The sequence below is a fragment of the Excalfactoria chinensis genome, chromosome 2, assembly GCF_039878825.1.
Source record: "Excalfactoria chinensis isolate bCotChi1 chromosome 2, bCotChi1.hap2, whole genome shotgun sequence".
Classification (NCBI taxonomy): Eukaryota; Metazoa; Chordata; class Aves; order Galliformes; family Phasianidae; genus Excalfactoria; species Excalfactoria chinensis.
The window spans coordinates 41,143,327-41,214,419 of record NC_092826.1 but is presented as its reverse complement, the minus strand read 5'-3'; the positions used below and the strand labels follow the sequence as shown (position 1 = coordinate 41,214,419).

The following is a 71,093-nucleotide window of genomic DNA, read 5'->3' as shown; positions in this document are numbered from 1 at the left end:
AAAAAACTGGGAGGTGAAAAATGTGTAGGTTCCATAGCCCTAAGCACTAACTGCAAGGTGGTGATGGTGGCTGCCACTGCCACCAATGGTGGTGGTCAAGTAAAGCAGTGCAGGGATATCTGCTCTGTGCCTAACAAGAGCTGTCCCAAGTCCAGAAACTCCTGTGAGCTTCAGCCAGCTAAGATTAAATTTTCCTGTACTTTCCTTCTGGCTTTGGGACCTGTTCTTTCTATCATAGTTATCAAATTAATCTGCTGATGTCTTTCCTCCTCCTATGACATAGAGGCAACAACATTCACAACGCGTTAAAGACTTCAGAGGGATGCACATCATTACCCAATGTGAGGAAGCTGATTTACCAGTGGCCTGTAAGTCCTCATACCCAGGCATTGTGGGGGGGTTTATGTTTTCTACTTGGAGCATGTATCTGTTAGTACCCTGAACAAATGGTCTGGAGGCTTTTTATTATCTTCTGAATCTATCTAATCTTCACTGGAGAGTAAGAAGCCTTGGGTAGTGTTTGCTGTTGTGAGGATCTGTGACATCTCCTCTGGATCTTAAATAATTTCAGAAATTATTAGCTGGAAGTTCTAAATCCTTATTCTTGGAAAACGTGCACAGATAGAGAGGAGAAAACAGAAGACACATCAGATCCCCCAGAGTGGCTCATGTCACAGGACAGCTACTCCATATTCTGATGGACTGGAGCTGGGTTTATCTGAACAAGATGATGTTTGTTGCTGGTCTTCCAGTTGGCCATGAATAACCTTACTTCCTTGTAAATTAAATGGTATTTTTCCTGTGTTTGTAGATAATTACTTACATAACTGACTTTCCCATTGTCATAACTTGAGGCTCCATTTTCTTGCTGACTTCCACTTCATCCATGCAGTGCTAACAGGATCAAAATCTCCTATCCATGTGTTCTGTAATCTCCAAGAATAAGATGGCATACACCACAAAATGTTTTGTGTTTCAGACTCTGATGTGATTTCTCTCATTTAGTACATTTACATTTTTCAAATGCTAAAAAGGGGCCTGAAAGAGAAACCAAAGAGGTATCCACCTTGCTTCTTGCTTCTGTAAAGATATACTGATGATGCTGCCATTTTATTCTCATCATCTACCTCTGCTGGATGCATCGATGCTCAATGGAAACAGTAACAGAACAGTCTTTCATTTACTTGAATGATTTTACCATAGTTTTCGCCAGCTGAGGATCCGTCTCCTGCCAAATGCAGCAAATGATGAGACATCTGGCATCTGAAGTGGCAATTTTCAGATTTGAATAACTAGACTGTAACAAACGACAACGCGTTACTCAAGAAAGAGCAAAAATAACACTGCATACTCTATCTTTGGAAGCAGTTCAATGATCTTAAAGTCGGAGATCTGAACTATTAATTCAGGACCTTCCTTCTGTGCCCACAACACACAGACAAAACGAAAGAGAGCACCATCAGGCAAGGACTGGAAGAATTCCCTGGGGAATATGTGCTATTAAATATTAATATTTAATTAATATAATAAGTATTTTGAATTATTTGGGTGGCCAGTTAATGCTAGAGGACACACAAGCAAACAGAACCAACAGTGTCATAGAGAGATATACACTCCTTGTGAAGAACAGGTATAGCAAAACTACTTTTCCAGACTAACTACCAGAAACTGTAAAGTTCTGCAATTAAAAACAACATTCACTGGTCAATTGCATTAGTAAATACAAGGAATTTTGTGGATATTTTTATTTTGTTTTAATTTATTTTTGCTTTATTGTGTGGAGAAAATTAAAGATCCCTTTTGTTTTGTTAATTTAAACTTAATAGCTTTCTCATTCTTTCTCTAAAAATACAGATCCCATATTGATTATGTACATACTCACTGGTTTATATTTAAGCTACTTGGTTTATATTTATGGTAATAGGCCCTTAATTTCATTCTTTGGCTAAAGACATTATTGAACTTGCACATACAAACACAACATGAAATGGGCCTGACTGGTTCTTTGCATATCAGAGGTTGTATACATCCATATAGAATCATAGAATCACCAAGGTTGGAAAAGACCTAAAAGATCATCCAGTCCAACCGTTCACCTATTACCAATAGCTCCCACTAGGATAACATATGCTCCCCAGGTAACATATGCATATGTTCTTCAAAAGAAGCCAGAATCGAAATGAGCATCATCATTACATGCAGCCATTCAAATGTATTACTACTTTTGTAGTGAAGCTCAGAGTGATCTATAGATCCTTTCAATTCATTTTGAGCAATGTTACATCATACCCTCTAAAAAATAACATCTCCACATACAAATAAATCTTGAGCTCAGCATAGAACAACTCATAGTACTATTCCTTCTCAAAAAATAAAACTCAGTACCAACAATTAAAATCAAATATGAAATATAGAACAAGAATCTATTAAAGATAGTTCTGTTTCAGAAACTGCATGTCATTAGCTCTAACTCTATGTTATTAGCATAATAAAATGCAGGTCATGTCTCTTAAAAAAGGAAAAAGGCAATAAGGGATAAAACTACATTATAATTTAAATACCTGGCTCATTACGGTGTTCTTAATCTCAGCCTCTTTCTTGCACCTTGACTAGAACAAGTGTTGTTAGCATCACTGTAGCATTTAACGCATGGATTGGAACTCACAAAAGAAAAAAAGAAACTATATCAAAAATGAAGAATTACATGCAGGAAAAAAAAAAATAATAAAAAAAATCAAGATGTTAAGAAGATAGAAAGAAATTGTCAGAGGGAGAGAATTACCAGGGCTGTACATTGCTCCAAACCTTGAATATCTTAAGCAACTTTCATTGAGACAAATCTCCCTTTCATAAAAATTGAACCAAAGAAAGGGATCGGAATTTCCTCCTCTTGTTCCTTGAAGAAATACAACAAATATCAAATGCATTTTATAAACATAGGGACTCTGTTATTGGCACCCAGTGTCAAACCACAGTAGCGTGTCAAAGAGTTGTTTTTCCTTGACAGTTGGACCAGATGATCTTAGAGGTCTTTCCCACCCTTTGTGATTCCATGATTCATGCAGAAAAATAGGACCTTGAAATGACGATACTGACATTTATTCTCCTCAGCTGGAAGGCAGTGTCCACTGCAGGGCTGTCAGGGTTGGATCTATTTCTCATTTCTGTGTCTTTGGAAATGCTACACTGACAGATGCATCTATCATGTGGCTGCTGTGTAAGTAGCAGCGTGCTGAAATTGTATCATCATTCCTAAGAAGCCAGACCTGACTAAATCCTCCTAACAAGAATAATTCCCTATTTAACTAACTTAACAGCCTACTGCAACGTACAGGATTTTTTTGCTAACATATGTGGTGTAGGACATTCATAACAAGCAGAGCCATATATATTTTCAGGAGACAGTTTTATTCAGTAAACTGCTCACTAATTGAGATTATGGAGAGTACATTCCCCTTTTCATTTACCACCAGTCAGAGCAGCAACTGAGGGACAGGTTGGTAGGCATGGTGATGATTGCATGATGGGTGGACTAGATGATCTTTTCCAACTTCAGTGATTCTATAAGCTCTTCTAGCAAGCACAGGTACCAGGACTGCTGTCCCATATGCTCCCAAACATGGTAAAGATGGTGTGTTGGTGGATACAGCCGGCTCATTTCAATATAGGCTGAATATCAGATCAAGATCTTGAGCTCTTGTTAAATGCTGCTTGGCACTGCAGTGGTGCTTCTGCAAGGCAGGCACCTCCCTGTCACTCAGTGTTCTTAATCACACTGAAATTCAGAGCACTGACAGCTCAGGCACAGCATCACCTCAGATAAAAATCTGTTAGTTTTAAATCTATGCACTTAAATTTACAGATTTGTGTTGTATATATTACGTTCAAGACAAAAGAAAATAGGCAAAAAAAGGCCTCTTTTTCTCAAATGCCCCTCATTTCTATGAACATCTAGCAGTCAAAGTGAGGAGAAAGACAGCAACTTGTGTAGCAGAGGCATATCAGCTTGCAAAGACCTTCAATGAAAGGAGGTTAAACATCTGATTCTCTATTCATTTATTCATTAGTTCTAGCTTGAAGAGAAAAAAAAATCATTACCTGTAGAAAAGAAAACACAATAAAAAAACAATTAATATTCCCTGTTTCCTTGTAATCTTTTAAGACCTCATTATTGAAAAATTTTTCATAATATTTCAATATATATATCTAACTAAGTGGCATTTCAATAAGATCTGCTTTAATTTGCATCTATACAAAAATAAAGCAATTTAATAGTGCATATAGTGTAGCTGAGAACAGAGTTCCTTCTGAATGCTTAGGGCTCTCTTGACCTATAGATAATCAGAGTGGATTTGAAAAGCAGCCAGAAGCAGAACATGAACCTCTGAGGCATCTCCCCCTGTGGTCTGGAGAACAAAACTGTGATCTTTAAGGACAGATGTAAAGAAGAAAAACTGTATTACTTGTGATTCCTGAGCTACGTCCCTTGAACACGAGTGATGCATTCAACCCCTTCTGTCATAACAAGAAAGCATTCTGGGGTCCTCTTTCCTCCTATTCTTTCTCCCAGGCAGAACCAGAAGTGCTTTGGGCCACCACTGCCCTTTGCCTTCTCCAGCAGCTCCCTTTGGTTGCCCACAGCTGTGCAACAGGGAGAAATGCAGCAGTTTTGTTTGCTTGCTTGTTTTTAATTTGTCTTGTAGCCACAGAACTTTTGGTACACTCACATCGTGTTTTCAAGTGTAAGTATTTATTTTCTTGGTCATAAGTGGCTTTAACTTTCCCAGCAGCCTCCCCAACATGCACAATGTATGTTTGGAATCCTAGGGCTTCAATATACCTAGCTCTTGAGAGACATTTGTTTAAGGACTATCATTATGTCTATTATACTTCTTTATATTATATCATTATGACTATTATACTTCCTCCTGAAAGTAAAAGTCTGAATTTAAGGTGGTTTTGGGGATTTGGGTTTTTTTTTTTTTTTTTTTTTGAGCAGGATTATCATTGTTCTGGTGGAAACAGAGTAGAAAAAGGTGTGGGGTAAACAACACCTACTGTAACTTAAAAAGATGACAACCCAAGGGATTTACATTCAAAATCTCCACATATACAGTGCTGTGGTCTATAAGCAACATTTTAAGAACATTAATTTTTCACTTTTTCACTAATAAAGCAATTAACAGAACTCGTTATCCAAGTGACATTTTACAAATCAGTGATTCACTCTTGTAAAGATATAGAAATGCATAGCAAATAAAGCTTGATTTAAATGGGATCAGGAAATCACTCCATCCTGGAATATCATATCATCATCATAGTATCATAGTATTGTGCGAGTTGGAAGGGACCTTAGAGATCATCGAGTCCAACTCCCGGGATTCGAGCCCTCTGTGTAGCAGAGCGGCACTTCTACCCCCTGCTCCACAGGGGGGATTCGAACCCAGGCCCCCTGGTGTTGCAAACGGGAATTTTACCGCTGCGCCACCGGGGCACACAACAATATGTTTAATCAGCACTTCTGGTATGAAAAACCAAAAGGCTTAAAAAATGACTATCAGAGTAAACACTGAATTATAAGATCTTCACATTGAAAAAAAATCTTGAGAAAAAATTGGAAGCCTGGTTTTATTTATTTCCTAAATATATTTGGTAACAATTTTGAAGAGAAATTCTGCCCCAGTTAATCTGAGTATACCTATGGTTTTGCCATATAGGATTCCATCTCCTCCAAGTAGTTTCACTGACAGAAGTGCTTTCCATCACGCAGCCATACTTGCATTTTCCAAGAGAAGAATATTGGAAATCTTGAATTTGTGTTTTCGCCAACAGAGTGAAAACAGAGATCAGTAAGAAAGCTTTGGCTTATTACTCAGCTTCCTCACAATGCAGTTACAACGACCTTAGGTTAGAATAACGAAAGCCAATTAATACCAGTATGTTTTCATTTTCATCATGCTATTTATACATTCATTTCTAAATCTATTCAGGCATCTTCTTCCAGGTAAGCTGGACTGCAGGCAAAGTCTTCAAAGGTGCCATGCTGCTGCCCTCTGAACATCAGCAAATGCAAGGGATTCACCCCTAGTCACCTCATGAGACATGAGACTCAGACTCACAGCACTACGGTTGGAGGCTCTCCTACAAGAAGACAGCGATGCTGCACTCCAGCTTCAGTTTGCATCACATCCTTCTTTATGCTAATTTAATTGTACATAAAGAAAATCAACACCCAGAAGCGAAGTTGTACATTGCAGCTGTACTCAGACAATGACAGAGAAGTAACAGAGGAAACCACACTACTGAAGAAAGCCTCCTCTTCCTTTAAGAGCTCCTTTCCTCAGCACATCCTCAGCTGAAGCCAGCCAGCCATTCCCACTCCAAATGCCAGGCCCAACTGTCACCACTGTCACTTGTGGCAGCCCTCAGCCTGACGACTACCAGGGACATGGCATGTTGGCCCCGGCGGGCAGTGGGGGCTGGGCTGTTGCTCTGCCTGTGGGACAGATAGGAAGCTTTGAATTGCAGCCACTGGCATTGGATGTACTCGGTACATCTTGGCCTCCAGTGGAAGCTGGCAAGCGGCACCACATGAGCTACCACAGTGACAGCCCCCTTATCCAGCAGCACCCCTGTGAATTGTTTGGTTCTGGTAGGGAGCCAAAGGTATCTGTGTACCAGGGGAAGCATGTTTTCATCAGTATCAATGCTTTTGAGAGCAGCTTCTCCCCACTCTCCATCCCGGAAGAATTTGAGGTCAAAAAAGCCATTGTCAGTGCAGTCTCCTTCTTCACACACTGGGAGTTGCAGTGGTGGTCAGTGGTTGGGTCTACCTGTACTCCAAGAACCTTGACTGTTGGGTCAAATCAGCAGGAGTCAGTTCCCCTGTGTCTGAACTGTCAAATTACCATTGCTGCTGTTTTGGGAAAGACTCACAGTGCCAGGAGCTCAGCTAAGCCTTTTGCTTACAACATCAGACACTCAGTCTCCAACAGTCACATCTTCCTTTGAAAGAACAAGGGTATGCCACAAGCAATACAAGAGAGAAAAGAATGTTACTTCATTGCCCTTTCTGTGACCAGCCTGCTCATCAGTGGAACTGGAGAGGAACAAGGCAGGGAAGGTAGCAACAGGAACATACTTTAAATACAATGGCACCAGAAACAGCCACATGTCCAACCATTAGCTCTACTGCCTTCCACCTGCTGCCCAAAGGCCCCACTAAGTTTTGGAGTATCTCAAATCTTATATTGAGGGGTTTCATCATTATCTGGTCTAAAGATACTTTGTATCCTCTAACAGTGGCTTGGTAATGGAAGAAGTGGTTGTCCTCAAACTCATTTCAAAGCACTGCTTTCCCTGACAGAGGTTGCTTCTTTGTGACCACTAGCAGCTCCCAGATTGCTAACCCAGGATGGACAGCTTCTCTACAGCAGCAATGGCTTGGTCACTAGTGCAGTACAGTTTGCCCTGGAAGACAGCATAGATTCAAAAACATCCTTTGATTCTATGATTCTATGAAGAAAAAGGGCGGTTACTCAGGACTGTGTTCAGAAGTTTGTCTCAGCTGTATGACTTCAGGATTAACACAAACTCCAAGTGCCATTAGCAGTTTGGAAATCTCAGCAATCCTGTGCTGTGGAGCTCCTCATAACAGACTTCCTTAACAAGATCTGTTACCTTGACATGCAAGAAAAATACGGCTTTGAGCAGTATATCTGTGCTCAACCTAAGTAACAATAATAATGCCTTTGGTGACAGTCAGCAGTCCCCATCTGGTAGCTTTCAATGTATATACAACAGAAACGAGACTTACATATGACAGAAACATCAGATATATGTTGATATATCAGATTTCATATAAATCTGGAGCAGCAGCATTTCTCTGTTTGATGAGGCTGGTTTCCATGATGGTATGGTCAGGGGAGAGCTGTCCTCTGTTGCTGTGGGACCTCCAATACTGATGGCTGTTTTGATGTGGTTACCCTTACTGTGCTTACTGCAGCGTCCTGCTCACCTACAAAGCAAATTCAAGCTTTTAAAACTCTAACCACACGTGAAAAAGGCATCTTTAAGGAAGAGGCACTCAGAAATAACTTCAGTTATACAATCAGCCATCGCATGTCTGGGCTGCAGTTTCTCGTTAGAGAAAACGTACAACAGGATGAACAGATAAAATACAACTTTACAAACCTGGGACAAATCTCTTCTGGTGTATCATAAAAATCCTTGGGTGCTTATTCTTGAGCTATAAGAAAATGGTGAATATCAAGATGGTGTCACTGCTGACTTCATTATGTTTGAAATGCATGGAGCACATAACTATGATTATCCTCCGACTGCATATGATGCCAAATGTTTCTTTCAACCTCAAAATTGGATTTCTTTGCTAGCAGAACAAGAGTTGGCAGATGCACGTACTGCAAGCACTAGAAGAAACTATGTGAGCTGTAAGAATAGGAAGAGGCCTGAGAAGTGGCCCTCGGTCAAATACCAAATTCTTTGTGACAAAAATAAGGGCATTTTCCCTCCACATAACGCTTCACATATTTTTAAAGCCGTTGTAGTGGATGTATCTTACAGTCACTGTGATTTATTCACAGCCTTCTCAGTATATGAACACAGTGCTTTTCCCATAAGATATCAACAATTTTAGGCAGCGCTGGCAGGCAATCTGATTTTATTTGCGATTTTGACAAGATACTACCTACATCATTGATCAGCCTAAAAAAATGAGCCACAAAAGGGCCAAAAGCCAAAGCAGTTTTAATATATCTTTAAGTTTCTGAGGCATCTAATCACAAAGTTTCCTTTTGTTCAATAAAGCTTTGTTATCATTATACGTACCTGATGGAGAAACCAGCCCAGCATTCCTTTGATAATCAGTAAGACAAACTTTCACTGTTTTGAAGCTGTAAAAAGAGTTCACTTCTTGTTTTTAATTTGTTAATCAGTCTTCTCCTTTTTCCCCCTTCTTGTTCATCATCCTAAACTTGTCCCTGACCGAGTGTAGTCCTACCGCTTCACCACAGAGACAGTATAAGAGACTTTCCAACGCAAGCAGATGACTTCAGAAATACGATACATTGGTAAGAATGAAGGCAGTATGGCAGATCAATTGTCTCCAAACTTCCAAACTCGAAGCTGTAACCAACTCACACGGAGAATACGGCTTTTCACTTGTGCTCAGTAGCAGAACATCACCTGTCTAATAAATGTACCGTGAAAGCATTTGGTACAACTTCTAAATCCATCATACAGATGGACTTAGTGTATTTAAAGGAAATTGGTAGAAAATACAAAATGGTATAAAAAAGCCATTTTGCCTTTAAATCAGCTAATTATCGCTATGAGTTTGTAAAATATGACTTTTTGGCATTTATTGCTAGTTAAAGCCTTACTCTATTAAATTACATGTTCAAAGAAGATTTAAGTAACATACTTGAAATACCGATATTAAAAACGTGCTTCCATTACGAGTAATTTAGATTGCAGTTTAAAGCAGGCTATTTTTCTTGCTTTAATGTATGACAAGTTTAATTAAAAGTTAAAATGAGGCAATCAGTTCTGAAATTCCATAGCTATATCAACATTGTCATTGCTTTTTGTCTGGTTATTTTTCCTTTCTTTGGTGGGAATCTTGTGTTGCTATTTGTTTTTAAACAAATATGCAGTTCAAGGATAATATTATACTCAGCGTTATCTCTACTATTTGACAAGGGATTGATGCTTGACAACAGAAAAGACTCTACACTTTGCTCTAATCCCATAGAATCAAAGAATCACTGAGCTTGGAAAAGACTTCTAAGATCATCCAGTCCAATCATCCCCCTACCATCACTATTTTCCTCACTGACCCATGCCCCTCGGTACAACACCTCCAAGGACAGCGACCCAACCACTTTCCTGGTCAGCCTGCTTCAATGTAACACCTCTCTTTCTGAGAAGAAATTTTTCCTAGCATCCAACCTGAGTCTCCCCTGATGCAACTTAAGGCCATTCCCTCTCATCCTCTTGCTAGTTACACAGAAGAGGCCAACCCCCCACCTCAACACAACCTCTTTTCAGGCTGTTGTAGAAAGTGATAAGGTCTCCCCTGAGCCGCCTCTTCTCCAGACTGAACAATCCCAGTTCTCTCAGCTCCTCCCTCATAAGATTTGTGCTCCAGACTCCTCACTAGCTTTGTTACCCTTCGCTGGACATACTCCAGAGTCCCAACAACTTCCTTGTGTTGAAGGGGCCAAAACTGAATGCAGTACTCAAGCCGCAGACTCACCAGAGCTACAGAAGAATGATCACTTCCCTGTGCCTTCACAGTGATGCTTTATCAGTAAATTCTAGGAACTCCTCCTTCAGGTGAATACTGTAGCTGAAGCACAGAATGGAGTCTCTTTGTGAAGCTTACATAGGACATTCTTCCCATTATGCTACTAGCCAGTCTAGTTGCATTTGAACAGCCTTCGTTTGCTCACAGAATAGTTAAAGGTTTTATTTTGTAGTAAGCACCAACTATAATGAACCAACTCCAGAAGTGGCCATCTGACAGCCTGAACAACAAATTTAATAGTTCTTCAATATGAATACAAACTTTAAAACTTTTTTCTTATTGAGGAAATGTACTGCATGTTGCCTCCCTCACCTTGCGCTCATGCTGCTCGGTTTCTTTCTTTTTTCTTGGTTTCACTAAACTTGCCCCCTGCTTTTTTCTCCAGCACACTGCACACTTGTTCACTTCTGCTTGCCTTGCCTGACAGACAGCAATCACCCACATCTTCTATTTTGTACTCACTGCTACCAGGTTTTAACTGCTTTACAGGAGAATCAGGAATACAGAACCTGCTGCCTGAATTACTAAGGAAAGTGAGGAAAAGCCTATAAGTGAATTGTTCAGCTGCAATGCTGTGAATGCCATTTATTCATATACACAACAGACCCAAATACTAGTGTTCCCTCTAGAGGGAAGTGATGGAAAGCATAAAAACCATCAAATACACGGTCTGATGTTGTCTTCATTCCCAAACTATGCCTTGAAAAGTCGCATGCTAAGCCCCATTCAGGGCCTATTGAATATATTGCAAAACCTGTGAGGTTGAATCAGCTTGTTCTACTGAGCTTTGCCAAGCTGAGCTCTCTTTTGGAACCTCTTAGTACACAAAGTTCACATCTAGATACACAAACAAAAAAGCATCTCCTAAATACATGTTGAAAACACTGCTTACCCAGTCTGCCTGACATAATACTCCAGCTCCTTTAGACCACTGCCACATCAGTAGCTTACCCTAATCCTATGAACACTGAGAAACATGAAGGGTCTGCCTAAACACTATTTCTTCGAGCCAAGCTACATACGTAATTCATGTTATAACAGGGATTTTTGTTTGCTTGTTTTTCCAGAACCTAGGTATACATTAATAGAACAGCAACCAGTAGTTTACTCAATCTACAAAGCTAGGATCACTGATAAGTGATAGACCAAGCAAGCTCAGCCTGATAGCTTCTGTAGTGAAGCCTGCAGTAAGCCTTCTGCTTACAGCAGCGGAACTTCCAAGTCACAAGGAGGTACCATTTTGTTGTGTTTTCTTCCTAGAGTCTGAAAATCAGTTAAATTGAGTGATGTCACAGAACTCTTTCCTGTGGAAGCATCGGCTGAATAATGCTACTTCTGCCACTGAAGTATTTTGAAGTGCTGAAAACACATCAGCTCTGATTTAAAGCACTGCAACCGGCTGCTGATCACTGATGGGCATGATGATTTCTCTTCTAAAAGGAGTGCCCCAACTCATGACTGCAAGGCCAAGAGACATTTTAAAAGAGTATCCTGCAAACCTGCCCAACAGTAGAAAAGCACTCAGTCCCAGAAGCAACACCTTTGCTGTTATACAATATCCACCTATTCTGTTGAAGAGTCAGCATAATCCAGAGTTGTTAAGGATGACTACAGAAGGTCACGAGCCACGACCAAATGCAAAGACTTCTCAGGAAGTTTAAATACAGGAGACAGTCAAATAGTAGTACTGAATAGGAGTCGAAAAAGTGTCTAGAAAACTTTTATGAAACAGTCAATCTGCATCCAGATGTCACTGTTGTCCTAGGATGGAATCTTCTTCAGCTGCAAGGTATGGTAGACAGCCTGAAGTTTAGGCTTCATTAGGTACTTCAGATTTCCTTGTACTCAGGTAATCCATCATAAGCCACATCTCCTAACTCTTCACTGGTTTTGCTTCACTTGATTGTTTCACACCGCAACTATTACTCAAATTAAACATCACCATCACATACCAACTGATATTCTCCAAGCAGAATTGAGGCTTGCTTCAAGCAACTAAGAACTCAAAAGGTAAACACAGCAACCTCCGCAACTTCCCCATGTACACCAGTGCTACAATGACAACAGGAAAAGAATTTCACCTGAGCAAAAGGGACGAGGATAAAATAGTACACAATTGAATTCTCATACAAAATCAGCACCTGTAGATCACTACAGCCATATAAAAGGGAAGCAAAAAATCCAAAGGCAACAGTCCATACAGTGAATATGATGTATATTTTATTCTATTTACAGTACATTTGTTATAAATATAATACATTTCTTGAAAATCTTGAGTAGATTTTATTTTTTTTAAAACAGATCAATTGCTATAGTTACATAATAAAGCAAGTGACAATTTAAATGACAATCTCATGGTTGTGAAATAGTGCATTCTGTGCTGAGATGAGTGAGAAAAAAAATACTCAAACTGGTTGAAGAAATTCTTTTTGAAGCACTCTAGGTGGGACTCGTATGTAAACCTCAAATGGTCACCAGTTTTTATAAACGTGAAAACTCAAAACGAATTTTTAAACTAAAGAATTGAGTAACAGCTTGGAGACACCCTATTGAACTTCATGGTAAGGTTGGGATTTATTATGACTAACGGCTTTTGACAGGAAAAAGCCGTAGAGGGGTTTCTTCCTGAACCATATCCTAATACAGCCACAAATATTAAACACGCCATGCTGGAAGTTGTAGCAGCAGCCAAGCTGCGTTTTTGATAGGGCATAGGACATAGAACTATGTTCAGATCTGGAGTTGAAGATTACTTTGTGTTATGAATATCTTAATTACCAGAGAAGAAATACATTATACAAAAGGATAAACGTATTTTCAGTCCAACGTGCGTTGCATTGAGAAACAAATTGACAAGTCTGAGTATTTCGCTATTTTCTTTTCTACACAATCTCTAGTAACAAGTTAGATGTTCGAGGTGCTATTTCAAAAAACTGCAGCAAAATGTCAACCAGCGATATAAGAAAAGAATCCGATTTATTTTGTCTTTTAGTACGATTTTTTTCAGGAAGTGGTCAAATATTATTGATAATAATCAGTGCAGGCATAGAGTTCTGCTGACTTGTTTCAAACAAGGTAACTTGGTCCACTAGCTTGGCAAATACTCTGGGGGTTCCAAGATTATAGACACCGGTATGAACGAAGCAGGCTTTTAGCTGCAAGCTATAGACCTCCTGGCTTTTCAGTTGAAGCTTGTACTGTGTTTGCCCAAGCCACGTAAAAGATCCATGGATTTCTAGTGCCTCGGGGCTGAAAAACAAGATAAACATTATTTCTCAGCATCTGAAACATATCAGTGCTTTATACAAACCGTTTATTTAACCTCGTTGCAAAATTTCAGAAGGTACTTTGTGTCCATCATCAGCTCCTTACAGAAGCTTGTTTACATTCTCTCAGAACTTCTCAAAAGCCAGGAATTACAAAACTAAGTTACTACTCCAGCAGTCTTCAGATGCAAGAGTGAGAACTGTCAGCCGCCTTTGGAATCCTGGAAGCTGCTGAGTCTTTTTGAATGCCTGCCTACAATAATTCCCCTTAAAACTTGAAAGACTTCCTAGAACTAGGAAGAAAAAAGGTTTTATCAACATAAATGCAAAAGGTTTTATCAACATAAATGCATTTACCTTGTTGTTTTATGCCGCAAATCAATCATCACATCTACAACAGCCTGGGAACAATTGGAAAGTAGGAGAGTAACAGGTACCAGACACAGGCTGTAAAGAGAAGTAGTTACACATCAAACAGTACGTATGTTTAGTGTTAATTTAAGCCCTCATCCTGAGTAGAGTTGATAGATAAGCTTGTCCATAATTAGTATAATTGTTTTTATAAATAACCCTGTGGAAATAGTGAACCAAGGTATTTACAGACAGCTGTATCATTGCAGCCGAAATAGTTATTTATGCAACAAGTGATTAGTTTCACTGGAAGCCCTTCCCATTGCTGAACACTTACATATTCTAAATTTGACCAAAAAGAAAAGAGCTACTAGAAAATAAGACATGAACTTGTTTCTGGAATGGTGCACACTTCATAACTGTCATTAAATTATGCCACCTTATAAAACATTGATGTTAAGACTCTTAAAAAAATCCTCTGTTCACAACTTATATTGTCAGAAATTAAAGTAAATGCAAGTGTAAGACAGCAGAGTTCTCAGAAAAACACAACTCAAATCTCAATAGCTATAACTGTATGTATAATTCATCTCATGTCTGGAAACAAACTTGAGAAGTTTGTGCATATTTTATTTTTAGAAGAGTTCATGATTTTACAGGTTGCACCTGATTCATTCTAGCAGTCTGCTTTTCAACAGGTCAGTTCTGAGATTCCTCCAAGAGACAAGACCCAAGTGACTCAAACTGCTATCACTATCCCCAATAGCTCCCCGCCTTTCTTGAACTGAGGCATTCATACTGTTTTATGTTATGCATTATGATCTATGTTGCATCTCTCAATAGGATTTATGTCAAATTAATAATATTCCAAAAGACTATAAACAGAACACCCTGCTAACCTTTTTTGGTGGAAAGAGTGATTGAAAGACTCTGGGTAATGAAGACTTGTCTTGATAAGATTGGAAAGCTGCTCTGGTGTCGGTCTTGCAGGTACTGGTGCACTTTCAGGTCGAAAAAACTTTAGGAGTGCTGTTTCTGGTAATTCCTGGAATAAATTCAGAATGACACTTAAAACACCGAAAAAAGACACTATGAAACAACGCAGGAAATCCAGACTCAGAACTTACAAGTTTTTAATTACGAACTGTAACTCCAGGAACATAAGCCAATAGCATCATAAAGCTTAATTTTTTTCCAGTTTATTTTGTATTTAAGCACGCTAAATGAGAAGTGATATGACTTCTGTTACCTTCTTTTTTGAGAGTGGTTTCACAGTTGCACGTGAACACACCACCTGCGCAAGTTTTACAGAAGCATGCTAGAGTTGTGGTGATTTGCTGGGATTTGGTTTTTTGTTTTTAAGAAACAGGGATAACATTTAGACAGTTCCCCAATTCAACAGCTGTAACTTAAAATGTCTATTACCTGTACTGGGAAGTTAATAAAATGAAAGCTAATAGCCAAGTTTTCTAGGCAGATACACAGGAAAAAATAAAAATAAATAAATAAATAAATAAAAAAGAGGTTTATGACAACATGCTAACAATGACAGAAGGATTTTAAAAGGCAGACTATCTTACAAATTAGATTTGCAAGAGTGTGCTATACAAGTTGCCTTTCCTCATCCCCAGCTGAAAGCCCAAGTAAAGCACGGACACTACTTTGATTCTGCTTGTAAGATGAGGATGAAACCAATCTCCGAAGCAGAAGAAATCAATGGCAGAAAGATGCAACACCAAATGAGTCAATCAGGCTGCATTTGGTCCAGCATTACAGCATTACTCTGTTGAACAGTGTTCAACATAACCTATTTCTCAAGCAGGATTTACTGAGGAAAAAGCCTTATGAACCTATTCTGCAAAAAGTCCACCTTTAGGAAAAAAAACTGCAGCAATCAGCACTACTATCAAAGAGAGTGAAGGAAGACTTAAACACACCAATAAGTCAGTACAATGCACAAAGTGATACTTTTCAGTTAACACCGCCATATTGTACCCTGTAAGTTGAAGATAAATTGTACAGACGACAAAACGTGACTCTTAACATACACTGGGCTCAACGAAATCAGCAAACAATCTGCAAACCTTTGCTGGGAAACTTAAACCAATCAGGTTTTCACCCCTGCAATTCTTTACTACTGAAAAGTAGTTTTGAAACGTATGAAATACATTTTCTCCCCCCCTTCATATTACTTTAATGTTTTAATGAATTTGATATTTCCTCCCTACCTTACAGGTACCTAATTTAATGGAAATTAACAGAATGACAAACACTGGCTTCTAGAGTTCACATTAGTTTTTTGTTTGTTTGTTGTTGTTGTTTTGTTTTGTTTTTTTAATCTCAAACTCCCACTTCAACCACATGACAACATCCTATACACTGTAATGTGCCCTAGAGTGAATTACCTGTTCCAAGTCCTCCCAATCAGAACTCCCGAGTATTTTTTTTAAACCCTACAAGAGACAAATACGAAGGTTTATCTCTACAAATATACAAAGACATCATGAAACATAACAGGAACATTCACTGGTGAAAGTGCAAAATGCTATTAATATTTCACAGCCTTTAGTTCTAACGCTACTTCTCTACTAAAGACTGGAAGGCAATAAGATTAACCGTTTACCATAACAAGTCTGAATGTTAATTCCAGTCACCCTCTAGGTGTCAGATTCAGCTAACAATGTTACTTTCTCCAATTTGAGCTGCTCACTGTCTAGTTTCTGTAATTTATTCACTTATTTTTAATCTGGAACGAGGACTACAACAAGACATTTAACACATGATTCTCTCACCTAATGCTTCAGGAGAGAATTAAGCACTTTCAAATAGTAACCAAGATCTGTGAACAGATCAAATAGCTACTTACAGACATCTGATAAAACGCAAAGTTTAAAAATGCATTAAATTCCTTCTCTACTTTGGAGTTTCACAAATTGAATCAAGGTTACAAAAAAGATGCCCATATCCACTGGGGGACCTGTACCCTCTCCCTTTAAAAACGCATCAAATAAAAACCTAAAGGTATTCATCCATTTACACTTAGAAGTAAAGTAAAGCTATACTAAAACTTGAACAGGTGGCTTTTTGTTGCTCAGTTCCTAGAACGCCAATTCAAATTAAGTTTTGCCTTTAAAAAAATATATATGCTAAAAATAAAAAGTTCTGAGACCTAGAAGTCAGCCTCTTGACCCAATCCAGTTACTTAGGACAATGGAGGCTTTGCAAGGAGACAGCAAGCACCACATATTCCATATAGGAAAGCCATAACAACGTTCAATATATTTCCTTTAAAAATAGTTTAGATGTAATTGGAAAAACCTCATCCATACATTAAGGTAGTGGCACAGACAAGATTGACTGGAATGTAGAGATATACAGCAGCATTAAAGTTTGTGCATTTTTTAATTGGAAGCATGAAGTAGACAGTAACAACAGAACCACACTGTTCCCACAGTAGTTTCCCAATGGCTACAAACTGTACAATTTGTGCTAGTAAAGCTGTTTTTAGAAAGCTTTTTGTTGCCCACAGCCATCATCTATGAAAGCCGTAATTCAAACATATGCACCTAAAATAAAACACAAGGTCGCTGTTCCAAGTAGAAACGGAAATGGTATATTCCCATGGAATCATTTTGAAGAGTTTTAGGAATATCAGACAGCCTAAAATTTTCGATTTCAAAAACAATCCATACAATGACTAGGTCAATGTGATTTTAAACATAATCAAAAACATTAAATAATGTTTTCAAGTATAGAAATTGAAAAGCAAACTCATCCATCTAAACAGATAAAAACCTTGCAGTTTTAAAAACATATCTGCATCCAGTGACAGAAAATCAGTAATCTCCAAAGGCACAGTTATCACTGCCATTATCAGAAGGAAAGAGGTTAACATTTATAATTATATGCTGAATACCTAGTTCAATATAACTTCACACTGAATTCCTAGTTGACAAGCTAGAGGGAAGGGATACTACCCAGAGTGACATAGACAGGCTTGAGGGGTAGCCCCATGCCAACCTCATGAAGTTCAACAAGGCCAAGTACAAGGTCCGGCATCTGGGTCAAGAAAATTCCAAGCACAAATACAGGCTGGCTTGAAAGCAGAGTCCTAAGGTGAAGGATTTGGAGGTGTCAGTTGATGAAAGATTCAACATGAGCCAGCAGTTTGCACTTGCAGCCCAGAAGGCCAACTGTATCCTGGGATGCACCAAGAGAAGTGTGACCAGCAAGAAGGTGGTTGAGGGAGGTGATTCTGCCCTTCTATTCTGCTCTCATGAGACTCCACCTGGAGTACTGCATCCAGTTCTAGAACCCCCAGCACAAGAAGGACATGGAACTGTTGAAGCAGGTCCAGAAAAGGGCCACAAAGATGATCAAAAGGCTGGAGAACCTTCCCTACGAGGACAGGCTCAGAGAGCTGGGGCTCTTCAGCCCAGAGAAGAGAAGGCTCCAATGGGACCTTACAGTAGCCTTTAGTACTTGAAGGGGACCCACAGGAAAGCTGGGGAGGGGCTTTTTATAAGGGCAGGTAGCAACAGAACATGTGAAAATGGTTTTAAACTGGAAAAGGGAAAATTTAGGCTAGATATCAGGAAAAAATTCTTTACTGTGAGGATGGTGAGACACTGGAAGAGGTTGCCCAGCAAGGCTATGGATGCCCCCTCCCTGGAAGCATTCAAGGCCAGGCTTCGAGCAACCTAACCTAAAGGGAGGTATCCTTGCCTATTGCAGGGGGATGATCTTAAAGGCCCCTTCCAACCCAAATCATTCTAAGATTCCTATGGAAATAAAACAAAACATGCATTTGAGCTTGCAGGTAGAGTGTTTACAGAATTTCACTTTACTTTTACTGTTTTTAATGCAGAGACGCACAGAAATTTTAGCTAGAAACATTTTAAGCCTTCCCTCAACCCCACTATCTCGTGTTCTATGGAAACCAGTGGTTTTATCTTGTTTTTAATCAAGTACTCTGACATATAATGCTGCTATGGAACATGAATAACCACATCCTGCTGACTATTCCATGTCTCTGGTTGTATGCATTGATGTGTTCCACAAAAACCAAACAGAAGTTACCTGTCCTTGCATCTCAGTCTTAACATCTTAGCTTAGAAAACTTAAGATGACTGTGTATCAGGACACGCAACTACCAATCCACCAGTCCAAAGAACTTGAGAAACATGTCAAAGAAAAAAATCTAAAGCTTCTCTACTACAAATGTTTACTGAAGCTTTTTTCTCTGACATGTCCTAGAAGTTCAGACAAATTCAAACCAAACCCTTAGGGGCAGGCAAAGAATTCGTCTCAAAGAGACAATAATTGACAAAGCAGAAGTCAGTAAGTACACAGAAACGAACTCTCCACAACATTAAGAGCAAGTTACTTGAAGAATTCAGTTAAGATTGGAGTAATTGCTCAAAGGGCTAAAATAAATTAGAACAAGGGAAGTGGGTATTGTCTTATATTTTCTACAAATATATTATGGGAGCATTGCCAGAAGCAATGCATTGCCAGAAGCGACAGTTCTTTTGCTGGTTACTAAAGCATGAAGAAAAAGCTTCCTCAAGTAAAGAATAAAAAAAGTCAAAGAACAACAATAGCAAAGAAAAATACAACAAGAAATGCAGAGCAGTGACACTTGCACCCTAGTTGACTCCACTGTTCAGGATCTGCAGATCTACTCTGCAGAACTGAGCAGCCCTTTATCGAACTGTACAAAGTAGTAGTAAAAAGCACGCCTCTCCATCTCCCTCTGCTGTCTAATCCTCAAAAAACATTATTTCTATGTCAGCCCAAGACACTGAGGAACAACCTAGTCTGCAACCTTGCCACATGACTAGTATGGAATAAACGCAGATTTACAAAGATGCTGTTTGACTGTTGGAAGTCTGAAAACATTAAGTTAGAAGTACAGTTTGAATTTGGGATTTCCCTCATCCTTTTTCACTGCTTGGGTGACCTTAATTCAAGAGCAAAGTATTTCAAAGAGAATATGCAAACACTAATAGATCCTCTGCACAGACCAATTTAATCCCATTTTGGAGATTCTTTAAACTCCTTACTTCACTCACTTCACATATTTAACTGCTGCAAAGTTTCCATCATTTATAATACAAGATAATCAACTGATAAGAAGCAGACAGCGTGGGTCTATAAAAGACAGGTCCTGCCTGTCTTATCTGATTCCCTATGAAAAGCTGACCTGCTCAGTAGATGAGGAAAAGGTTGTGGATGTTATCCGGATATCAGCAACACATTTGGAACCATTGCACCCAGTTTCTCCTTCAGAAAAAACTGTCTGCTCACAATCTGAATAAGTGTGTAGTTTCCTAGGCAAATAAGCGGCTGGATGGCCAGGCTCAAAGAGTCAGTCATAGTGAACAGAGCTCAGTTCAACCACTTGCCAGTCACCAGTGGCATTCCCCAGAGCTCAGACTTGGGGCTAGTTTAACGTTTTTAATCAATGACCTGAATTATGCACCCTCAGTAAGTTCCCAAGTAGTTAAGTTAGGACTGCTTATCTGCTTCAGGGTAGGAGGGTTTTGCAGATAGGCACAGATAATCTGAACTGAGGAGCTGCCATGCGACTGGCCATGTAACATTGCTAAAATGCTGGGTCCCACAGTTGGGTCATACCACTAGCAGCATATGCTTGGTAAGAGTGGCTAAAAAGTTGGCCAACAGAAAAGAATCTGTAGGTTCTGTTCAACAGCAAACTGATTATAAGCCAGCAGTGCACCCAGGTGGCTAAGAAGGCCAATGGCATCCTGACCTTCATCAGAAATAGCCTGGCCAGCAGGACTAATAAAGCAATTACCCCCTCGTACAACACACTAGAGAGACCAAAGTGTGAGAGCTGTGTAGAGTTTCAAGCCCCTCACTAAAAAAAGTGTGAGAAATTACTCAAATGTCTACAGAGAAAAGCAAAGCTGATGAAAAGACTAGAAAAAAAGAACTATTAGGAGTGGCTGTAGGAATTGGGATTGTTTAGTCTGGAGAAACAGCAGCTGAGGTGACACCTCACCACTATCTACTAGGGTGTCAGCCTGTTTTCTCAAGTGAGAAACGACAGTAAATGATCTCAAGTTCTACAAGGGAAGCTTTAGATTAGAAATCAGAAAGAATTTCTTAATGGAGAGGGTGACCGAGCACTGGAACAGGCTGCCTAGGGAACAGGTGCCATCTCTGTTCCTGGGGGTGTTTGAGTGATGCATGAATAGGGCAACAAGGGACATGGTTTAGCGATGGGACTTGGTAGGTCAGGTTTATGATTGAGCTGGTAATCCTGAAAATCTTTTTCAACCTAGATGATTGTAAGGTTCTACCTTGTTTTTCATCTCAGTGAAGTTTGTTTCTTCTCCTGTGACATAAAATGCCAATGTAAACTAAGTGAGTATATAAGACTTGTAATCTCAGGACTGCTGAGGACTGACAGGTTACTGAAATCCAAGTTCAGACCCAGCTTTAGTTTCCATGAGGATGTAGCAATTAAGCATTTGCTAAAAACAAAACACTTTCCTCTTTTAAAAACTAGATTTCAACTGCATGACAGTGTAGAAAGATTTCTGCTTCCAAGGCACAGAGAGATTCCACATAAGTTCTGAAAATTGGTTCCTTATACTTAAAGCAAATACATTAATCAATGCAGCTTCTATTTGTAGTTGTAACAAGAATGTTGTCTGGTCTCCACAATCTGTAAAACAGTAGCATTCAACCCTCAAAATGAGCTGTGGATACATCCCAGCCGTTTTTGTTGCTGGTGGCAGGATTCATTTCACTTACTCTGAAGCAACTGAATTCAATTAAGACATCTAGTATTTAAATACAGTCAGTGACAACAACAAAAAAGCAAATCCCTATCCCTAGCATGCCTAATGTTCAGTGCCATGTTTGTTTTAGGATGCAAGTGCAATTCATTCCTATTGCTTCTCTCCCTAATCACTTGCTAGAATCAGACCCCAGTGAGATCAGGAGATGAAGTTCACAGCATTCTGTTTCCTAACTTTAGATACTTAATGCTATTGTTTGTTCTATGTACATCTTAAGAGAGGAAAGAACACACCAGAAAGAGCAGATGTAATTAGACTAGTACAGTAAAATAATGTTCAGCATAGCTTGAGTTCACACATGCAAAGGTTTTTGCTGTTCCTTTCTCAAGAGAAAAAAAATCCTCCTCATAAATTCCACCTTGATTTTCCTTTTATCCTCAATAGAAAGTTGAGCTCAAACATGTCCCATCCCATCTATTCCATAGTACAAAAGGACCAAAAGGAAAATCTTGCAATGCTGGTAAAGACATAAGGAAACTGGCACCAAAGCAAGAAAACGCAACATTAAACTGGTTAGCAGAACACTAGACATTTTCTTCTGCATATTAGTCATCTTAATGCAAAAATGCCTTGCTACTTGCCCCAGTGTTTCTGCTCTTCTGTTTAAGGTACTACAACAAAGATCTTCAATCAGAAGTTGTGTAGAATAATTTTAATTTTGTAACTCTTAAAATAATTCCTTCATTTCCTTATTAACTGGACATAATACCATTAATAACTTTTTAGATCTAGCCTGAAATAACAGAGAACAATTAACATAGCAACTGAATAGTTGCAACTTACTCAAGCCTTATGTTATATTTTACAAGAAGTGGTTCCACTTATTTCCATTTACAAGAAAGCACATCAAGCCCACTTGGGATGAAAAAAGCACTCTAAGAAAAAAATAGATTACCTGCTTCTGGGGAAATGAAAACGCCTCCTTCCCAACTGTGTTAAGGGCAATATGATGTTGGCCTTCCAAGATAAGCTGCTTGTTATCTTCTACAACATATGCCTACAAAATACAAAAGACAAAAAAAAAAAACTAACTTTTAAAAATGATAAGCTTCTTAATACAGAATTACTGACTTTCACCAGAAGTGGAATATGAGTTGTTCAAATGCAAGCATGACTTAAATATTTATGTTTACACTTTTAACTTTGTAAGCATACACAAAGACTCAGGTTCAGATTACTAACTGCCATACATATTATTCACATTCTCAGTAATGTGTCCTCCTCTTTTAAGCAAACTGTGTCACATTCTTACAATCCTTTGATAGAAGCAAGCTTAACAATTCAGTTTTCAAGATTTTACTTTTAAAAGCAGAACTTTAAGAATTGGATCCATTTAGGACACTGGAAAAATCACTTAAGTACAGTTACTGAAATAACAAGTATTAAGACTACCTCTGCTTACCAACGCTTTAGTTCATTAGTCTGATTTTATACAAAACTTCAGATAACTAACCATGCTTGAATGTTCAGGGTGCCGTGTTATGCTATTTTCTACATCATTTTCTCCCTACTTCCATAACCTACTTCTGCAAAACTTAAAAAACAACATACCTTCCATAGTACTACAATGTTTAAGTCCACTTCACTGCATCTTTGTATCAATCTGACTGTCTCATCAAGTGACTGCTTCACAGCCCTTTGAGATGTGTGAGTTTGAGATTGCACATGAGTTCTTCTCAATTCAGAGGATAAGCTTTGAAAAAAGAAGTCTGCACATGGACTGGCTGAACTTATTATCTGCAAGAAAAAAAGAAAAAGGTCTCAGAACGGGATGTAAGCTGACACAAGTTTATTCTTTAACAGAAATCACAGTATTTCAGTTCCATTATCAAGCAGCTCTCTGCAAACCAATAAAGGATGCAACACATTTCGGTTACTACGTCCATCCTTCTTCCTACATAGACACACCCCCAATGAAACATAATGGAAGACAGCTAAAGGCAAAAACTACAAGGACTGAACTTAAAAGTAAGGTCTTCAATTATTTCCACCAGACGTGCCACTACAAGATCAAGTATGGCAAAGAGTTGGCATGTCACTTCTAGGCTAACTCACACGCAAATCCTTATTGCTATAATACTTTCCTCAGGTTAGTTAACTAGATAAATTTACCAGAGTTAGGAATGTACATTTAGCTAACATTAACGAAGACCAGAGAGACTGAAGAATATATTCCGCATTGTAAGGAGAGCAGCAAGAAGTACCAGGTCATCACTTGTGCTAAGCATTTCCAAACACCAAAAGCTCGCTATGGAGCTGGTGGTTTTAAGATTAACAGCAACGTTACTTGGACAAAACATGGTAAGTAAACTTTAGGTTCATAAACCCTCCATTTAGAAAGTGTAAGGCATTCAAGAATATACTGTTGCAAAGATGCTAATTTCAGCAGAATACTCTCACTCAATGAGAAAATTAACTACTTTTGGCATAACTTGCTAGAAAGGAGGGACCCCTTCACAATTCCCCACTGGAGAAAACCTTCTCTTAGAAGAAAGTTGAAATCCATTAGAGAAGCTTAACCACATTTTTTTGGTCCCAGTCCCTGTAGTCCTGAACTCTAAAATCTGTACGCTTATAAATTAAATTGTAGTAAGCAGTTTTTCTTTGACTTTCAAAAAGGCAGATACATATATATAGAAAACAAACAATCTAGTACTGACATCCGCCTAACCACATCCACTGCCTTAGTGTAGATTTCTGAACTGATACCAATGTTCTATTTTCTCAAGTCTTGGAAAAGCATTCTGTGTATCAAGAGTAACCTGAAGCTTTAACTTCTAAGTAAAGAGATAAGAAAAACAAAATTCAGATTTCTACTAGATAACTAGAGAACTGCTCTTAAGAGTTGGAAAAGAAGGAAAAAAGCTAGCACTCCTAAGTGCACTCATAAAAGACTTCAATTGTTGAGTCAGCAACCAAAAACATCAGATTATCCTATAATCTTCTTCATAAAAGTAGAGCTGGCTATTCATGCTTTTACATCTAAGAAGAGGCTTTCACTAGGGTAGTTGTACAAGTATGTAGTTGCACCAGTTCACTTGCCTGTTCATTTCCAAAGACGATGTCTGCAAATGTGTAATTTTCTAAGGGATAAGAAAAGAAAGCATCCTCTCAGCATCATGACAAGTCTCAATTTCAATAAAACATTGACTATTTTTTCATAAATGTTATCATGTTCAGGAACACCTACCTTCTGAGTTTTTGCATCTCACTGCTTTAAAGCACAACTTTGCTTTTTCTCTGCTAGCAAGTTTAGTGTCTGAAAGAAAAAGCAGCACATTTGTTTTTTGCCCCTCAACATAATCACATGGAATCACTTGTTAACAAGTCAGCCTTTGAACTTCACAGATAAAACACACACTGATCACACTGAAGTAGTGTATCTGCTCAAGCAAATAATCTTCTGCTAACCTATGTCACGTACTTGTAGAGCAAATGCATGCTGTAACATATAAAGGAGACAGACAAAAACAGAACTGAAAGATGACAAGAAGTATGTCTAGTACACCTTCATTATTAATGCAAAGAGACAACACATCTAGATTCAGATTCATTTTTAAGCAGCACACGTGAAGATACCATGTTAGATACAGTTAGCAGCTGACTTTTGTTGCCTACTTTTGTCTTTTCAAAAGGAAACAATTATATTAGCTAAGGCAGGATACACAGTACCAGCAATTGTGGAGTATTTCTAATAACTGAATAGTGCACTTGTCAAATATTCTACTGATCAGTTAAATGCAATGATGATTATAAATAAATGAAAGGAATGCTGTGAAACATTACTCCTGAGCGGCAGCTTATCAGACAATCTAGACATGTACTTCTCTACACCACCTAAATAATTTACTTGTAAATTAAGCTCATTGTTTAAAATTAAGGCTTAGCTTTTGCACTTTAATACGTTCAAAAGGGACATACAACTTTTACAACTGAGTTATTCTTGAAGTTCAACTCCTTGTAAAACTAGTTTCCTCATCAGGCAGAAGCTGGACTTGCTGTCCTTCAGATAATTGGGATACATACCTTTGTCTTCAGAGATGTTAACAGATTTTTGAAGTTTCCAGTGCTTACTATTACTTGAAACTTGTACTACGTGAAATTCTTTAACGCCAGTCTCACTCTAAGAAGGAAACAACAACAACAAAAAAGATGACAACTATGACTGCTCGTATCTGACAAGTTCTTCGTTGCAAAGTAAGCACCTGTCACAAAATGGCATGGCTAGAAACTCCATTTAACTCCTCATTTCAAACCATGTGCAATACAATACAAAGGAGAGATAAGGAGGAACCAAAGACCCACTGTGATGTGGAACAATCCAAGAAATTTAATTCTAGTGAATAAAACTACACAAAGAAAGAAAATCCCAAAGAAAAAATCCCCCAAGGTGGCATTTTAGATATAAAAAGCCTCCAACAGAGACCACAGCCCTCAAGGGCATCTAGTTTCTAAGATTACTTCAGCATCCTTGCAAGATCCTAAAGCCCAGGAATTCAGGATTTTTATTATGTATATACACATTTGAGGAAAAACAACATTCAGTGTTGGTTTTCTTTCATGGAAAGGAGGAGTCGACAGCAGAAAATTAAGTTCCACATAGTGCCAACTGCAAATCTGACAAACGCTTTATAGCACATTCTTCCTCCTCACCTTAGTAGCTGGAGAAAAAACAGAGCATACACTACGCAAAATGACAAGTCAGCTCCATGATTCTACCACTGTTTACACATCCAGGAATTCTAATAACCAGCGCATTTGATTACCTTGCTTTATGGTTGAAAAATGGAAACAGACTTTAACCAAAAAAAAAGTTGAGTACCTTTGTGTTAGCATGGTGAGAAAAACTAAAACGCTGCTATCTGCTCTGCTAAGTCAGACAGACCACAACAGATATGTCTGCACTTCCATTATACCTGCAAAAATTTGTTCAGGAGTTCTAGTACATACAAACACAGAATGCTCCTTCAGGTGTCCACTAATTCTACTGAGGGTGCGGCACACAGGGCAGCAATACAGATTGTCTCATTCAGATCTATTTTCAAAGTCATGAACATCAAAAACATCCATGACTTTGGAATAATCTTCCAAAAGGTGCTGAACCACCCCCAGGGAGGTGGTTGAATCGCCATCGCTGGATGTGTTTAAGAGCCGTTTGGATGTGGTACTCAGGGATATGATTTAGTGGAGGGTTTTTAGAGTTAGGGTACTGGTTAGGCTGCGGTTGGACCTGATGGTCTTCAAGGTCTTTTCCAACCTGGGTAATTCTATGATTCTATGAAAGAAAAAGGCTTGAGATCACATACATTTAGGGGTAAAGACAGTTATACAGCAGATTCCCAGAGTGTTCTGACACACAGCTTTACTGTTGGAAAGAACACACTAACATTAACTAGAACGATTAAGTATGAAAGGCTTACTTAATATTTCCAGTCAAAGCAATAGTTCATAAAAAGCTTTAAACATTGGTTCCACTGGAGACATTTACACATATGCTGAACTTAAGAACAGCATCACTATTAAAAATAAGAACTTACAGTATTGATATTTTCTACATCCACAAACACCAACATGTTATCCCCTCGGCCTTCTTCATCTTCAAGTGCATTACTTCTGCAGACAGTAGCTCGAATATGCAGAGACCGGCTAGTACAAATAACTGCAGTGTGCCTTAGTACTCTATGACTAGGAAACAGGAAAGAGAGGAGAAAGACATTCTGAAGAACCAAGACTGCTGTCCAGAGCATGTCAAGTCCAGCTTTCATGTTTCTCATCAATATTAGCATCATTAGACAACTTATTTCCTCAGTCATCAAGATGACATTTTTCTATTACACACTTTTGACAGAAAACTAAACATTGCACAGGCACTTATCAAATACACAGATTCTTACCCAGTTCAAAATTACTAGAGAAATGGTGGTTTCATGGTACCATGTTAAAAAACAGCTTGTTAATATTTCAGGTAAGACACAAGGAAGTGATTAGGCCATTCAGTATTGCCACAAAATATAGTTTCTTCAGCAAACAAACCACAGAAAGCCTGCTAGGAGTTAGTCATATTTCCTACAGAAACATTCACTAAAGCTCTCAGAATACTATCGCATTCAGCACGTTCAAACAAAATAAGGGTTTTCAAGGTTTACCTTTAGAACCAGCATTATTCTGCCTCTTTCCAGAGACATTCAACCCTGAAGCCAGCAAGACCTTCTTAAAGTAATCTTCCTGTATTACTACAGATAAGTAAACTTCTATTCTAGGACCCCATAAAAACACACAAGCTTTTTCACTACAGTAACATTCATTTGGAAATAGAGGTGTGTATATATTTGATGCGGACTGACTGCTAAATATGTCAGCGTAATAATTCTGTCTCAAGAGGGCAAAAAAAAACAACCCAACAAAACAAAAAAAAAACCCAATGGTTTCCTAAACTTTATTTCACATGGTGTCAATATCCATAGAATAAGCTTAAGTTTTGCAGACAATCCTCAGAGATATACAGGTGTCAGCATAACTTACAAGTGGCACAAATTAAACCACCTTCTGGAAATGTAAGAATCATGGTCAGTCTACATAACAATTATTAGACAATTTCACATCATATAAGTTTTCCTGGAAACTTAAATACAGCAGGGAATAAACACAATCTCTAACCATATTCCATTTCTCTAACACCTCACTTCCTGAATTCTACAAAATCAGAGGAGAAATAAGCTCCAGTCTTGGGAAAAAAAAAAAAAGCCCACAAACAAAATCTATAAGCTAACCTTTAAGAATAGGGAATAAAGCCAAATAAAAATCTGTCTATACTTTCTGAAATGCCAGTTTTAAATCTGAAGGAATGATGAAGGAATGATCAACTTGTAATTTGATTCCAGGAATACGTTGACCTACTCCTGACCATCTTCAGCTTACTTTGGTTTACATGATAAAACAGTCTCACAACATGAGCTTGGCTTCCTTGTCAGAAGTAACGAGGAAAACAAGCTCCAGCCACAAGCTGACATTAAGTACTCTGGACTACAGCTCACCTCAGGCACCATCATCCTGAAACTGTATACTATGACAGACAGATTCCCAACCCTGACCTACAGATGCATTCCTCCTAGTCTGTGCTGCTACTTAACGCAGGCTAAGGAACATTTCTCCCAACAAACAAATCTAACACGCATCTCCATAGCAGAATTACACCCGGAAAACTATATAATTACATTTATTAAGTCTGCAACCAGTTTTTGTACAAGGCTGAAAACTAAAGCCTGTTTAAATTTAATCTTTGGCTCTAGCTTTGAACTGTAACAACTGCAAGGTAGTCGTGCAAAAGCAGTATAGAAGGGTTAAGAAGGGACTCTTCATTTCTTAACTTATCTGTTTGCTAAAACTATGCTATAGCCTCCTAAATGCTGATGTCTTCACTTTCCAGACCAAATAACTATTTACTCCAGAATCTTTGGAGAAATAATTACTCAGAAAAGTTCTCCTGAGCCTTTATAGCCTGGGACTAAGGGTAGAACTTGAGAATAAGTGAAATTCAATTCATTGAAAATACTGTTAGCTTGTGGTATCAAACTCAACTGCCCATTGTCCCAAGAGTATTCCAAAAAGGAGCCATAAAACAGAGTGTAAATCAAACTTCACATATAACACCACATAGAAATCAGATAACACTGTATAAATATTATTTTTAAATCACAGACAAGCCACTTGAACATCTTCACTGCAACTCAGCAAGTTTAAAGCTCATGTTTACGTACTTATTATTAACAGCTCAATGAGAAGGACAAGAAAAAAAAAAAAAAGTAGATAACTTACCACATCTTTGAGTGTCTTTTAATACTTTCATAGTAAAATAAAAAGTTTATTTCATGAACTCCTTCTTCATCTGGTCCCCGTAACCACATTGGCAACTGCACTGATGCCCCAGGAAGAAGAATCGAATCAGGAAGTGGGACATGTATTACCTCAGGCTGACCTCCCGTGCCAACCCCAAAGTCTACAGAAGAAGCTGAAGATAGTAGTGCTGTACGCACAGAGGTAGGATCTGTCACAACAGTCTTGTAAGCACTACAGTTCTCAGAAGCTGAAGGACTTAGTGGCGTTAGAACAGCAGTATTTGCACCAAAAGTAAAAAATTCTGGATGCTTGGACACAACTTTCAGCGCTGTAAGAGGACACTTGCTTACATTCACAAACTCTACATATGCTTTTCTGATTTCTCCACAGAGAAGTCCTGTAGGAAAGTTTATAAAGAACACCTGTATTGGAGAGAACAGGAGGAAAAGATTCTGAACAATGAATCAAATTACAAGCAGGCATAAAAAAAAACAACTAAAACACTTAAACTATAAGTGCTGTCATTAACCAGTTAGACCACTTGAATAACTCCAGGAAGAAAAATCACAGTTTTAATTAACCGACTTCAAGTATTCTGAAGTTATGGCAAACATAACAACATATTTGCCCCTTGCATATACCCCGTAGTAATTTGGCTATAAAAGCCACAAACTAAACATTCTAAAGGGACAACTTCAGAACATTATAAATTGGAAGGATTCAAGTTTCTCTTGGAAAACAAAACAAAGACTTGGCATTAACAGGTCATAAATTAGCATGAAAAACTTGAATGTTAACAAGGTTTATGAATTTGTTGTTTGAAACACTGTAGCTCTAAATTTAGCCAATTGTTCAAACCTATGAATAGAAAAATTACTGCGTACCTCCAATAAAGGCATTTCTTCTGTAATAATGGGATCTAAGCGTCGGTCAGGTCCATACTTAATAGATGTTTTCTCTTCTTTTGTGTTATTAAGTCGAGGCCCTTGGATTTCTAAGTCTTGTCGTCCTCGTACAGATAACCCATTGGAGACAAATTTCCCTGAAAGAATTTTTACAAGCCTTTTTTTTTTAATACCTCAAGTAACTTTTTCTAAAAAGTTTTTTTTTTTTTTTTGTCACTGTGGACTGACTAAGCAGCATCACTAACAGAACTACAGTGACACAGATCACATTGTTATTGCAAGTTAAGAGAGCCCAATACGCATTGTTGTAAACTAACTCTGCCCTCTATAACTGCTTGCAATCCCGGCAGCTTACAAAATAGGAACACCAGATTGAGTGGGAAAATGGCTGAGTGAATGTGATTAATTAATTTAATTTTCTAATTTCCAAGCTAAAAGAAAAATAGCATCAACCATTTCCTTTCAAAAACAGGCCACCATTCTTCAAATTAATTTTAATCCAGAGATTTAGCCATAAGATTTCCACTTCAGAGATTGCTGATCAAGCTTTATTATTTCTTTTAGACACTTTCAAGTATGTAGTTTAATTCTCTTTTAATCCAAGAACTAAATTTCCTAAAGTGTCAGATAAATGTCTTAAAGCAGATTAAGCAGCATGCAATTAAAGCCTTTATACACTAATATAAAGGAAAGAAATAAAAACAAGAAGAACTACTATCGGTTAAATTTACATGTGTCTATTTATACCAAGAACTTCAGTGCAACACTGAGACAGAAGTCAAAAAAGCAGGCGGGGGGGGGAAATAAATGACAAAGGAGTCAATACTTGTTACAGATATGCCAGATAGAATCTGCATTCTGATTTAAAAGTTTCAGAATTTCCACAGATTTAAAAGTAGCACAAGAACACATCTGGCAGAAGTTATTTCCTTTCTCCTGGGATTCCTACAGGTGTCAACTCATTACTTTCCTGTTCCAGTTATTTCCCATTTCTTTATCTGAAGACAGACCTTGCAACATAATAGTCAAACACTAAACAGGATTTGGATCTACTTCTTGGAATCCACAATCTCCCCTTTCCAGAGACACGCTCAAGGGAACAATGTACTTACCTGACTGTAATCCAATAGAAGGATCTATCCCATCTAATGTCACAGTACCCTGAACAGTGCCAAGATTATAAACGACTCCCAGAATATGTAGCTCCCCTGTTTGATGGGGAAAGAGCTTTAGTCTCGCCTGTGGAGATATGTTAAATTTTTGTTGTTGTTGCTACTAAAAAAGTATTATTACATTTAAACGTCCAATTATTTAAGCGAATCATGGCTACTTTTGATCACTTATAGTTGCATTAGAAGCAACCACAGACAATAAGTCATTTATTGGGAAGTGTCTGTTACATTAGGAAAGAATCTTAAGTTGTAACAAAAATGAAAGTGAACAGAGGCAGAAAATCAGAAATGGTTTGGTTGGAAGGGACCTCTGGAAGTCACCTTGTCCAACAACTCTGCTTAAGCAGGGACTCCTAGAGCTGCTTGCCCAGTTAGGTTTTGAACATCTCTGAGGGAGACTCCACAATCTCTCTGGGTAGCCCATGCCAGTGCTCTGTCACCTGCACAGTAAAGGGTATTTTCTAATGTTCAGACAAATTCCACATTTCAGCTCATGCCCAATGCCTCTTATTCTATTATGTTTTCCTTTTGGATATTTATGCACATAGATAACGTTTAAAAGATCCAGTTCTTCACACATCAGTAACATTTCCTAAAGTTTACTGCAAGCTCAGGTTGTGAGTCTGTATTCTACCCTATTTCAAAGTTTTAAGAACAGTCTTTTCAGTAGTGAACAAAGTACACTACTTACCATTTTTGTCTCCTCACTATTAATCAGAAATTCTGCTATTGCTTCTGTTCCTATCATATCATCATCACACATCCCCTGAAAAGAAAAACCTTTTCAGATATTACTCCTGAGCAGAAAAAGTGCCATTAAATATTATTTCTTGCAGTGTTCCTAGAACATTCAAGAAAAAAGAAAGCCTATTTCAGACAGCAGACTGGCTTTCTGAATTGATGTTGCAACTGAGAGTGCAGCAAACACTTAAGAGAGAAATTCAAGACTTCCTGGTGATTAGAAATGGTTCAAATTTATATTTTCACTGATACACAAGTATTTATTGTATCATTACAGTAATAGTGTAGACCAGATAGAAGGGCAGACGTATGGTAATCATTGAGACTTATTCATATGAAACCTTATATGTCTAACCTGCAGCATGTCTACAATCACTAGATTATAAAAAAATTGTTCAAGAACCTACATTATTAACAATTTTACTGTAATACTCCATATTAGAATGCATTAAAATTATAAAAATATGGTATTTAGAAGAGTCCTGAAAAGAGAAGTTTTAGCAATATTAGTTTGAATGTCAAATTAAACAGTAATTCGCAAAGCACCAAAAATACTAAAAATATTAATTTTAAATTCCAGTAGAGGTATCTACCTGTTCCTGAGTTACATCAGCACCATTTCTCAGAACACAGAGTCTTTGCTACATACACCGCAGTGAGCATAAGAAGGATTAGATAAAACATTTCTTAATTCTGCCAGTCATTTCTGGTGGTCAAGGTGCCTATTTTGGCTCAGTAAGTATGCCACACATAGAACAAGATGCTGAAGTATTTTGCTTTGCATTAAGCCTTACAATACTCATTACAATGCTTTGTGCCCTGTGGATGTAGGAGAACTTAAGCGATTCATGAAGATTCATAGTAGTAACTTCCCTCCTCCCCCTCTTTTAATTCTACACTGCAGTCAGCTGTTCTTACACTATGAGAATTTGAAACCTTACATTCCATAAATGTAGTTGTCAAGTTTAGGTTGAAAAAGACAAAATTCTTTCCCTTACCGGATCTTTTGCTGCTCCCTCATGTTTAGTACTTGAGTCTCTTGGCTGAAACTTCCACAGCAGTGAAAGGTCAGTCAACAGAAGTGGAACCTTCAGTGGGTTTCGGAAGGAGACTTCTACAGTTATAGGTTCTATTAAAGGAGTGAGAGAAAAATAATGAAAATGAACTATCCCCATCACAATCTGAAAGTTCAATAAACTCAAAAGGCCAACCGCATAAAAACTTTGTTTTCGATCAACAGCAGTATAGGAAACAGTACAAATATAATCCAGGGATAAAGTGAGTTAAACGAATACATTCCGTCTTTACCTTCTACAACAGCAAGTGGAAATCTGGAGTTATCTGAATAGCGGTTTAAACAAAACTGTGTTGGTTGAAAGTTTGAAGGTATTGCTCCTTTGTTGGTCACAGACACAACCTGCTCCTCAAGTTCCTTCCACTGTTGTGATGATTCTGAGTCATATTCCTGATCCAGACTTACATGAGTTGCTGCTTGCTTTTCACCTAGGAAGAATAAGGCAAGTGGTGGCATTCAACAGCTGCAAAAAGGACTGCACTAACAATTTGGTAGGTGTTGTTAAAAAACAATTATTTTCTCAGTCACTATCATGTCCCAGATTATTCAGCTACTCATTGGATTGACAGACATTTTGAAATGCACATACGAAAGACAACACTGATGATTATTTGAGTATATTTTCATTCCCATCCATCCCATGATTTTAGCATGCTATGTGGCATACTCAGCTCACAATTAATTTTCAACTTTGGCCAGCACTCAGTCCCACAGTCTACATAAGAATTCCTACTCAAGACATTTTACATTCAGGAATCATAGTATTTCAAACACTTCAAACCAGACTTGAAAGCTCATTTCTAGTACCAGCACTAGCACTTAACATTTGCTCAACACTATAAATCCTTTTCATGAAGTTCATCACAAACTTGCACTGAAGCTGAGAAAAATAATGGCATTCAGCACATTTGCCTATGTAGATTTCATATCCATACAGGAAGTCTGAAGACATTTGGAGAGTAGTTACAGAGCAGTACGGAGCTGAAGCTTTTGGTTTTGAAATCCTACTTAAGTTACCAAGCTACATTTGTTTTTAACATAACAATAGATACATATATTTTTAAGAACTTGCATATGTGTTACTTCTATAGATAAGGGATTTAAAGCTGTTAACAAAATTTTCTAACCTTCTGCTGGTCTTCGATCATGCCCAAAGAAAACACGTGTTGCTGAGCTGTTAATATATGGCAAAGGAAGTTGTGGTAAGGGACCATCAGGTGACAGCTGGGTTACATTCTGGAGTAAAGGAGGAAAACAGTGTCATGTCATTACATATGTACCTGATGTACATGTTGCATGTTAGCAGTGTTTGAGTGATAAGGAGACTGAGTTTTATGCAGTTGATATTAAAGCAGTAATACTTTTAATTGAATCATTTCATATTAACAGCTTTGAGAGTTCATTCTGCCTTGATGCTCTTAAATAATATTTTCTCTCAATAGTATCTTAACGCTCATAAAGTCTTTACAAAAAAAAAAAAAAAAAGATCTGAATCCAGCACTCAAATCATTGTTGCAGGTCCATGGCTTTTGCAAGCTTAATGATGCAAAGCTTGACTAACACCAGACTGGAAAAGCTATGTTACTATACCACCACCATTACACAGATTCTGAGCAAAGTTGACTTGCAGGCTTTAAATAAGGGTACCTTCAAAAAGGGTAATAAGGGTACCCTCAAAAAGGGTAGCAAACATGACGCAAATTCTATCTATAAGGTTTAAAAGGCAGAGTAGCTGCAACGCTACAAGTTGTGTTAAGTTACCACTACTAAACATCCTATAAGGTATATGGTATATGCTGCAACACAGAATCATCCATGAACTTCCATATTAACTCAATTATTTCTCTTCTCACTGGTGACAGGATGAAGGGAAATGGCCTCGAGTTGCACCAAGGTAAGTTTAGGTTGGATGTTAGGAAATACTTCTTTACAGAAAGGGTAGTTAAGCACTGGAACAGGCTCCCCAGGGAAGTGGTTGAGTCACCGTCCCTGGATGCGTTTAAGAGCAGTTTAGATGTGGTGCTCAGAGATACGATTTAGCAGAGGGTTGTTAGAGTTAGGGTACTATGGTTAGGCTGCAGTTGGACTTGATCTTTGAGGTCTTTTCCAACCTGAGTAATTCTATGATTCTATTATTTACTTAACAGTTTAAGATAGATTAATTTCACTACAACATGGACAGGGAGCACCAGAGGTAGTACCAGAGGAGGCTCTCTGGATTCAATTCAGTTTTCTACAGCAATACTCATTCCAATCTCTTGCTGCTGAACTGAGAAGGGGCTGCCAAAAAGCATGTTTGCAGGCAAATAAGTGTCTGTAACATAAACCTGAGCTTGAGGTAGGTGTTTGTTATTACCAGCAGTTGCAACAATTTCATAGCCTGTCAGGTAAAAATTCAAGGTATCAAAAAATCCAGCTCATACCAATGCAATAAAAGGGTGGTACCCTCCTGCTGAGGCTACACTTCTTTGAGAGGAAAAAGAAAGCAAGACTACTGCCTATGAATGTGTTAAAAAAAAAAAAAGAATTTATATTTACCAGTAAAAAAATCTAATTGCTTTTTCTAAAATATATTCAGAAAATATATCAGAAAATATTTTCCTTAAGCAAACAATCAAAATGCAGCAGCTTTAAGAAGATCCACTTTTCCTAATTTTCAGTAGCAATTAGAATTATGCTATGTGATAAACAACTGAAAGTTTATAATTCAAAAAACCTGCTACTGCTGTGAAACTTAACACTAAACACAGGAGGAATAGAGGATAACAGGCACCACAAGATCTATCAGGAACCAAAACCAAGTATTTTATCAGCGGCATCAGCACATAACACATCTATCTAATCTTCAGCAAAGATATACTATCAAAAAACTTAAACTTTTATAAAGAGATGAAAACAAAACAGATCCCTTTCCTCTAAGGGAGATCTGTCACAAGTTGCAATTCAGCCATGAAACGTTAAGTGAATAAAAACATATTTGAGGAGTCACACTAGCACTCTAATGGAAATTAACTTGATGCACACATCAGATACAGCAAGTTGTTTGAAATCTAAAGGAAAAAAAAAAGAACATATCAACTGGAGGAAAAAAATGACCCTTGCACAAAGCAGGTATGACAGAAAATCATTCAATAACACAATATAGTACTGCTGTAAACAGAATTGCTGACCACTCTAGGAATTAAGAAAAAAAAAAAGTTATTTACCTTATAAACATAGAGATACTCTCTTAAAAACGCTCCTTGCTGAGCTGGAGGTTGTTTGCTATCATTGATCAAAATATGCCTGAAGGCAGACACAGCATTATCAAGCTGATGAAGTGTAAATGACTGACGACCAATAGTGAAGTTAATATGATCTTCTGCAAGAGACCAGCCTTTTCCTTTATAAACCTGCATGGCTTGGCAATAGCAACGTAAGGCATGTTTTTTCTGCAAAACAAATAAGATTATTAACCAAACACTGTAATTGTAGTGCCAGGAGGTCCAAACAGCAGGTATTACCAACCACACAATGCTAAGCATAGTGTTTGCAGAAGAACTGTACCTCACAGTATCTGGTCCATGTTAACTTAAGCACAGAAGTATTGTTGGTTCCTACAGTACCTACAGCCCACCTTGCACAAAGTTCATGCTTTTAAATAGTAATAACAGGCAATAAGTTAACAACAAATAATAGAAGACTACTTAATAAAAGTGTTCTGTATTGCTTTAGAATAGGCTGCTAGAGGTTGCAGAGCTCTATTGCCAAGCTTCAAGACAGTTATGAAATGTATTAAATATAGCTAACTGAAATTCCATTTTCATCCAACTACCATTCTTCAAAAAAAAAAAGGTAAGAAAATCCAAAGCAAGTTAAGCAATAGTCCTGCAGTACATACAAAACAAGATTACAGTTCCATCACTGAACTCTAGAAACATCTCTGTAGAAATCAAAGAAGTTGTCTGTAGAGTCTATTATGCAACTGAGACAAATATGAAGTGTAAGACATGTTCAAATTGAGTTTATCACAGAGTTTAAGCTGCGTACACAGTCATATGAGTGAAAGTAGAAACAATCTGCATTGGTTTAATTGTTAATTGAGTCTAAGCAGTTGTAACTAGAGGCCAGTTTGTTGTGTACTAACTATTCATACACATTGACCTCTCCACTGCACATAGCTAAGACACCAGGAAAACAAGCTAAATTTTGTTATTATTCTGATAGCTGTTAGCAAAACCCTAACTTCTACAATTCATTTGTTTCATGAGATGCTACTTCATACAGTACAATATGTTATTTTCTTAGTTGGGTACAAAATTGAAACCCAGATACCCAGATATCAAAAACACATCACTAAATTTCAAGTCAGTGATTCTCAGCATCACTTCAAAAATACAGATGTAAAAGAACAATGCAGACATCATTTTTACATGATTACTGAGCTCAACACATCTAACTAACATAAAAACACCAAAAGCCATACATCTTTTCCTATAATAACATGCTGTTCAGAAGAAGTACAAAAAAAATGATATTTTCCATCTGGAAAGATAATACTCACCTGTCCTGCTTTACTAAACCTATGGCCAGCCAAAATCATATGAAACGCAAACTTTCTGACCATAGGACTCTTCATGTTTATAAAGCAGTGTGCTGCCTGCTCTAACAGAAGTGCACTACGAAGATCTGAATCCTGTTTAAAAGAGAAAAGGAGAATTAGCCTCAAAGACAAATAAAAACATAAATATAGCATTAGAACAAAACTACAGATAACAAGAAAAATTGAGAAGCTTTTTATATTTGAACATACTATATATGCATATAAAAGAAATTAAGACTGAAAGTATTTTTCCCTTTGTTACAAGTATAATCATTGTCATAACTAGATGGGCTTCTACTTCTTCCCCAAAGGAATTTATCGACCTGCTTCTTTATGAGTGGCAAGACAAAACTTTCTTCCTCTTCAGTTTCTAACCCAAATCTGAAGCATTCCACCTTTTACCCTCCCTCTAGAGATACTGCAAACACTAAGTTTTAATAGGATTGAGGAAAAACAGGATGAAATGTAGCTTAGTGAATTTAAATTACAAGCGCAAGAATTCCTTCTTATAGTGTACCACACTTCTTACCATTACCACTTTCTCCTCTCATGCTGAGACAAAGCTACATTGCTCTAACCAATCCAATCAGGATCTACTTACCGTGACTGAACTTTACTACTGTTAACAAGAACGTCCAAGTACGTGTCTGGACTACAAATACACTTGGAGACAGCTTTACAGTATCCAATAAAAATTTCCCTTGTTTCTGCCAAACAGCAATGCAGGCATACCACATAAAATTTAAAGTAGTAAAATGGCTGCATGCAACTTGCAGTATTTACTTTCCTTACTTAAATAACATCTATGCTTACATAGAATTTTTGGTACCAAGTTTAAGTCAGAAGTGACAAAATACAGCTGCAAGGAGACTAGAAAGAATGACTTACAGAACTAAGCAAATTTATTACAAGCTTAATAAATTCCAGAGAAGGTCTCAGAAATACCACATTTGGTGCAGCTGCCTACAAGGTCAGAATTAACTGCCAGTTAAGACTTCCCCCCTCCAGCCTACACAGAAGATGCTTGAAAAAAGTGCAAAACAAACATAATACCAGTAATAGCAAGACCCTTTGTGGACAATTCAGAGCTATTTCCATGCTTACTTTAAACCAACTAATACTACAGAATTATTCAGGCTAACTATCACCTACACAGTAAAATTAAAGATTCATAGCAACCAAGCTGCAGTTTTAGGTTTGTTACTTAAACTACTGGGAACGTGTGGTTACATATGGAACCGTATTCACTAAAGGTCTAGTAAGCCACACTAACATTTTTAACTGACAAGTTCTAAACTTAATACATACAAAACACAAGCAGATGTCAAATACATATTTAGCAGGTGTTTAAAGAGTTCAAGTAAACCACAGTGAGAGAGGAAAAAAAAATTAAGTACTAGTTCTTTCACCAGGAAGGTAAGTAATTTTCTTCACTTCAGCTTTATACCTGATCATTTCCTATCTTAGATAGCAAGTATCCTAGAACAAGAATTAAAATGTCACCAAGAAGCACTTAGGTAGGAGGAAAACAAGAGTGTAGAAGAAAAAGTAGAATAAGCTACTGTTTTACCTCACTGGTTAAACGAATCAGAAGAGCAGCTGCTTCTGAATATTTGCTTTGACTTTTTAAGATTTCAGCACTGAGCAGTACACAGCGTTCAGCCAGAACCATGTTCCTGAAGCAGAAATCAATAATGTTAATAACTATTTCTCAAAAAGAAACTATGAAAAACTTTACCCCTGTGAAACACATATTGACACCTGAACCATAAAGTTCATGATCCTACTATAAAAGGGGCATTTATTTCTTTTTCCATGTCAAAGACAGGAAATGTTTTTTGGATGCTTTATGTTTACAGAACAAAAAAATAACCCAGCCAACTAAATAATCTGACAAACAAAAAAATCAAACCATGAGAAAGAAGTTTAATAAGTAGTCTGCTAGGAACACCATACATCTCCTTCCTAGATAAGCTAACATATCTTACTCTAAGAGGTTATCAACATCTGATTATTTATTTATTTTAGGGCTGGAGCACCTCCTCTATGAAGACAGGTTGAGGGAGCTGGGCTTGTTCAGCCTGGAGAAGGCTGTGGGATGACCTCATTGCAGTCTTTCATTACCTAAAGGGAGTCTATAAACAGGAAAGGAGTCAACTCTTTTCAAGGGTAGACAGTAGCAGGACAAGGGGAAATGGTTTTAAGTTGAGGGAGGGAAGATTCACATCAAAAATCAGGGGGAATTTCTTTACCATGAGAATGGTGAGGTGCTGGAACAGGCTGCCCAGAGAGGCTGTGAATGCCTCGTCCCTGAAGGTGTTCAAAGCCAGGTTGGATGGGGCCCTGGGCAGCCTGGTCTAGTACTAGGATATGGAAGTTGGCAGCCCTGCTTGATGACCCTTGATTTTCCTTCCAACCCAAGCCATTCTATGATTTTATGATACAATTTATCTGGCACTACCACTGTGTAGGGAAAGAAAGCTAAGCCACGAGGAATTTCATTTTTTGTTATGCTGGTATAAAATAAACAACATACTTGCAGATATCTCGGTAAGTCTGAATTGCTGTTTCCATATAATGAGCAGGATAAGGTCTAGGAGCTCCTGGCTGAAGAAACGCTGATACTGCTGCCATTTCCTACAAAGACAAGTCAGCATAGTCACTGCAGTTGTTTTACACAAATTGTAAATATCAAAATGCTGAGAAGCATTTCAACAGCTACTAGCTCAAAATATCTAATCAATTGCTGACATTCACTGTGGAGGGTACACTTTTATAGCTGATAAAAGGTTTAATGCAACAGTCTATTTATGACTCTGCTTGGAATTAACCAGACAGCAGCATAAGTTACGCACAATTACAGAAGATTTTCAGCTGATAGCACACAACAGTATGAAGAAACAATGATTAAGCACTATAAGTCCGAGAGTCAATTTCTTATTGCAGGAATAATTTTTCCTGATAACACTGCATCTCTTTTAAAATGTTTTAAAATGCTTCCTTAAAAAGCATTAAATTCTTCTGCTTCCAAGCAAATTTTAGTTTTGTTATACTCTAATAGCTTCCTTCTTATGGGGACATAATAGCAAAGTTCTTCTACAGCAACTAAAGATTTCAAGTTTCAAGATTTAATTATTAAGAGCTCTATCAACCATTCATTAAAAAAATTAATGTAACCTCTGAGATTAGCAAAATGCAGTGCAACTTTCTGTGCTGAAAAGATACACATCTAAATAACTGTTTTAATTCAAAATAGGACTGTGAAAAGAATGTTTTCACAGTTCTACAAAGTAAAATCTGAGTTAACCAGACTGAAGTTCCAGATAACAGCTTCTCAAAGCTGTTAAAAAGCTAGTTTCTTGCTTCCCCTAGTGTTCTGACTTTTCATACAGGAAGTTATTCTAGTCTCATACCTCCACTCACAAGGAGAATTCATGAATGAGAATGTTACTGCTGATAAGCTAGAATGTAAAGATACACCCAAAATATATCCAACAAAATTCAGTAATTAAAAAAAGTACACTACCACAGTGAGAGATGTACTTGCCAAGAAGTCAATGTTTTGACAAAGTCTAAAAGCAGCACTATAAAATTATTTCCCACTTAAACTTGTCTCTTGTCTAATAACTCGAGAATAAGATCTATTTTTCCTGAAGGTTGCATTACAGATATTCTCCTTTCCATATTTTGCATTTTAAGAATTAAATCTCCAATTTTTCCCATCATAAAATAACAGCTATCAGTTTTGAGAGCACCTTAGGACTTGCTGAAGATATAGCACGTTTAGTAAAACCAGATTTGGAGGTGGACAAAAGGGATTGCACTTTGTTACTTTCAGACAAGTAGTATAGGCAACTTTCGAAAATACATATAGGTTATATGAAATACCAACCAGCGCTCCAGCTGCATAAAGCATTGCCTGATCATTTAAGAAGTCCTTCTTTGCTGTATGGTAACAGCTATAAGCAAGTTCATAGTGTTGCACCAAAAAGCATAAGTCCGCCATTTTCCGGATTTGAAGCTCAGGCGCTTCTGGGGGATACCTATGAATACAAATATTTGAATTTGAAGTCATAATTGCAAAAAATAGAGCAAGATACACTCTATTCTCATCTTGACTTCTATTCAAAGAAAAGGAATAAGTTCAGCATTGCTTCAACATTACCCAAAAGTAACATATTAAGAAAAGTAAAGCTACTTCCTTTCTGCCATATTGACTGGTTACCTGGTTGTTCAGCAAATAAGCAGTGAAAAAAGGTTTGCTATCCCACTAACTTTTAAAGAATTCATTCCTCTGAATGAAACGACAAAACAAATATTCAGTTATCACTGAAGCTGCTCAGTATTATTAGCTGCTAGAGCTAAGGAAATCTGTAAAAGAATGAAGAACAGAACTTTACAGTCTTTGAAATTAACAATAATTTGCTTGTGAGCTTTAAGACAAAGCACACAAATTTAAAGTTGTATGTAAGTTTCAGGAATCCTGAATTGGCTAGGTAGCACCCAAGAGCTATTGAGATTTTGGTGGTTAAGATCAGAGAGCAAAAAGAGTTCTTTCCATGATTAGAAATAGTCATTCATAAAGAGAATTATATTAGAAAGCACACAGAACAAGTATTCTGGTAATATTTAAGACATGTATTTACAGTAAAAACAGCTGTATAAAGTGTGATATGCCCCTTAATCTACCACTAAAATGCACCTACAGAAGTAACAGATTCAGTACTCTACTGGGTTAAGTTGCATAACCATGTGAACAAGCCTAAGAACATCTATTGCATGGTGTTTGGTTTAAACAGAAAATAATTACATGGATATTTAAATCTCTTACGGGAGGCCACATTCTTCCATTTATTAGTATTACTCTGAAAAATATGTACTTTGTACCTTAGAGAGGCTCACTGTAAATATAGCAGAAAGACGGCTCAGTAAACATTTTCTCTTTTCCCTTTTAAGTTATTGCTATGCCTTCATTATTCAAATATAGGCTTAGCTCTTTTTATGATTTCACCACCATCCCAAGCCTTCTACATATTACTGCTTCAGTTTACTTTGCAGAACGCCATTATTACAGGCTTTCCCTAACGAGGAAGGGTGGCATTTCCATTTTAGATTTAAGAATAATGACTGAAACAACTTACAGCAAACCAGAAGTATTCTTCAGTTCATTTATGCTTTTCTCTGGAACCTTACTTCCACTAAACCACTTTTTAGTTGCAGAAAACAATGATCGACTCAAGCCTTTCCTGGATATTAGCTGCAAAGAGACAACAAATTAAAAGTACTACACTGCAAAACATTACTAACATAAAGTTAAGCCCAACTACAAACCCAAACCCTATTATGTTTTCCCAAATTGTGTTGGTTTTTTTTTTCCTTAAAAAGCAAAAGAAAATAAAATTCAATAAAACACTACACTGAGTGAGTGAATCACCAACACAGATTGAAGCTGCAATTCACATACGTAATGAACCTCTGCTGTCTGAAACTGACTATTGTTGCTGTAAACTTCAGGCATAAAGATCTCAAATCTAGATGATCTTAAAGGCCCTCTCCAAACCAAACCATTTTTTGACTCTACAACATTTCAATCAAGCAAAAAAGCAAAGATGTAGATTCTAGCAAACACATCAACAGTATCAATTTTTGGTATTGGTTTAGTCTGAAATCTACACTAAATAATATATGTCAAGAGAGATCATTCTTCCCATTATCATGTGAAGTACCTACCACCACACTGCAAACAGGAAATTACCACTCCCCTTACCTAATAAAGCTACATCTCTTAAAAAGGTAATTTAAAAAAATGAAACACGAGCATCATGTTTTTCCTGCAGTTATTAGGAATGTAGTCATATATTCCTACCCATAAGGCCGTTTGCTAGGCTTTATTTCATTCTAAAACTTCCATAGTGTAAGATAGCAGCCAGCATAAACAAAGTCCCAGAACTCTAATCAGGACAGCTGAGTAGTATCAACAAGCCACACACTGAAAACTACAGATGAACCAGACAATTCAGTTAAAACTGAGAGTTCAGTTAACAGGCTGATATTTGGGTACAAGGCAACTGCTAAATGCAGTAATTTGACTGTACTAATTTAAGTCAATCAATTGCTCCAGCCTTTTAAGACCAAATAGAAGTGAAATACGTACAAAAGAAAGGATCTTACTGCAACGAGAATAATTTTAATGCATGTCCTTGCCTTAATATAAGCATGATATTTGGAAGTACGGTATCTTACCTAAGACAGACTTCTAGGTACCACACTTCCAAAAAGCATAGTTTGAAAGATTAATTCTCAGCTATTGATATCTGAACAGAATTGCACGATTTAAGATGATCCATGAATTTCTCTTGGAAATTAAAGCATGCAGCTTTTCTAGAGACAATTATTGATGGAGAAACACATGTTCAAATGTTGAAACAAAAAGTACGTTTTGGTCCTCATGCTAGGGTAGTCCAGTAGAAACAAAGAAATAATCCTGCAACAGCTCAGGCAGGCTTTCAAAATGAGCTGCCTTGCAATTAAGTTCTGTTGGTACAGGTGTTGTTTTCAGCAGTGTGTCTTTAAAGAAAACCAAACAAACAAAAACTTGAGTCTATTTCTCTTCAATTTTCTTACAGCTTTTGCTAAGAATCATTAGATGCACAAGGAAGTAATAATTTCAGGAGAGGCTGCTGGATAGCTGGAGTTATACCACTATTGATTTTGATTACAAGACTAAATGCTGACCTGATCGTTAAGTTGTCGAATTGTCTTCTCTATATGGGGCAAAAGTCCCCTAAATGTGAATTCCTGTATGAACTGCCTAATTCGATCATGATCCGTGAGTGTTAAACAAGCACCATGAGGTGTTCCAGAGTTCGATTTCTTTGATTCCTGCAATGATGTGGTAGCCTTCACATAATCACTGCTATCCAAACCGCTGCTGGGATGATCCAGTTGAAGAGGGTGAGTCTTGAAGTTATTTGATAGGCCATCTATGAAAAGATTGCAACATCAAAACCCTCGTAAATATGAAGTTACTTCATTCATATTTCATTCGTGGTTTTAAATGTCACTTTTATTAACTTCATTCAGTGCTTTCACTATTTGAAATTCTGTTAGGAAATCAATGAAAGCATTAAATTCAAAGTCAAACATCCACGCAAAAACAGAAATGCAGCAACCACTACAGTAGATACACTGAAACCAATCACTTCTGTATTCCTATTGAAAACTTTATAAAGGAAAAGAAAGGCATGGAAAACTAGAGAAAGAAAAAATTCAACTGACATCACAGTATACAAGTCTAGACAAGCCTAAAACACCAGTATCATCTCGTTTTAATGAAGCATCTCATGAGGTCCACTCGAAATAAACTACAATCTAGTAGATAAATGACTGTTCAGCTTTGTGGATATGAGGTTATGCTTTATACATTTAGAAAATGACTATGTGTAATTACTTAAGATAAAATAAGCAATGTTTGTAGTTACTTTTTTTTTTTCAATTTCAGTTTATAGACTAATTACATTTATTCTATACATTGATTAAGCTTCTAGACTTGAAACACTTAACATGTTAACTTACTTTCAAAAATTATTCACTAAGTTTCAAAGTTTAACACTTGTAATGCAGCACTACATTTAAGTGATCATCCTAACTTCACCACCACTCAGAAGTGATTGCTATTGCATGCAAGGCAACTCCATAAAAGCTATCATATTAAAGTTTGGAAGAAAATTACAAAAATACCTTTAATTTCGTTATCTAGGCCATCTGATATCAAGTGATCAGTATTCTTGTTTGAAATGACAGTATAAGTACAGTCTTCATAGCAATCCTACCAGAAGGGAAAAAGAAGTTAGGACTAACAATGTAAAAGCGTCTATTAAAAAAAATGATCAATAAATAGTAGCTGGTAACATGAAGTTCACTAAATAAGAAAGCACACTCAGATAGATATTCATCTATATTCACTGAAGCAGTTTATTGAGCCCTCAAGATGCCGTCCTATTGTACAGATATAAGTTATAATCAACAGCAGATAAAGCAAGTATCTTCTAGTTTGCTCAAAATAGCAACACCATCAACTGAAGCAAGTAGCTTCAGTAACTGACTAGGGCCCCTTACATAGTAATGCCTACAGCAGTAAATATATGCTCCCTAAAACAACTTCTGAACAAGGTCAAAAAACCAACCAACCAAAAAAAAAAAACAACAGAATGTGGTACAGTTGACATGGAAAAAACAAAACTAATTTATGGTGGAACATTACTTACTGGCCCTCTTAACAGCTTACAGAATACAAATAGCTTTGACTTACCAGTGCCAACTAGATTTGGTATGGAACTGAGTCACACATTTTTTAGTCATATACAGTTAGAAAAGCAAGACAGTCAAAAGTAAAATTTAGAAGAAATATTTTTGGTCTTGAAATCAAAAATACAGACTTATGACAACCAGAAACCAATACTCTGAACTAGTATACATTATCATTTGCCACTCTTGCAAATGACAGACTAGACTTGACTGCAAGAAATTACCACAAAAAGAGCCACATACTACAGGACAGTAGGAAAAACAAAAATATTGAAACTGAAGAAATTCATCAAAATGAAGGAATGAAGGGACACATCTGCTTTATCCACTGCAGGCAACCTCAGGCATTTATTACTTCAGTTTTCCTTTCATTCTGTCATTGCAGGTACTCTACTGCTTCTGCATCCCTTGCAGTGACTTTAAGGAGCAGAGGACAGCTCTCTGGAAGAGGACTCACCATATATCCTCACTCAAAGGTCAAGTTAAAAAAAGAAAAACTACGCAGCTTGACTACCTATTAACCTATTTTGTAGGACCACGTACATAAAACTAAAGAAAAATTTAACACAACTAAAATCATAAAATCACCAAGGTTAGAATAGACCTCTAAGCTCATCCAGTCCAACGGTCCACCCACCACCAATACCTCCACACGTCCTTCAGTATAACATCTAGATGTTTCTTGGAACACCTCCAGGGGTGGTAACTCCATTACATCCCTAAGAAGCCTGTTCCAGAACACTTTCAGAGATTTTTTTCCTAACATCCAACCTGAATCTCCCCTGGATCAACTTAAGACCATTCCTTCTTGTCCTGTCACTGGTTATGTGGGAAGCCAACCTCCACCTCACCACAACCTCATTTCAGGTCGCTGCAGAGAGTGATAAGGTCTCCCCTGAACCTCTTCTTCTCCAGAAGAAACAATCCCATGGGCAACTGTATGCATCTTATAAGTTGTTTTTGAAACACTGCAATACCTGGTTCTGAATGGAGTTTTTCTGAAGGTACTGGCTCCAAGGGTCTGGTATCTGTTCATCTGTTCCTCTGTTAGATACTCGAGAATTTATTTTCAGCAAATAGCAACCCTGAGTTCCATACCTTTGCTTCATCTCTTCATAAATGGAGTCAGCTCTGAAAAAAGAAACAAAAACATCCAGCCTGTCTTGATATTCAACCAATTCCATTTTACCACAAGCTACCCTAGACAACTTATCCACAGGATTTAGAATAAAATTTCATATTTTAAAACTGGTGTCTTACACAAAAATAAAACCAACAATCTCAGAACTAATTCACTGAGCCAGCAAAGAAAGCTTCTACTTCAAGAAGCCAAGACTAATTGTGTTTATATAACAAAAAAATAGATAAAAAATACTACTCAAAGAAGACTGTCTTGATTACAGCATACAGGTTAACAGACTACGTTGCATGTCTAATGCTAGAAGCAATTTATAAATACAAGCATTTGAGTCAAATAGTTTACCTGAAAACAGACCACCTACCTTTGCTCTTCACCTGAGCTTACATCATGCAATAACACATAGTACTTGAGTGTGTTTGGTATAAACCATTTTGGATAAGAGTATTCACTACTATGCTGAATTCGATGCTGCTCTTGCGACAACTTAAGAAATTGCTCCACAGGCTCTGGTTCACTCGAGGAAACTACAAGCATACCTAAACTCATGTTAAGGACATTAACCAAAAGAACTTGGAAACAGTTAATGATGATAAAATAGGCAGTGAATAAAATAAATGTTGCACCCATCCCATTTATCTTAGGCCAGTAAAACACAGTATCATAACAACACGTGCAACTTGAATTCAACCTAAATCTCAACAGAAGTAGTATTTAGACAGTCATTTAGCTAACATTTGTAACTGAAACAAGAACTTTGTTCCAGCTCTGAAACGGAACCCTGTTTTTAAGCTGATACGCATCAGCTAATGCTTTATTTAATATTTCGGATCCAGATCAAACATGAAACCTGTTTCTTGTGCAAATACAACAGATGTTCACTTCCAGCACACTTCATTTTCAAATGCTGGAAGATAATGTAACTTCCTTAAGGTATCACCTGAGCAACAGTAACAGCCAGCATTCATAAACATACAACACCTGCTGCGTAAAAAGCAGATGCGTTCCAATTTTTACCTTAATGCAATTCCATTAGCACTAATAAGGAACAATTTGCTCTGCCACATCTGTTCACCAAACTAAAGACTTTAAATAGAAGATGACAAGAAGCAAGGTGTAGTTTAAACACTACCACAATGTAGTAGTAGTCAAGGGTCAGAATCATTTTTTTGCCAGATTAATTCTGTATAAGATTCTCTCTAACGGCAACTTCTTTTTCCCCCAAACAGCTGAAAGTTGCCTTTTTTTTTTTTTTTTTAAAGCACACCTTTCCAATCTTCCCTCCTCCATCCACTAGCAATGCCATAAAAGGCTGCAGGTACATCCCAACGTGGTCTTTGTTGTGCTCAAGGTATAACCAGCAGATACCTAAAGAGCTACAACAGAAAATGTTTTAGGATGAGTAAGCTTAAGTCTCATGTATAAGCTTAGAGTTCAGTTTGAAATACAAAGAAATGTGGGTTTTATTACAAAGAAAACCGCAGACTCTTAACAAAATTATCCTGTTCACTCAGACATATCAAAAAGGGTATATTTCAAAGCACTGTGGCAAAAAAAGCAATACTAAAATTTCAGTCTCCTGCATTAGTGTAGCCAATGTCTGTGTAACACTCAAAGGATACATGCAACATAGTGGTTTAGGAACTCATGATCTGATGCAGGCATGGACTGAAGAAAGCACTCTCTGTAAGACTCAAACCAAGGAGTAGTAGCTGAAATATACAATAAAGTAATACCAAGTGTAATTATTTAGCCAAACTTCTGTTTAGTCATTTATAAAAAAAGGAACCATGAAATACTACACATGAAAGTAAAACCTGCAAGCTCCTGACAGTCAGAGTCTGCATGGCAAATAAATGAAGAGAACAATCTAAAAGAGATTTCAAAATACACACAAGGATGAAAAATTAACTCTTTGAATCAAATTCTGTGAAACTGAACAGAATCTTAAGTATCAACTTCTTCAGTATTTAGGCTCACCTACTCATTTCTTGCAAGAACTCCTTACCACTCCTCTAAAAACAGAGGCTTGAAAAAGTAAAAAAGTTCTTCTATCATTGTATTTGCCTATGGTAGGAATGTTAACAACTGAGAAGCAAAGTTAAAATATAACTGTGTAAAGGAACCAAGAATTACCAAAGCCCTATCCTGACAGTTTTTCTGAAGCTTTTTGAAAGCATTGTGACTTGGCTTGACAGCAGTCCTCTTCCTCCTCCTGGCTAAAATAAACAGCAACAGTTTAATTGTCAGCTGACCAAACCAAGACCCCAAAAGCTAAAAGTTCAGATCTACATTGTGCCACTAGAGCACATTACATTACACTACATTAACCTGTCACGTGTAAACAACCTTTCATAACAGAGACTTTAACATTTAAGAATATCAGCTCAAAGTAAGTGAAGCACATCTGGGCTATTCAAAGAATATAAGCTTATCTTGTCTAATTCTTCTCACAACAATGTAGCCATGAAATACTCCTTTCAGGACTGTTTTACTGTCCCCTTAATTCAGCATCTCCTTTGCCTACACAGAAAAGAGACCCTAGAGATAAACTAATAAATTTTTAATGATCTGACTTGACACTGAAAGGTTAGAATCCAGAGTAAACTCACCTGCAAACTAGAAAACAATAGCTGGTACAGAAAAATGCATTTAATTTCTGAAGATATTTGTTCTCCTCATAGGACACCAAGAATACTTATTGCTTGATTCAACTCAGGTAAAGACTCTCCTAACCTCCTCCTGTCACCTCCCAAACCCTTAGTTTTCTGGCAGACTTCAACAAACTGCATTCAATTTGTATGTTACAATTATCTTCTAGCACACTAAGCTAATGCTTTTTGATTCACTGTACATTGTCCAGCCATCTTCTATCAGCTTCATCCACAGAAGTCAGGTATACTCACACCTCACAACTGAACTCAGTCTACTATTCAGTACATCTCACACTGGCAAGTAGACCAACAGAAGGCAAATTTCTAGTGTTCACGTATCATCTTTCTGACTAACTGCTCTTTGATTTACGGTGTAAAAAACTTCTGGTTTTACTAAGCCTATTGTACGCACATAAACAGATACATACATATATTTTTCCCTCACCCCCTGCTATTTGAATAAAGAAAAATACAGTTTGTTACTAAAACAAGCCATGAGAAAATGACTCGTGCATATTTTTCAGTAGTATATGTAGTAATCAGGGTCCAAATCAAAGTTAAACTAGGCCCCACCTTGAGTACTGTGTTCAGTTTTGGGCACCTCAATACAGAAAGGACATGGAGATGCTGGAGCAGGTCCAGAGAAGAACAAAAAGTTTGTGAAGGGCTTTGAGAATGTGCCCTATGAGGAGAGACTGAAGGAACTGGGGCTGTTTAGTCTGGGGAAAGGGAGGCTGAGACCTTATTGCTCTCTTCCAGCACCTGAAAGGTGCTTACAATGAGAGCTGGGTTGGTCTCTTCTCACTGGTGACAGGATGAAGGGAAATGGCCTCAAGTTGCACCAGGGGTGGTCGAGGTTGGATATCAGGAAAAACTTTACAGAAAGGATTGTTAAGTACTGGAATAGGTAGTTGAGTCACCATTCCTGGATGTGTTTAAAAACCATTTGGATGTGGTATTCAGGGCCACAATTTAGCAGAGGGTTGTTATGGTAGTATGGTTAGACTGTGGTTGGACTTTTCCAACCTGAGCAATTCTATGATTAGGATAAAAATTACAGAATCACAGGATGCCTTGGGTTGGAAGAGACCTTAAAAGCCCATCCAGTTTCATCCCCATGCCATGGGCAGGGCTGCCACCCACCACCTCAGCTGCCCAGGGCCCCATCCAACCAGGCCTTGAGTGCCTTCAGGGATGGGGCATCCAAAGCTTCTCTAACTCACATTCTAAGTTAATCCAAATGTTAACTGCATTTTCATTTCAAGCTTTAACTTCAGTTTTCTCTTTCTGATGAATTCAAGCACAGAAGTTTAATAAATATGACAGATCCACAAACAGGAATGCACTAAACCTATTTCTCACCCTTTCAAATTCAGCCTAGTAAATACAACTGAATTCCCTCAGTATATCCACAATAAAGAGTATTCACTCAGAGCTGAAACTATTTATACTAATTATTAAAATAAATATGCACCCCACTCAAAATAAAAACAGTATTAGAGAAAAAAATTCATACATAGTATTATTTGTCATTACAGCTATGCACAGCAACACTGTAATTCAGAAACACAGACCCTTTTCAGTTTTCCAGTATACATTTACAGAAGATTAAACAAGAGGAGCTGAAATTTAAGTAACTTTCTAATTTGTTCAGAATTGTTAAGAAAGAAAACTGGTACTTTCTGTTCATAAATATCAGCTTAAGACTATGAAGTCTACTTCATTAGAAGAAGCATTTTTAGTTATTCTAGGGTTTATTTTTTTTTGTTTTGGTTACTTCACAAAACAAGATTTATTTCATGGATACCAGTATCCTAGTACATTCAGAAAGTATCCAGTAGCGCATCAATAAGACACTTCAGAAACGATAGCTATTACTAACTGAAGGCACAAGCTTTACTACTGTTTAAGACTGAAAAACACCAAAATCTGGCCATTTTATAGATCACAACATCAAGCTTCACTTAAGTTCAGAGGACAATAGCCAGTGCATTTGGGTAGAAACAAGTCTTAAAGATATGCCACAAAACTTTGTTTTTAAAGAAGTCATATGCCAGAAAGAATATCAACATAGCAGAGACACACATGCTCTGGTACAGTTAATAGTTCAGCTTCAGTTGGCAATGCACCACTACCTGGAAAGAGGGGAGGAAAGAAAAAACTATGGAAAAGCAGAAAAACATGTTTGAAATACAGAATTATTGACCGTACACATTTCCATAGGACCAAACAAGGCAGCGTTTTCACAGTATCAAATCACTTTCCTCACCCCACCACTACGCACTCATAGGACTCTATGGAAAGGCCAAATGATTTAGGTTAACAGCAGCAGAAATTCAATTAAAAGAAAAATTAATCAACCACCACCAGCACTTATTTATTTAATTCATTTATTTTAGGAAAAAAATGGAGGAACGCACATATACATCAAGATAAGTGCTAAACAGTTGTAGAAGATAAGAAGAGGTGGATGGAGCACATAGAGAAAGTAATAAAGGGCAATTTGGCACCAACCACAAAAGATACCTGAATAAACCGTGGATGTGTTCAGTTCCATCAAAGTCTCTTTCCAATTATTGTACCAGGGGACACTAGCTTTAACTGAGCGATCTGATAGAAAAAACATGGTATTATTACACTAAAATAGGTCACGTTCAAACATGCTATTGGTTTTTACGCTCTGGTAGCATGAAGAAGAAAAATCTTTATCGTTCAGGACCATCAGGGACTGAAGACATTTAATTCCAGATAGCTTAAGTCACAAACATTTCAGGCTCGTCCACACCTCACAACGTGAAATGGAGTTATATGTAAACAATTCTATCTTTCTAGTAGGAGCAAGCCACCAATTTCTGAGGTCTCTCAGCCTGTGATAATACAGTCAAAAGGTTTGCTGCTAGATATTTGCCTCAACATTCTCCCTTCTATTGTCATATCCCTGAAATGCTGAATGCCAGAGTTAGTATCATGATACCCTAAACAAACAGTCATGGAAATGATGCAGCTGAAAGCTTATTTGGAAGAAAAGGATTCAGCCTTTAGTGGGATCACTTTCCTTCACTCTTCACATGCACCAGTACATGGGAGAGGCTTGAGCGACTGAAGGCAAGCACCTTTTCAGCAAAGAACCAGATCCATCACTACAAGATCATGGAATTAGGAATTAAACTATTAACAAATGCAACAAAGAGTTGTAAATAACTGAAATAATTCACCACAACAGTTCAAAAACTTTTTTTTTTTTTTAAAAAAAAAAAGAGTGGTATCATGATCCCAGTACGGGAAATACTCACACCTGACTTTGTTAAACCATCTCTTTATATGCTCTTTCTTAATATGTTACACTTGATCATCATTAAAGATCAAGCAAATATATTTCAATAGTAACATCCTAGAAAACTAATTTACCAGAAGAAAAAGAGCAGCAAATTTGATCAGAGTATGTCACATTTCCATGGGGAAATTCTTGCTCATGTTTTGTGCTGAAGCCCTAAGGATGTGTACCACACAACTACAGAACTCTTATAGTTTTCTGATTTTTGGTTATTGGTATTCCACATCATAACATCATGTAGTACACTGGGAATTAAAAAGTTAATACTCCAGTTCCAGGCACCTGCCCAGAAGGAAAGAAGAACTACATTCCCCAGAACACTGTGCTCAGAGAAGAGATAAAACCCCTGGAAAGGTCACAAGACCTTCCCTTTTTTTTTCCTTGGCTCTCCTCCCTATTGCTCAACAGGACTGTACTTCACACCTCAGCATTATGGAGAGGCCTTCAGTTCTCAGACACTTACTCATTATATTTGATTTATTAGGTTCTGTTCTAATTATATTGTATTATGGTGTGTTATCTTGTATTCCAATACCATATTCAGTAAATTAGTTTGTTTCTCCTCAGATCATTGCTGCTGTTTTTAATTATTTTGGGGTCCCCTCTCCCCTCTTTCCAGAGATGCAGATCTGTGGATCCCTCCACCCTACTAGTCACAGAACCGGGCCAAACTATCCAATAAACCATTGACAAAAACTCTGCTTCTATATTTCTGTACGATACTCAACAGCTGATACCCTCCCTTCTTTTTGCCAAGCGTACAGTCAGTCTGAATGGAAATAAGAACCTAACCATTGAGAGACAATACGCAAGACTTATTTACTGCTGGAGTCTCAGATGTGATATGGAAAACAAATGGAGAGGCATTTTCTCCCAACACTACAAAAAATGGTAAGATAAAGCCACAATCACTCTCTCCCCCTACTTCAAAACAGAGGCTAACAGAAATATTAAGACTCATTCTCTGCACTAAAACAATTTTGCTTTCTTGGGAGTCTTCCAGTCTCCAGAATTCCAACAGACAAAAATTTCTGTATTAAGACAGTAAGAAAATGAACCAACTTCTCAGATAAGAAGGCACGGAAACCTGAAAAAAGCTCTCAAAAATATGAGTTCTCAGAGCCAAGTCTAACTACTGGTACATCAAATCAAGTTGAAAATGTAGCTTCTCATGTTAGGAACTGAAATTGTAGAATTATGCATTTTTCATGATTAACATTAAAAAATATAACATCAGTTACTAATCTTCATGAATTTGCTGTTAAAAAGAAAGCATAAAAACTGTATTTTCCTATAAGACTCAACTTCCTCACTGCATGCCAAACTACGTACAACTTCAAACCATATACAACAAATGACTTATGTTTAAATAGTGCAACACATACATGCTTCGAATTAAGTATGTACTCAAAGGCTTTAATGGATTAGGGTTCTAATTGGGAGGAGTTTAATCTTCTCAGCTCTCAAGACCAGATCTCAATTGCTGCTATTCACTATGTCTTACCCCTGGAGATTGGGGAAAAAATAAATAAATAAATAAATCACTGCTAAACTATTCTTCTAATCATTTTGACAGTGAAATACAAAGCATTGGGTTCAACAGGAAAAAAAAAAAAAGCGTGAGGTAAAGACTAATTTTTCCTCAGAAGTTCCTTACCCATCAGTTCTTAATGATGACTCTATGAACTGTAAGCATTAAGCAGGAAGGAACCAACAAAATAAGCCAGGAGGTCTAACTTCAAAGTAAACCCCATATATTACTATTAACCTATTCACCCAGTCAAGGGTAACAGGTTAGTATCTCAGATTCGTCAAAGAAGTGAAGATTCTCTAACCTGATAAGCTAATTAATAAACCAATCTGAGATCATTTTCTACAGCATGGCACTTTTACAGAAGTTCACAAGAACTACAACAGTGGGAAACAAATTTAACTACAGAATTATTAATTGCATTCAACTATTCTTCTGATGTGTATATAAAAAAAACTGAGAATTTTTGTACTGAAAACTGTACTTGATCAGAACTTATCAATCCTGAAAGCAACTTTAATGTATGCCACAAATGTGAAAGCAAGATTAGAAACCTTACAGTATAACCCAATTTGAATTACTGAAAAATATGATATCGTTACTTACCACTAATGTTGAGATCGTAATCTCCAGCTGTGATTACATTAGCTACTAGTCCTTCAGCAGGCTGACTGATAGACACAACATCATTCAGAAGCTTTCGAATGGCACCATGCTGAGGTGGGTGAGTAATAATGTTGTTGACAGCAATCTTCAGATTTTTAATTATGTGAAGCTGATTATTAGGATCTCTCATGTGCACTGAAAGAAAAAAAGATAAAGAGTGCAGTTGTTAGAATATTTAATATAAACTAGCATTTATCCAGCAAACTTCCTTAAAGGTTTCCCCATTAAACTTCACTAACAGTTTAATAACTCAGTTGATAATAACCAAGCATCAAATAATGGAGTAGGGATTAGGGAGAAGGAAGAACTTACTTAATGGTCAACATCAAGTTCATTTAGACAAGCTGACAGAAAGGTAAGCAGAACATGCCTACACTGCTGCACACCTTGTGGAATATACTTGACTTGCACTGAAAGCTTCTAGTAGACATAAGTGGAATGCACACCTCACATTCCAAAGAGTGGAATTAAAGGATATGCTCATTATGATCATCTTGTTGGTTATTGTTTGTTTGTTTTAAATAACAGTTTTAGAACTTTACTATTCTTCAAGTGACAACACATAATTGATTAACTTCAAGAAAGCATTATTGAAAGTTACATTTCCTGAGTGGTAAACTTTTGGCAGGTCAACTGAAAACAAAATCAACAGTAGTAACAGCATGACTCACCCTTAAGTGCTAGATTAAAATCAGAAGGAAATGATATGAACATTAAATATTGGTTTCAAAATTATGCAGAAGTCTGCATGAAGTAGTGGATTACAGCACGCAGCCACAACACCACCACAGGTAAAGCATCCATGGACATCATGTTTGTGCAAGAACCACAGAGAAATGACAAGTGTTTAAGTTAGTTCAGAGATTGCTTGACTAGAGAAAGTTAAGTAGATGCTTGCCAATAAACAATACTCCAAAAGATAAGCAGATTCACTATTAAAACAAGCCTTATGTTAACATCATACTATGGTTTATGCTGCCTGGGCTTTGTGTTACTTAACCCCAAAATAATTTCCTCTTTTTAAGAGGTACTTCTCTAACAAATCCACCAGACAGAGAACATTGTGAAAGAAATAGTCCCAAATCCACAAGAAACAAGCATCTGAATTCCAGCACCAAGCCCAAAGGACAAGTCATCAAAGTTTAACTAAATGGTTAACAAACAGGAACACCGTACAGAATGTTAACGTTGAAATTGCACACAAACACATGTATGTAGTTTTCTTTGTTTTCCACATATTAAAAGCTAAAATATCACAGGCAAAGATCACACTTGATTCTGCTAATAATATAGAATTACTTTTAATCCCCACATCTCTGTTTTAGTTTTGTTGTTTTCTGTTGTTTTTGTTGTTGTTGTTTGTTTGCTTTTTTATTTGTTTGGGGGAGGGGAGAGTATGGGAGTAGGCATTAGAAGACCTTCCAGAGTCCTGAAAAGGAAGAAAATCAATTCACAAGACATTTAATTTTTACACCTACCCGTACTAGCCTACCTTCCAGTCTAAGGTCTAGCTCTCCCCTATGAGGAGAGACTAAGTGAACTGGGTCTGTTTAGCCTTGAGAAAAGAAGGCTGAGAGGGGATCTGATCCAGGTTTATAAATACCTGAGGTGTGGGGGTCATAGTGGCAAGGCTGGTCTGTTTTCAGTAGTGCATGGGGACAGGACTAGGGGTAATGGGCTGAAACTTCAGCATAGGAAGTTCCACACGAATGTGCGCAAGAACTTCTTTACAGTGAGGGTGACGGAGCACTGGTAAGTCTGGGCAGCACAGGCTGCCCAGGGAGGTGGTGGAGTCTCCTTCTCTGGAGATATTCAAGACCCGCCTGGACGCCTACCTGTGTGACGTGATGTAGGGAGCCTGCTTTGGCAGGGGTTGGACTCAATGATCTCTAGAGGTCCCTTCCAACCCCTACAATTCTGTGATTGATTCCTTCCTGAAAAATGATCAGGCTACAGTTTCTCCTCTATCTTATAGATAGCTCTACATTTTACCAGAAGCAATAGTTTGAGCTTCATATGACTTGTAAATGCAGAACTCCATTTATAGAATTGCACACTTTTCCCCCCCAACTGTATCAGATAAATGAATTATTAATACTCAAATTACTTACACTACAGCACACGACTGCTGAAAAGATTAAATGCAAGAGGAACAAGCAGTGACACAGGACAAAGAGACCAGTTTGTCTTTATCAGCACAGCACAGCCCCCTCCTATAGCCACAGACAAGGGAAACATACAAGTGCACATAAAAGATATAGATGATTCTTTTGGCGTACATGCAACACTAAGGACTAACAGAAAGAACATAACTGGACATTCAGAATTCTTGCCTTAATCCCTAATAAAAATCAACTACAATATTTCACCTATAATATTACAATCTACTACAATATATTGTGGACTACTGAAGGAAATATATAACAGTATCTCAGAAAATCTTTTGTCCAAAGTAATAATGTGCACTAGAATATCTTTCCTATCAGAACCTGAGAAAACTCAAGCACTGGCTAAAATGCTCACAAAAAGAATTTTAACATCAAACTAAGCTCATCAAATAGACAGCCTTCCCACAGCACTTCCCCATTAAAGGCTTAGAATCAGACAGCTATGAGAAGTCCCCCCCCTTACGCTTCAAGGGCAAAAAAAAATGCTTTGGTTAAAGAGTAACCAAAGCTATCTTGAAGAGACACTTGCTCTTTAAGTATACACTATTTCTTCCACCAAGACAGCACAAGTTCCTATCACATTTTCACCATTAAAAAGAGGTGCAATGTGGAAATACGCTTGCCTATACAAAATGCATTTGTTGAATTCAGCAGCAACTATCACCAACAAACACTGCAGTTAAAAATACTGCTGCTTTCAGAATAAATGCGAAGGTATAAAATCTACAACACACTTTGTGATAGACCTTATTACTTTCAAGAAAGTAAGTTTGGAACTTTGTTTTTGTCTAAAGTTAAATTTTAACTGGAAAAATGAAGTCGTTCTCTCATTTATCATTCAATATGTAATTTAATTACCAGCAGCTACACTATGACGCTTAGAAGCGCTCTTAACTTGCACTTAGGATTTCCTAACACCACTACTTGCTTATGCTGATGTCGCCAAAAATACCCTTGCAATCTATCAAGTCATTCGGGGGCAGAAGTTCATCAGTAGATTAGTGCTGACCAGTACTTAGCACAGAGGCCCACTGCATCTACCTCATATGTTTGTGGGTTTGTTTGAAATCAGCTGATCTCCTTGGGCTCAGCAACAGCAAGAAGCAAATGGTTCAATACCACATGAAGAGCCTAACAGCAGTCTGGGCCTTCACATCTCTTAATGTTTGAGGAATAAGCAACAAGTGTGCAGCAAAAAGTCCAACTTTGTTCTGATGAACAGAAACTATTTTGCACATAGATCAGGAGTTTCATTTCCTTCTCTAAAAGAGAGCACTGATGAACATGCAGTCCTTGGTAAACTACAGAAATCACAGACTACAGAGAATCCATACTATAACTGAACTAAGAACACAGTAGCAAACCAGCAAAGGACCTTTTCATTTAACAGAAGAATGCAAGAATTAACACAGGTGCACTGACAGCATGCATGAATACAAGAGAGTTTAATGTTAGAAATTCAGTGAATTCACCACCAGGTAAAGAGGGACTAATAAGAAAACTACATCCTATTTCCTTCCTTATTAAGAAAATAAGTGCTTAAAACTGAAGACAGCAAAACAATCATAGGTAGTAAAACAGTCAAGTGCACATGCACACAATCTCCTATGCTATATGTCACCCCTCTCTCTCAATTAGCAATGAAAAGCAACATGGGCAAATATTAATGCCTGGCCAAACCTATTATCACACAGCAATTCAAAAATATCTGCTGTTTCCAGAGTCTCATATGTTGATTCAATTAGCAGCATTCATGCAATAGCGATTGTGCAGACAGCAACAATCATGCTTCCCTGTCACTGGCAACCTTGTATTTAGAAGATAAGAGAAATTGTTTAGCATTGTGCAAACTCTACAACAATTTTACTGCACTTAACTAGTTCTCTGTCTGAAGACAGCACTTAGTACCAATCTGCCTATCCTCACATGCACACCACCTTTCACCACGAGAAGTTGCTTAAAGCATTTTCCACTAAGCTGGTAAAGGAAGTAACACTTGGAGTGAGTAACTGCAATCCAGCCAGCAGCGTGCTGATCGCTGTGAGAACACATACAGTAGGGTGGCCACAAACCTCACTGCACTCATCTTCAGTGTATCAGTTCTCCCAGCCTGGGTGAGGCCTTGAAAAGGGTACTTCTCGCTGTCAGTTTGCTAGCTTAAAGAGAACAGTAAGGATTTCTATTCTCAAACATTCCTCACAACAATCTCATACCTGTGCCTAAGAAATGAAAACTGGATCACAGCAATTTAGATAAAAATGAGCATCTTTATTTATACAACTACACTACAGAGCCTACAGAACACCTGTCACAGAAGCATCAAAAGTTATGAGTTAATAAAATTTAAACAGTAGAGCTTTCTGACACAAGTTTTCATAGGAGTACAGAAAAACTTTAAGAGTACCCCAACTAACAAGATCAAAGTCTTATAGCACTTGGAGGGAATTTAAGCTTTAGCCATAACCAACTCCTCTAGAGAGTAAAAATGGTTCAATTTATAGGCACTGATATGGCATAGGGATCCGCACTTACACTGGAATACTGAGGGCGATCAAGGTTTGAAAGCTCCTTAACTGCTACAAGAGTCCGAACAAAAACAGTTACAACTGAGCAACAAGAAAACTAAGTGTCCTTCAGAACGAATGCTCCGCTTGGAGCAGTATGCCCAGTTTTGTTTTCTACATGCACTACTTATTACCAAAGAACCAAAACAGATGTTTAAGTAATTTCAGGAACTTCAAAACTTCAAGGGCCTGAAGCTTCTGCCTCTGTGGTTTTGTTTTTATTTAATCTGCACTGCATTCCATATAGCTCATGAAAAAAAACCCACGTTTATAGAGAAGTAGTGCTTAAATATGATACACATCGCTTGAGAGACAGCACAAGCCTCATCTTCTTGCTGTTTTCTCAACACAAACCTGAAGTCTCTCTGAGCCAGCAGTCTGCCAAAAACCTAATCTGACAAAAGCCACCGCATTGCTGCACTGATGAACAGCTCTGCAGTTCTTTTCTGATAAACAGTGGACTAAAGAGCACAGATTAGATTAAGTTATTGCCTGGTTTACATATTAAAGAACCTGATTTTTGTGTCAAAGTGGTCAACTCCTAGTTTTACTGGGATTCTATATGGTTGTTTTTATCCATGCCATATAACCAGTTCAGTTCCACCTTTCTGTTTCCACAGCTCCCACTCACAGAAGCATCAACAAAGAAGAATATATGACAAAACAACAGGTGAGAGAATCATAGAATGGCTTGGGCTGGAAAGGACTCAAGGGGCCATCAAGTTCCAGCCACCCTACCACAGGCAGGGCTGTCAGCTTTAAATCAAGTACTAGACCAATTGTCCAGGGCCCCATCCAACCCCTGGCCTTACAGGTGGGATATCCACACCACTCCCAGTAAAAAGCTTCCCCCCAGCATCTCATCTAAGTCTCCCTACCTTTAGTTTAAAATCGTTCCCTCTTGTCCTATCACTGTCTACCCATGTAAACGCCTTCCAGAAGGCCGGTTGTGATTTCAGCTGCAAGAACACCCACGCTTTCTGAAGCTGGGTAGCAAGAAGCACACAGCCAGAGTGCTGTCTCCAAACACAAGGCAGACAACAGCCTAGACGAACACACTTTAAAGACACCCTTCCCCTCGACCCCGCCGCCTTTTGCGATGTCTCCAAGAACAGCCTAACTTCCAAGACCACACAGAAAACAAAACAAAACGACAAGCAAACAGATGCAGAACAGCCAAAGGACAACCCGGCCAGCCCGGTACACCCGGGCCCCGCACCGACAGGCAGGGTAAGGCTTATCCTCCCCGCCCTGCCTCTCGCCCCCGCGGGAGGAAGGGAGCCGCGTCCGCCTTCCCCGCCCCCACGGCCGGCACCGACCTTCCGAGGTGAGGCGGCAGAAGGGTTTCACCAGCTCGGCGAAGCTCAGGTTGTTCCTGCGGGTCAGCCGCTCCGCCTCCTCGCTGCACAGCGCGGCCACCAAGGGCACGAACGAGTCCTGGATGAACTCCTGCACCGACTGCACGCACTGTGCCATCGCCGCCGCCGTCGGGGAGCCCGAGCCGGACCCGTCACCTCGTTCCGCCGAGTTCCGCTTCTCCCGCCGAGGCCACCGCCGGCCTAACGCTCAGCAGGCGGCCCACACCGCCATGTCGCGCCTCCGCCGAGCCCCTCGGGTAGCGCCCGTCCCGGCGGCCCCTGCGCTCGCTCATGTGATTGGCCGCGAGGGGCGGGGCCGGAGGGGGAAGCGACGGTGGCCGCGGGGTGGCTGAGGCTCACCCCCACACAGCCGGACTGGTGGTGCGCTCCGACGGGGCGGAGGCTGCCACCGAGCGCCGCCGCCTGACGGGTAGTGATGGGCGCTGGGGAAGGAGGGTACTAATCGGGGCTGTAGTCGCGGCTACAAGCTGGAGGGGGTCAGTGAGCGTTTTGGGCACTGCTCTCCTTATGGGTCCCTTCTACATCGGAATATTCTGTGGTTCAAAGTGTGTGTGATCTTTTAAAAACAAAAAGAAGATGAGGTCCTGAAAGGCTGCATCGAGATCTCCCCAGAGCATTCTGTTCTCCAGACTGATCAACCCCAGCTACCTCAGCCTGTCTCCATAGGACAGGTGCCCCAGCCCTCCAGTCATCATTTGGGCTCTGCTTTGGTACTCTTCAACAGCTGGAAATGCTACCCAAAAGCTACTCAAGATTGCATAAAAATCACATGGTGTTTTTGCAAGCAAGTCCCCATCAGGCAACTGGGCCAGTAGCTTGGACTGTGGATTTGCTCCCTGCCATAGCTGGGGCCAAGGCCACTGCCCCAACACCTGCAGGTCTTGCATACTCATGGACACATGGATAGTGATCCAAAATCACATCCTTACATTGAAAAGTCTGTAGGTTTAGAGATGGGACAAGAAAGGACAATATGTCTTATATGTATTTGGGTAAGAAATTGATACAGCTCATGCAAACATAAAGGTGAGACAGAGGAAGTGGTAAAGCTTGTTGTTAGTTTATTGGGGGGGGGTGGGGGGAGGAGGCTGGTTGGGGTTTGTTTTGTTTTTGCTTTGTTTTGTATTTTACTTCAAGACAAAGCAGAACTACAAATCCCGGACAGTCTGGAGCAACCACCATCAATAAGCCTGCTGCCCGCTGTAGGAGATGTAACAGTTCTATCAACACATCTCAGTGAGGATGAATCTCAGAAACAGCACTACAGCCTCACTTTCTCTTTAGGAAGGTAGCAACACACATATACAAGATCCTGGATTTGTGCCAGTCACCCAGGGACAAACATTAAGTTTGACACACTGTGCCTGGTACTGACAAACAGCAGAAATACTTTCCTTGAGCTACATGCTGTAGCTTTAAATATAGTCAGTTTTGATTGTGGTTTAAGACCAGATATTGTATTTCTAGCATTTGTGTTGTTGCTACTCCAGTCCACGGGGAAGCTGAAAATTTTCATGTTATTTGTGTGAACTTTGTTTAAAAGATTTGAGATACTGAACTTACAAATTTTTGCTATTCAGTTAAACTTTAATACTCTGAGTAAGACAGCAGTGTGCTTAATACAGAGGAACTTGCAAAGGTTTCTTAACAGTAATCCTTCTCTGCAAAGGGAATAGCATCTCACTACTGTTTTACTGAAAGATTTTCTAGTTCTCCTTTTCTGCTTATTTAAGTAAGTACCGTTGGAGGCATAAGGAGAAGACAAAAATGATTCAAACAGTAGATTCTCATCTATTAACCATCAACTATTTCCTGGATCACAAAGGGTATTTTTCTAGGTATTTAGTTGTGTAAATAAAGCTCTGTGTAGTGCAAAATCCTACAGTAATAATAAATGCCTCAGAACAATACCAGCACTTTTCTATTGTTCACCAGATTTTACTCCTGGGGATAAAGTCAATCTGTGATTTCCTGTGTTTTGTATGATAAGAATCTCCTTTCTGTCCACGAACAGATTACTTTTCACAACATTACAACTCAATCCATCAATCAATAAAATAGACCAAACCTAGCAAACAGATTAAACAAACTTTTCCTAATCATTAAAATAAATAAATAAATAAAAATCTATATTTAAAGCAATGGTGGAATTTTTGATTGCAAAATATATCCTAATACACTGCAAGCAACTGAACAGACATAGAAAGATCATCTCAAGATTACCAGTATTTAATAGTCCTAACAGTCAGGCAGATGCAAATCATCTATCACACCTCAGGGCAACTGAGGAGAAAGAAATACAAATTAAAACAAAACAAAGCAAAAAACTAGCCTCTATTGTATGCAGAAAATGGGACAAGTAATATTTTCAAGTCACCATTTTGTTACTTGAGTTTGCACCATTCCTTGAAAGCACTCTATTTAGACTCCTTGTAAGTGTAAATTACTACTTCTCAAGGGGGAAAAATGAGAAAAGAGAAAGAAGAACATGGAGCTTTTTCAGATTAAGGGCATGATCCCATTTCTCTTGGAAAAAGTTCTTATAAGTCCCGTGTTCCCTGCATTTTGTGAGTCTGGAGAGTTAAGGGAAAGCCTGAAACAGCCCAAATAGCACGTAAAACCTTTGAGCTATACCCTGTTTAATAATTCTTTCAGCCCTAGTTGTAGCTGAATTAAATCAACAATAAAAGTAACTACAGGGTGTTCCTGTTTATCTTAGGAGCCGCCATATGCATATGTACTTAAGAAGTGGATTCACAATGGAATTCAAACCAACTTAAGCTTCATTTACTGATACGAGAAAATAAAACAAAACAAAACTACTGTCCTCTTTTTACCTCCATAAATCTGGCTCTGCTTCTCAAGTGGATGTGCCGTGAAACATCGGCTAGATAAAAGAACTAAGGTGTCTGAAAATTAACCATGTTTTTAAAAAGTATTCCAGCTTGCTGCTTGAGCAGAGTTGCACCAACAGAAGAAAGCAGTGGCTCAGGGCAGGAGCTAGGACTGGGCCTTGCAAAGGAAACTTGGGCTGTGAGCAACCTCAGCCATCTGCAGAAACACCAGGGAGCTGATGAGAACCTTACTTGGCATGAAATGGGCATGCAGAGATAACACAGAGGATATACCTTCGTCATTGTTTTGGTTTGAATGAGAAGCATGCATGCTTTGGGTTCATGTGAAGGAATGATTTTAGATGTGACTGAACTATAAAGTGCCTTCTATGGGTGCAGTCATTGTGTTCACTCAGACCACAAGCCAAAAAGCATCAGCTGATCCAGACCACAAAATTCACTCCCAGGCTGCTCTAATTGCCAATACAGACAAAGCTATGCCTTCCATTCTGGGGGTAACTTCAGTCATTTACTGCTGTCTGCACTGAAAGCACTACTGCTGTTTGTTCAGCCAAAAAGCTGACAACAGAGAGGCAGTGTGTGTGTAACCCTGTTTATTAAATATTTATCTTTCCCCATAAGTGTTCCTGCTGTATGAAGGAAATATTACTTATATTCTGCTGTACTATTCAAGTTCCAGAGATGTGCTATCATCTGAAGCATTAAGGAATTAATTCTGATCTGAATTATTTTGTCTCTGGCGTTTGTAGGGATGTAGTCCTCAGCTTGGGAAGAGATGAAGGTAGGGAGAAAGAGTCAGTATCCTCTTTCAGCAGCTTCCAAATAGCACATATCTACACTGTTTGGAGCTAGAACTGAACAGATAATTATTATTTTTCTGTTTGGGAAAGAAAGGAAACAGAGGAAGGAAAAGTATGTTAGATGGAGTCTGATAATGCTGGCTCCTAAACTGGAAAACCATGACCACAGGATATAATCTCTTTCTTCCGCTTCTTGTTTTTTTGTACTAGATATGGCAAGGCGAAGTCCTAAAGAAAGCCAAGTGATTTGTTACAAATCATTTATTCTTCAAGTTGATCAAGAAAGCAGTGATTGTTACTGATCAGGCAATACTATATAAATAAAACAGTAGGAGCCAACATAGGAAGCTAAAACAACAACAACAACAAAACAATGTTCAAAGCTGTATCTGGGCAGTACTGTCAGCAAAAAGCATTGGATCCAAATCTCCAATTAGATGAATGGGGCATATTAATGGTTTCAGGTTAGAAAGGCTGAACCTGATGGGAAGTCCTTGTGGCTGAGGTGGGAAGTTTGGTGGTTCTATATGGAAGCCCCGATACATTCTGCATCGGACAAAAGGAACTGAGAAAAAGTACTAAAGAAGGTTTTTAAAGGTATATGGCTTTCAATAGATTATTTTTCTATGTGCTGACAACCAAAAATAAATTTCAGGTACTGCTTTTTTTCATTGCTGCTTCTTCACAAAAGAAGCATGGTAATAAAGTAATTTCATGAATTAACCAAAAGATTTTATACTGCCTCTTAAAATGCTAACAATGAAAAAATACGTAGCAGGATTTTCCCTAGGGTAACTCTGTAGTTCTTCAAGGTACAAAAGCATATTAGAGATTGCACAGTTATTTTATAAAATCAGTGTAATGGCAACACACGTCACCTGGCAGTATGCGTCTAATTGATCTTAATTACTTAATTTTATGACTTGGTTTAATGAAGGTTAAGACATTAATGTTTTAGAAGGCTATGCTGAGTAATCTCATTGTTGGAGATTACTTTCTCACATAATAGCTTCATTAAAAGCAGGTAAATAGAGGAAGAGTCATCCCATCAGGAAGCTCACTGAAACTGAATATCCTATTCCAAAGCAACAGCATTACTGTCTTACATGTGTATGCCTTTATTGACTGAACTTTGTCATTTACATTTTATAAATTATGAGATCAACCATGTTGTTTGAGCTCTGCTTTGAAGGATTTCCACTTTTTTTCCACAGCAAGGCAGCAAACTCCTCAGCTAGATCTACAATTATTGACTGAAAGATATCTGTGCTCTCCTTTTACCATATTTGTTTCTAACAAATGTGGTTTAGTATTTAGCTTGTAGTCTGGCAAATCGTACGGTGTTCTGATCAGATATAAATAGTTCATCTTCTCCTTACCAAATACTGCTAAGCAGCCAACCGCTGAACATATTTTGCATCATTAGCTCTTTTATGTCAATCTAGTACCAAGCATTTACTGACATTTTAACTTATTTTCACAGAACCACAGGAGTTGCCACCACCTCTCTGGGTAGCCTTTTCCAGTGCTTCATCACCCCGCCAGTAAAGAAGTATATTGTGTTTATACTTTAGGTTTCCTTCTATTGTCTCTAGTTTTACTAGACTTGAATTTTCTTTGGCTTCATTTGGGTGTTTTTTATTGTCGTGTTTATGATTGCTATCTACTTTTAATTATTGACATTCCTTTCTTTTCCAGAAAGAGCTTTTAATAAAATAATGTTTTGTAGTATCTAAAATATTGTGGAACCATATAATTAAATCTTCTGATATACATCCTGATTTTTTAATACCGTGATGATTTCTCTCTTTCTTTCTTTCTTTCTTTCTTTCTTTCTTTCTTTCTTTCTTTCTTTCTTTCTTTCTTTCTTTCTTTCTTTCTTTCTTTCTTTCTTTCTTTCTTTCTTTCTTTCTTTCTTTCTTTCAAGAGAAAACAAATCAGGCAGATGTAGACAATTTATCTGCATATGTGTATCTCAGTGTATAGTAACTGTTGAGTTACGGTCTGAACCACTGACTGAGCACATGGGGGAAGGACTCGGTCAGCCCTGGGAGTGCAGGTGAAGGCAATTCTCCTGCGTGACCAGGAGGGGTGGAGCCTGGCTGCACCTCTCTTAGACTTCATTTAAGGGCTGACTGACACAGGGAAAGGATTTCTTTTTGGAGATCCCTCCTTGGTGGAGCTTGTCTCTGTGAACCTAGAATCTTCTGATGCAAGTGAGGGATCTTCTTCCCTTCCTTTATAGCACCTTTTTATTGTGTTTACCCTTCCCTCATTACACCTCTTGTATAACACCTTTCCCATCATATTGTTCTGTCCAATTGCTACACTCAATAAGAACAAACACACAATCTCATACACAATCACAGGCACATGTGAAAGGGCTTGGCTGAGCCTGTGCTTTGTCTGCCCTTGTTTGATGTAATTAGCTGTGACCACTTTTCTTCAGGCAATCACAAGCTTCCAGCCTTGCAATTGTTCTACCTCTACCCACCACACCCAGGTCTGCGTGATTGGTACCTATTTTGTGCTAAAAAATTATTGTTGGTAACTCCTGAAAACTCTAGTGCAGTTTTATCACTGCCTTCATGACACTTCCATTCTTCATAAATCAGCGATGATAATGCCACTTTTATTTTCACATAGCATTGACTGGCACTTAAGGGCTTATTTGCTATTTTTATGTTTTGTTTTTTTTTAAACATTTTGCTTTTAGCATTGATGATTAAATGCTTTCCATACACTGTTCATATTTATGTTGCATCAAACTGTAAGTATGTGATATACCGGAAAAGCTACAATTTTGGTCACTGACTGATTTTCTTTAATAGCTTTTGTGTTTCATTATCTTTCAGTGGTTAATAATATTTTATTGCATCATGCTATTAATGCAGTGATACAGATTAAATTTGTGTGTAACTGAAATCTAAATCTTAACCAAGTGGCACCAAAAGTAACATAGCAATAGACAAGATAAGAGTTCAGCCTCGGTAATACAATTTTCTTCATGTTGCATTTGGTGATAAAGATAAGCAGTAACTGACAAAGAAAAATCATTGACTCGATTCCAGCTGACAGGGTTTCACATATGCTGGAACATGTTTTGTTGCAGTTTCTGTAAAAAATGGATACTGTTGTTTCGCTTTTGTTAAAAATTATTTTTTGTTTTACCTAAGATATTCTAAGATGTTCCTACATTTGCTTTTGTTGTTCATCAGCGGGTAGAATGTGAGTAAACAGAAAGTGTACAGGAAATATTGCTATCCTTCTGTTGTTATTTGATTTGGCGTGTTAATAACGTGACTGTCAAAGCTGTTTATATTTAAATGTTCAGCAGAGATAATCATCACTATAGAGTTTGGGCTCAGAAAAGGGTGATATCTTCCTCCAGAAGCAAATCTGTGATGGAAATTTCCATGCAGCTCACTTGAAAGGAGATTACAAGTTTTACTGCAGGCCAGATATAAACCGAGAGATACAGAACATGCAGATGCTTTCTTCTCAGAGTTGCCAAATCTACTGCATTTCCTTTCTGCTTTCTTACTCAAAACCCACTCAAAAGTGGGTCATACCAAATTTTGCTTCAGTAAAAGCATTTAAGTGACAAAATATGCATTGGATTCTGGAAAATGTATACTGAGACACGCACGGGTATTAGTCATTCTCTGTGATACTGCGTTCAAATTTTCCCAGTATTAAAGAAAAATATTTTTTTCATAATAAATAATACACCGCTCCAAAGGTATTGAAACACATTCCAACTGTACCTAATAGAGCAAGTGTAACCTTCAGTCAAGTGAGGAAAACCTAGACAGATTCCAGCTCAGCTATGCGCATCACCAAATGCATCATAACATTTCCTGTACTTGTAGAAATAGTTGGCAATGCTACTTCTGTTCTTCAGGTGCTCACATAATTGGGGACACTTAAAAGGAATGTGTTCTTACTTTTACTCATCAGAGGCAAATATAACCCAGCAGTTTCTTTGGCAGGCTGCTTTGACAGCTGCCTTACAGCCTCTAAGTAATGTTTGTATGTTTAGCTCCTGCCAGGATTCGCCCTTGGCAGTCATTTTACTGCTCCTGGGCTGTGGGAGGATGCTGGGCCTGATCAGCCTGGAGGAGAGGAGGCCCAAGTCTACCTCATCAGTGTTTGTAAATAACTGAAGCCAGCCTGCAGAGAGGACAGAGCCAGACTCTTTTCAGCAAAATCATTCACAACTGACTCCCTTTACAGTCATGGTCTGTGGGACAACCATCCTTCTAGTGGTGACAGCAGTCAGAAGTATGATGTAAGCAAGTGTGTAGAAATAATTTTCCCCTCTAAAATGATAAAGGGCATATTATTGTGTTCCTGTGCCCCTTCCCAGTTTCCACAGCCACTTGTTTCTCTCAGAAGTGACAGACATCTTTGCAGAACTCCTTCTCCATTGAAACACAGCTAAGAAGCTCCGTTTTCTCTGCTGTTCATCTGAGGAGGCTTGTTTTAATATTTATTGCAGGTCCCATTTCATGAAAAATGGTGTGCTCCTGCATTGTGACATGCACACTTCTGTATGCCTAAATGCAGATATGTACAGCACCTTCAGTGTCTTCAAGAGCTAGGGCATTAGCTTTTGTTGGATTTACAAAGAGTCTGTGCAGCCTCTAACTAGAGCCTTGGGTCAATTGCTTGGAGGCAATACAAAAGGGGGAAAATTAAGTATAGGTCAGGGATTATATCCTGAAACAAAGTTTTTGGTTTTTCTTCTGGAACTGTTTTAAGGCTTTCTGTTTATTGGCTTGGTTTGTTTTTGTTTGCTTTTTTTTTTTTTACCTCTCTATGTTTTCACTGGAGCAAATAAAGCACAGAAATAAACTGGGTGGTTATCTTTTGTTGTCGAACCTGAAATACATCCTAATTGTTTTTACAGTCAGTAGAACAAATCATTGACTAATAACGGACAGCACTGGGGTGTAAGCATTCTTTATCTTCCTGTGCATCATGTACATTACCTTTATTTTCTTGCTACTGACAGTTGAGGGGGAGGGCTAACAAACTGCCTAGGGTAGTCTTTATGTCTTGAGACATTAAAAGGGGAAAGCTCTCAGACAGCAAGTGTGGTCCTTGTATAGAGTATTTAGAGAACACAAAGAAACCTTTTCAACCCCATCTAAAGTACAGGACTAATCCAAGTTAAAACCTGCCTTCAGGCAAATAGCGTATTTCAATTCAGAGTTTATCCTTGGACAGAGAGCATGTTGGGTCTTGGCTGTACTCTCTTTGCACTTTGTGCAATAATCACAGAATCACAGAATCACAGAATTATAGGGGTTGGAAGGGACCTCTAGAGATCATCGAGTCCAACCCCCCTGCCAAAGCAGGCTCCCTACACCACGTCGCACAGGTAGGCGTCCAGGCGGGTCTTGAATATCTCCAGAGAAGGAGACTCCACCACCTCCCTGGGCAGCCTGTTCCAGTGCTCCGTCACCCTCACTGTAAAGAAGTTCTTGCGCACATTCGTGCGGAACTTCTTATGCTGGAGTTTCAGCCCATTGCCCCTAGTCCTGTCCCCACGCACTACTGAAAAGAGACCAGCCTCGCCACTATAGCTCCCACACCTCAGGTATT

General features: G+C 38.2%; 1 protein-coding gene across 4 annotated transcripts; it reads right to left on the bottom strand.

The window, feature by feature from the left end:
* Nucleotides 1-12,525: 12,525 nt before the first annotated feature.
* Nucleotides 12,526-62,078, bottom strand: TRAPPC8 (trafficking protein particle complex subunit 8). 4 transcript variants are annotated; one of them, XM_072329741.1, is made up of 31 exons: nucleotides 61,769-62,078; nucleotides 55,658-55,852; nucleotides 52,713-52,796; nucleotides 49,155-49,244; nucleotides 47,897-48,071; nucleotides 47,372-47,525; nucleotides 45,828-45,915; nucleotides 44,823-45,070; nucleotides 43,229-43,344; nucleotides 41,980-42,130; nucleotides 40,624-40,724; nucleotides 39,658-39,763; nucleotides 38,049-38,180; nucleotides 36,712-36,936; nucleotides 34,633-34,741; nucleotides 33,739-33,933; nucleotides 33,429-33,559; nucleotides 32,381-32,455; nucleotides 31,630-31,756; nucleotides 30,497-30,654; nucleotides 29,592-30,034; nucleotides 27,314-27,461; nucleotides 25,803-25,899; nucleotides 24,967-25,035; nucleotides 24,819-24,859; nucleotides 23,328-23,513; nucleotides 22,672-22,773; nucleotides 16,350-16,397; nucleotides 14,844-14,989; nucleotides 13,951-14,040; nucleotides 12,526-13,576 (listed from the first exon to the last, which is right to left on the bottom strand). In XM_072329741.1, the coding sequence occupies exons 1-31, from the start codon at nucleotides 61,923-61,925 to the stop codon at nucleotides 13,342-13,344; spliced, it is 4,422 nt and encodes a 1,473-aa protein (XP_072185842.1). In that variant the 5' UTR covers nucleotides 61,926-62,078; the 3' UTR covers nucleotides 12,526-13,341. The 4 variants fall into 4 exon arrangements, with proteins under 4 accessions (XP_072185842.1, XP_072185843.1, XP_072185844.1 ...); XM_072329742.1 differs by lacking the exon at nucleotides 16,350-16,397; XM_072329743.1 differs by lacking the exon at nucleotides 52,713-52,796.
* Nucleotides 62,079-71,093: the final 9,015 nt, after the last annotated feature.

Excerpts from the sequence above, each read along its gene's own strand:
- TRAPPC8 (XM_072329741.1), bottom strand. The coding sequence starts at position 61,925 with ATGGCACAGTGCGTGCAGTCGGTGCAGGAGTTCATCCAGGACTCGTTC. Across the intron at positions 27,462-29,591 it reads AAAAGACACTCAAAGATGTG|TCATAGAGTACTAAGGCACA; the intron begins GTAAGTTATCTA and ends CCTGTTTCCTAG. Across the intron at positions 24,860-24,966 it reads GAGATGCAAAAACTCAGAAG|AAAATTACACATTTGCAGAC; the intron begins GTAGGTGTTCCT and ends CTTATCCCTTAG.